The sequence below is a fragment of the Bidens hawaiensis genome, unplaced genomic scaffold, assembly GCF_021521415.1.
Source record: "Bidens hawaiensis isolate Kalapana, Puna unplaced genomic scaffold, B.hawaiensis_p1.1 tig00039455_1, whole genome shotgun sequence".
NCBI classification, from domain to species: domain Eukaryota; kingdom Viridiplantae; phylum Streptophyta; class Magnoliopsida; order Asterales; family Asteraceae; genus Bidens; species Bidens hawaiensis.
In genome coordinates, this window is record NW_027496930.1 from 577 (window position 1) to 72,665 (window position 72,089).

General features: G+C 35.7%; 2 protein-coding genes and 3 pseudogenes across 4 annotated transcripts; 3 read left to right on the plus strand and 2 right to left on the minus strand.

Annotated features, from left to right (window-relative positions):
• The first annotated feature begins 4,079 nt into the window (after positions 1-4,079).
• On the plus strand, positions 4,080-4,877 carry LOC143591210 (uncharacterized). The gene has a single exon (XM_077071484.1). It carries the CDS (start codon positions 4,080-4,082, stop codon positions 4,875-4,877), a length of 798 nt encoding a protein of 265 aa, XP_076927599.1.
• Positions 4,878-12,806: 7,929 nt separating this feature from the next.
• Positions 12,807-14,076, minus strand: LOC143591202 (putative purine permease 11). Its single transcript, XM_077071478.1, has one exon. It carries the CDS (start codon positions 13,894-13,896, stop codon positions 12,976-12,978), a length of 921 nt encoding a protein of 306 aa, XP_076927593.1. The 5' UTR covers positions 13,897-14,076; the 3' UTR covers positions 12,807-12,975.
• Positions 14,077-19,860: 5,784 nt separating this feature from the next.
• On the minus strand, positions 19,861-20,416 carry LOC143591203 (putative invertase inhibitor pseudogene; annotated as a pseudogene).
• Positions 20,417-23,014: 2,598 nt separating this feature from the next.
• Positions 23,015-27,089, plus strand: LOC143591204 (protein TRIGALACTOSYLDIACYLGLYCEROL 4, chloroplastic-like; annotated as a pseudogene). The gene is made up of 5 exons (XR_013145615.1): positions 23,015-23,312; positions 24,741-24,993; positions 25,847-26,231; positions 26,317-26,549; positions 26,786-27,089. The product of XR_013145615.1 is annotated as a protein TRIGALACTOSYLDIACYLGLYCEROL 4, chloroplastic-like (transcript).
• A 38,206-nt stretch (positions 27,090-65,295) lies between these two features.
• LOC143591205 (putative casein kinase II subunit beta-4) lies at positions 65,296-71,304 on the plus strand (annotated as a pseudogene). Its single transcript, XR_013145616.1, has 6 exons — positions 65,296-65,451; positions 66,796-67,014; positions 67,830-67,936; positions 68,022-68,186; positions 68,633-68,769; positions 71,136-71,304. The product of XR_013145616.1 is annotated as a putative casein kinase II subunit beta-4 (transcript).
• Positions 71,305-72,089: the final 785 nt, after the last annotated feature.

Sequence of the window (72,089 nt, forward strand, 5' to 3'; positions counted from 1 at the left end):
ATAAACCGGTTTGAACCGATCCGGTTCACTAGTCCGATCGGTTGAACCGGTCCGGTTTTGCGGTCGGACCGGTGAACCGGATCGGACCGGCCGGTTTTTGAGAAGCGAGCGAATTATATTAAACCGGACCGGTCGGGTGACCGAATCCCGGTCCGACCGGTCCGACCGGCCGAACCGGTCCTGTTTTAAAAAAACACTGTCAATGGACACAAGTTAAAAGGGCCACTTTGTGTAAAAACAATATTAAATTAAATAGCATTAATCTAAATTACAATGTGTTTTTTGGTTGGGTTGAGACAAGCATCCAGCAGCCGGTAATTATTATATAATATAATTAACAAGTTTAGTGTCGTAAAGTCCTATTAGGCTACTTTGTAACACCCTATTTGTAGTATATTTTTTTGTTTTGTTTTAGTTTCGGCTGTAATGAACGTAATAAAACCTACCGAATGTAAATTTTGTTTTTGTTCTTTTTTTATTATTTTGTTTTAGTTACGGTATCGTGCCGAACGCGACGGAAACCGGCCCTAATTCGCGTAGACTCACCACGTTTTGTTTTAGTTCCGGTACCCGTAACGAAACCGACCGAATGCTGATTTTTGTTTTTTTAGTTCCTGGTACCGTACGAACATGACGAAAATCGACTGAATTCGCGTAGACTCAACCGGCTCAACACCCGGGATTGATAACTGTCGGGTTTTACAAATGATCGAGTTTTACCAACCGAAGCTACGTCATTGGTCCACCCCAATTTTTATAATTTTTTTCTTAGTTCCGATATGATAACGCACGTAACTGAAACTGACCGAATTCGCGTCGACTTACCGTCAACACTTGTGTTTTACCATCGTCTGTGTTTTACCGACCTGTCCGGCGCAACACACCGGGAAAAACACTAGTTGTATATATTGTTGTTTAGACTATACGTTGTTAGCCATCCACGTGTGAAAATCGCTCCTACAACACCATTACACCCCTAAAAAAAAATGTTTGCTGATGTGGCACCACGTGTTAAAAATCTCTTCTATTTTGTAGCCCATCATAACACATAGTCTAACATATAAATATTAAAGCTTGGCGCCACAAAGTCCTTTTAAGATTTTTTTAAGCTTTTAACTAGTTTATTTTGTTTAGTTTACAATCTACTGTATGGCTCGGTTGGTTAAGTGTGATCTTCTTAAAGCCGTGGTGTATCATTTGCCCGTATTTGAGTCCTTGCAACATGTTTTTTTTTATTAATTACTAGGTTAGATCCCGTGTTTCATACGGACGAAATTATAATAAAATTAAAAAAATATTATATGTAATACGTAAATTCAGTTATTTTATATAATAATTTTTATTTATAACTTTTATTTTATATTCATTAAAATCAAATTATTACTTAAAGTATTAAAATTGAAATGCATGTATATAAAAAATGTTAGAAGATATGTCCATGTTTTTTACCGTTTAATAATTTCCAATATTTTAGCCATTGCATTAATTTATATAGTCGGACTTTTGTTATTGATTTAAATGATTATAAAATAAAATTAATAAAGAATTTTATATCGAATTGTAAAAGGTTAAAGATTAGTATTTCTAACTTTATATGGATAAGTTAATTTAACTTTAGAATGGTAACTAAATGAAAAATAATGCATAGAGAATTTTATGCGTTTAATAAATTGTTATGCATTTTAATGAATGTTAATTAAGTGGATAATGCATTTAAGGGAATTGCATATATGAAATCTAATATGAACACTCTATAATAATGTCATGTGAAAAAATCAGTTTGCTTTAATAGTATAATTAGATTATATTTTCCCTTAGTGAAGTGGATTTGATTCTATGTTTGACTATACGAATGTTTAACTTTTAGATTAATTATAATTCTTTTGTTTTTTATTTTTTACTTTTTTTTGTGTGTTTTAAATGTTTTTGTATTTGTTTGTGGTTTAGATATTTTTTTGGGTTTAGTTTTGGTACTGTGACCCGATACTGATCAAATTTGTGTCAACTCGCAGCCACACCGTGTGGGTTTTGCTAACCGACTATAAGTGGCTTTAAATATATTTTTTATATCATAAGTTCTATGAGTGTCAATAGTATTCCTGTGTTAACTTTTTGGAGTTTATTGTTATTACTATTACAAACTTAACTGATACCTACTGAATTTGTGCCGTTGCATCGCCGCAACGCGACGAGTTAATACCTAGTTGTTGTTAATTAATAAAATCTATTCGTTTATATTTTTCTTTCCTTTCTATTTTTTCAATCACACTGTTAAGCTACTAGTAATAATAACCAGAGTAGGTTGTCAATATCTTCCATGGGACTAGGTCATTCTTTAAACTTTCATCCTAAAGTTTTTTTTCTTTTCCGCAATTTAACCGTTCATATTTCCCAATTATTGTTAGTTTCTTCTAAATCACTAACTATGTCTATTTTTCATGTTAAGTAAGAGGCGTATGGGAATTTTATGTATTTTTATCTATTTGGATGAAACCTACAACTATAACCACACCTCGAAGATGAAAAAAAAAAAAAAACTTTTGCTAAACTCTTAAACCAACGACCCTAGCCTTTCATAATCCAACAACCTCATCTCCTACATTTCTAGTCGTTTTCCCTGGTCACTAGGGGAGAACATGGGTTGGTTTAGTTCAGTTTTAGATAAGAATCGAATTTTCATTTTATCAGTTTTTTTTAATCCATTTGTTTTTCGTTTTGGTTTTTTCGGTTCTTAGTTTGGTACGGCTGTATTTTTTCATTTCTTGACATGCCGTCTTGAAAATTTTGGATAAAAAAAAATTGATGAATCTTAGCCCTAAATTCTTTGTTAGTTTATACTTTATTGGATTATTATCATCTGTACTAAAAGATTTATCTTAAAAAATATATTATATTTACATAAATTACCGACAATTCAATATAAAAATTAAAAATCTATAAGTTAGGTCCGATTTTTTTCGTTTCTAGTTACACGTAAAACCAAAATTTGGGTTGGTTTTTATTAAAGAACATAAAATTGAAAAAAGTGATCGTGTTTTTTCAATGGTTTCGCAATTCGTTGTCACGATTGACAGTTTTATTTGCACTTTTTAAATATTTAAAACAACCATATCTATACAAAAAGAGAACAATAAGTCAATGACATGAAAAAAGTGATCGTGTTTTTTGAATGGCTTCACAATTCGTTGTCACGGTCGACAGTTTTATTACACTTTTTAAATATTAAAAACAACTTATGAAAACAATGCATATCCATACAAAAAGAGAACAGCAAGTCAATAAACTGAAAAAAGTGATCGTGTTTTTTCAATGTTTTCACAATTCATTGTCACGGTCGACTGTTTCGTTACACTTTTAAAATATTAAAAACAAACTTATGAAAACAATGCATATCTATAAAAAAGAGAACATTAAGTCAATGTTCTAATTTTCATATTACGGTACAAACAAATAGAAAAACTCGGTGAATGATTAATTCCACCAGTCCCCACCATCATCCCTCATCTTTATATATACACACACTCTTATTTTAATTCAAGAACAACTCAATTCCGTACTATTTAGCTTCTCCTTCAACCTCACATCCAAATTCAACTTGTTCACAATCAGTTTATTGGCCACTTTAGCTGTCAATTTATTGTAATCGTTTGCATTAATCGATATCTACACTTCTTCAAACCTCACATCCGAATTCAACTCCGTGATCGCAATTAGTTTGTCGTCAGTTTACCTGTTAATTTATTGTAATCGTTTGAATTAATATATCTATACTTCTTCAAACCTCACATCCAAATTCAACTCGGTAATCACACTCGGTTTGCTGTCAGTTTATCTGCCAATTTATCGTAATCGTTAGAATTTAATCGATATCTATACTTTTTTAAACCTCACATCCAAATTCAACTTCGTGATCACAATCAGTTTGTTACCAGTTAACTTGCCACTTTACTAATCGTTAGAATTTAATCGATATCGATACTTAAACCTCACAATCTCACATTCAAATTCAACTCGGTGCCACTTTACCTGTCACTTTACTGTAATCATTTGAAACTAATTAAGTTATCGAAGTTTTATCGATGAGGTGTAAGAAGCACTACACGGATCACAGCAGTACCGTTGGCGTATGCGCCTCTTGCCTCCGCGAACGCCTCTTTTGTCTCCTACAATCTCAATCTCAAACCCTAGAAGATAATAATATCAATTCGGAGGTTCAAACCGATAACTCAGCTTCCTCGAGTAACAACAAACACAACGGCGATCGGAACCGGCATTACAGCCTACCGGACCGGCGGTTTTTCAGCACGCCGCAGGTGGCGCCGGTCACCGGAAGCTATAATCCGTGCCGGAAGAAGCATCGGAGCGGTTTCAACTTCTCGTTGTTGTCGAATTTGTTCAGATCTAAGAAACGAAGCGAGGATTCAAACCCTAGGTCCTCGAATCATCGTGGCGGTTACCGGAAGAAACAGGCGGTTTGTAGCGGCGGTGATGATAGAGTGACGTCAGCGATGTCCGGTGGCGGTTACTGGAAGAAACAGCAGTACTGCTCTGATCGAGGCATGTCGCCGGTGAGAATCTCCGATTGTGACGGTGTAGAAGATGAATTCGGCGACGGAGTTAGCGGATACGAGTCGCGAAAACAGACGCCGGTGGTCCGGCGCGGCGGCGGTGGTGGCGGAAATGGAAAGAGTGTGTCTGGAATAAGTTTCTGTTTAAGTCCGTTGGTGCGAGTGAGTCCTTGCCGAAATTGGAATCAGAAAGGAGTGGTTCTGGTGGACTGCGGCGAGTTTAGATCGCCGGTGCGTTTCACCGGATCATACTGCGGGAACAGATCGAGAAAAGTTGCGGACTACGGGAGATTCGTTACGAACCGTTGATTTCGATACTTTTGAGCATCGACTTTATTTGACTATCTGAAAGTTACTCTTCTATGAATTCTATGAGATATTCTCTTTTTGTTAGTACTTATCATGTAAGATGTTATGTTACAAAATTTTAAGACTTGTAACTTTGTAAGTTGAAATTGTAAGGCTGGTCATGAGTCGAGCCTGAGTTGAGTTAGAGTGGGTTTGTGAGGCAATTTAGCTAGGTTTAAGCTTGATTTTGAAGTTAAACAAGTTTAAGATCAAACCAACGAGCCGAACCATGATCCGGACCGAGCTTGGTACGAGTTTGGTTCGGTTACAAAAATGAACAAACTTAGATAATATTGTTTCAAATAAATTAATTAAGCTAGTTTTATTTGAGATTTTATTGAGCGAGTCACTTGTCGTGAGCATTTTAATGTCGTTACAAAAAATCTGGCCTAGCCCCTAGTATACGACTTATGTTGACTATGGTGGGTGGTCTTTGGGCGGTGATAATTTAGCGAGTGTCATTTTCATATGATTAATTATTTCTAGATGTATTAAACTTAAATTTTTCTAAAAAGGTTCATATTATAAAGCGAAAAAAAAAACTAACAAGAAGCAGGAGGTTTACAGTTACAAAGAAACAAGCATTGCAAAATTAAACTTGCTCCACTTTTTTCAGACCAATCTCGATCGTTAGCATCTGTGTTTAAACCATAGGAACAAGGTTGTTTTGATATCCATTACTAATTTGTTCACCAAGTATAGTTTACTGCTGAAGCTTATATCATTTCTTGATTTTCAAATTATCTAACATGTAATCACCTAGATTGCTTGAATTGTCACACACTCGTCCTTATTCTTCTTATATTGTATAGGGTGCTCTTGGATATCTTTCACCAATTCAAAATTAGCCGAGATTTGTAACTTTACCCATGTATATACAAATACGATTGACCAAACCCACTTTGCAACCCTACAATGAGTTGTCAGATTCAGTGGCGTTTCCCGTACCAAATTATACGATACACAAATCTCGTCTCCAAAATTAATGCATCTTGTTATCAATGCCATTTTAATATAGATTCTATTTCTCAACATTCAACAACCTTCGTATGAAACAGTTTATCTTAATAAAGACACATTTCAACCAATAGCAACCCTCGACCACCTGATGATTAATATTATCAAATTCTCGTCTTAAGCTCTTATCCAAAAGAGAATCAGATTTATCCATGGTTTTCTAACCTATCCGCAAATAACACTAGATAGGCCTGTAAACAAACCGAACACCCGGTGAACTATACGTGAACTGTTCGGCGGGAAGTTCGTTTATGTAATAAACGAACAAACATGATCAAAAACATTGTGCTCGTTCAATTAAACGAACGAACATGAACACCTGTTCCGTCCATTATGTTCGTTTATGTATTACTAAAAAATGATTAGTTATTATCTGGATGAGTCATCTATTTACGTTCATTTAAGTGGACCTTCGGACAACGGATTTTTCCTGGAAAAAAGATGTTGAGCTTGGGCTATCCAACGTTGTATGCGATCACAGTCGTATAGAATCGTCTCTCGGCATTGGATTACCTTAATCACCGTGCTTTATCAGTAGTTCTTTAAAAAAATCAAAATGTAACGGCCCCAACATTACTACAAGATTCAGGATTGTTAACATGCGTTCACCATTGAGCCACGTTTATGCAATTTTGTTGACATGCCCGTTTCACACTGCATTTATTTTAGAGTAGTTAATTTGCATTTATTATTGTAGAAAATTTTAAGAAGCCATCAATTATCAAGAATCTAGCATCTATTGCTGTCCAGAAGAAGAAGAAAAAACACCTTTCTCTTATTATTAATTTAGAATTTAGAATCAGTTTAGACTCATATATATAGTTGTCAACGAACAAGAAAATATTGACCAGGTGAATAGATTGACGTTCATTAATTGGATCTTTAAATTGAACAGGTTTTATTTCATTATACTGTCGTGCATTCGGGTGAGTGTTCACGAGCGTTCACGAGCGTTGACCTTAAGTGAGGGCTTTTCCCGGATCAGAAGACAAGTGCATTCCGATATAATGAATTTAGCCATTAGCTCATTTGAAAAATTTGTTGGACGGTCAAAAAAGAATCAATCATATGTATAGCATCCCGATATAGGCATGTTCAAAACGGTTTGGGACTAGGAACCGGAACCGGTTCCTATATTCAAAACCCCCTTTTAAACCGGTTCCAGGCTCGAACCGGTTAGGGAACCGAACCGGTTCTCCCACCCTCGGACCCCTAACCTATCTAACCGGTTCTTACCGGTTCCTAACCCGGTTCCTGTACCGTAACCGGTCAAAAAACGGCCAAAAAACGGCTATTTTTGACCCCAACGGTCAAAAAACGGCCAAAAAAAACGGTTAGGAACCGGTTCCGGATGGTTCGGTTCCAGAACCGGTTCCGGTTCGGTTCCGGTTCCTACCCTCCCCCGCTCAGAAATGCAAGAACCGGTCACGGATCATCGGGTTGAATCAGATAGGGTCTGGTTCCTACAAAAAACGGGTAGGAACCGGTTCGGGTCCAGGAACCGGTTTCGTTGAACATCTCTATCCCGATATGATGAATTTAGCCAGTAACTCATTTGAAAAATTTGTTGGACGATCAAAAAAGAATCAATCATATGTATAGCTATCAATTATCATATGTCAGAAGTTTTTTCTCGATAATAATATTTAAAAACACAAGTTTTTTCTCGATAATAATATGTTTTGGCCAAATGTTTTCTTGTTTGCTTAATCATTGATTGATTATTGTGTATAGACTATTATAAATATAACATAATATAATCTTAAACGAATGATTTCGGGGTACAACTACAAATTATTTAGCCGAGTATGTTATGTAAATGTTAATATACAATTTATTCTATTCTAAAATATCATATTTAGCCAAGTATGTTATGTACTTAATACATTAAAATGTAAGATATTAACGTCTTAATATTTAAAATTGTGTCCAAAAAATTGTTTATACGCCCGTATAGTGTAACACCCCGACCAAAGGCGGATTATACATCGGGGCGCCACATATTGCTTCATTACTCGCGACACTATTGGTGTCAATATTTATTAATACACATTTTATCGCGCACGCGCAGCGGGGAAAATAAAGAACATAAATCAAACATAAATCAATATATTATAAATTATAACATTCAAACAACATGAACTTGTCTTGATACATTTTAATTCTAGGTCCAAAAGTAAAAACGTCCTACGTGTCCACAAGCTCCAAAACAGCTACTGCAAACCTGAACATGTGTTAAAATAAACGTCAAACACTTGCGTGTTGGTGAGAAATCAAGTTTAATAGATAATCACAGTAAATCTGCGCGCAACACGTGTATGTCTAGAGTTTAACAAGGGTGTAATCAGATTGTGATCAAGCCTAAGATAGTTCATAGATCATAGTTCAATCCATGCTCCCAATTGAGCATAAAAACGAGAAAACATCTGTGCAAGTGTAAACAAAGAAAACCGTAAACGATAGGTCTCCCGTGTTCAACTAATGGTACCAACGGAACTGCGGAATAGGCCGAACAAAGCGGTTAATGATACACACATACAAATAAACAGCCAAGTAAACGTCCTCAACACATGGGATACTGCGCGACTAAAGTTCATAAACAAATTTAAGACTCAAGTTTTGTATGAACACATGAACATCCCAAAGCATTTAAAATAAAAAGGGATTAGATACGAGATAACTCACATGATAAACGATGCGGTGATAGATAAAGCAAGAACCAACTTTAAACAAGCACAAGTTAACCTATAAATAAGATTATTGTTTTAACGATTGGTTTTAAGTCTTGATTATAAGTTAGCATAATTAATAAGTAAATTATAATATATATTACCGGAAAAGCAGGAAGAACAAGGAGGAAGACGGAGGCAGAGAGGAAGACGGCAGAGAGAGCAAGGAGCAAGAGAGCAGGAGAGATTAAGTGTTTTGTGTGTGATGTGTTATGAAATTTTATTATTATTTATAGAAAAACCCTAGGAGACACAATCCCTAGAAAAAGGGGAAAAGATCTCAAAAAGTAAAAGATTCCAAAAGCAAAAGATATCAAAAGATATGGCAGCTGCAGGGAGCAAGATAAAGCTGACAGGGAACAGTAACAGGCATGGGCGGATCAGATAAAGGTACTGGTCAAGCATGGCAAAAGCAGATCTCAAAAGATAATGTCAGTCACTTTTTCTACCAACCAATGGGGGTTGGTACGCATGCTGCGCCGAAAGTAACTATTCAGACATTAGATAGGTTAGGTCAACAGCACAGAAGATAAGACAACACAAAAGCAAACGGCTAGATTTAAACAGAAGATACAAGGGTTAAGCGCGGGAAGGCTGAGTGCGCGAGCGCGAAGGCTGGCACAACAATCCTTAGCGCACTGCGGGAAGAATCACAAATCCTTAGCGTGCTGCGTGAAGAACAAGAATTCTAAGCGCATCGCGGGAAGAACATACATTCTTAGCGCGCTGCGAGAAGAGTTCTCTTCACGCATCGCAGGAACAAGATGTCTTCACGCAGGCTTCCATGTAAGGAGTCTGGCGCGTGGAGCTGCAGACATCCTTAGGCGGGAAGAACCAAAGGACAAGCAAAGAGAAGAGGGAAACAAAGCGTAAGGGTGGGACGGCGACAAGAGGGAAAAGAAGGCGGAAAGAGAGAAGGAAGAGGCGGGAAAGAAAATATATATTATTATTAAAAGTAAAATATAAGTATAAATATTAAATAATAAAAGAGAGATCGGGTCAGAGAAACGGGTACCTGGGTCGGGTCGGATCGGGGCAGATGTCACATATAGCCCTATACGAGACACTACAAACAATGGCCGACAAGTTCTGACACAAACTGACATGTTTCAGGTGCAATACGACCGTATAGCCCTATATGAGCCGTATAGGAAAAAAAAAATGGTCTGTGAGAATCCCATATGGTGTGGGAGTATCCTAAGCCTATTAAAACTAAGTAGGTTAAATTTAATAATTAATTTGACTATGAAATCAAATATATGTGGTGATGACGAGAATCTCATTGTATGTGGTAGGTTTTTTTCTTTTTTTTTGGTTGGAATAGGAATAAAGAAGTGGGATAAGAGGCCATCGAAGGTTATAGCTGAGAAGATACCACAAACTTAGGTAATATGCTCGTTAAGAATATGACACATGGGTCGTATGTGGCGGAGATCGCTTGGGGAAGAAAAAAAGAATATGACAATATGCTCATCATGTTTAGGGTAGGGGTAGAGGGGAGAACACCGAGATGATTTCGTCTAAGTTGATAGTCATTGCAATAGATTGAAGAAACACGTAATATTCATACAAATTTGGAAGACCACCGCCCGGGGGGGGGGGGGGGGGGCGTTTAGTTTTCTTTTACTAGTCATGCCAAAGAAAAACTTTATCAGTCTATTAGCGTTAAGGATTACATGTGTTTTGATCGAATCGTATCGTTCTTCCGATTTAAAGCCTTAAAACATCGGTTTGAAACTCGAGAAAAAACATAATGGTTTTAAGTGTTTTTAACGGAGTTCCATTGAGACAAAAATAGTTGAAAGTTGAAGTCACTGATAGTGATTTTTAAAGTTGAGATTATTATCGGCCAATACATAAAAGTTGAGATTATTTGTTTCCAATTTCCCTTATTTAAATGGCATTAAATAAAGCATTTCAATTTATATACTTTATGTTCAGCTTTTATAAAAAAAAAATGCATGAACAAAAGTATGTCTTCTTTGAACTTGTTTCTACCCGATCAATCATTCTCACTTGTGTTAGATGCTGAAGGTAAATTAATGAATTCTTTTAGAAAGGTAACTGGCAAGTCCTAAGATATACGGTGAAAACAGTTTGGGCCTGGTAAACCGGAACCCAATCTGGCCCGAAATTAGTTTGGGCCAAACCGGTTTGTAATCCGACCCAATCCGTAGTCGTAGGTTTGGCATCAACTCGTATTCTCGTTCATTAAAAACGGTATATAACATGAACATGTTTTGAAACCCCCCCCCCCCCCCCCCCCCGGGGTTTGGGATAAAACCGTATTTGCACATGTCTGTATATACTCCATCCTCTTTACACATGATGTGAAACTATGTAAGAACATAATGATTATATGTTGAAAGATGTTTTATGATAAATAACTTGTTATCTTATTTATCTTTCAAACACGTTAAGCGAGTACACGAGCTAGGGAGGAAAAAAATGTAAGTTGTGAGGTTAGGTGGATGATGCTACAAAGATCTCTGGTGATGGATCGGACACGCTTTGCCTTCTATTGGAAGTTGTAAAACACCGTGAAGAATCTCGTTAGAAAAGGTCACGAGACCTAAGTATTGAAGGCCACTCTCCAACGCTCAAGTTAGTCCAACGTTCATCACGTGGCAATGAGTGATAACAAAAGAAGCCCCCCCCCCCCCCCACCCCACCCACAACACACCACCAAAGTGAGGACTTAAGCATGGCCCTTATATAGGTGATAAGTGACCTAGAATGTTGACCGGTCAAAATGTGTTCGGTTCAAGTCTGTTGGGCTGAGCCTAGTTAGGGGTGTCTTCTATAACAAATGATATAAACATAAACTTGGCATAATCAATGCCTAATCACTTTGCTCACATATGGTGTTTTGCAATGTTGTTGAGACCGGGCCGGCCGATCCGACTGAGATTCGGTCAACTGACCGGTCTGATTTTGTGATTATTCATAATGTTGATCAACTTCAGTTGTACCCTACTCCCTATTGCTAACACAACATCTAATTTTATAAGTAGTTTGCATCCCTTTAAGCTTGAGTTCCACTCGTTATATGTTCCGACCATGCCTTTAATACTTGAGCTTCGATAACACGTTCAAAAGTCAACTCGTTTAGGTCAAATCTTTTTAAACACATACCATATCAAAAAGTTAGTCTTGTAGAACAAAAAGAAGTAAAGCATATTTCAATTCCTAAGATCTATAAGTACCCTTCTATTATTGTAGCTGCATATTATTTCATTTGTAACATATTTTAGTATACATGTTATACATCTCAAAAAACAACAATTCCAACAATATTATTTCTTAATTTTAAAGATTATATAGAAACAACATATGTAGTGAACATATGAACTAAGCAAAAGTTTCCTTGAAATCAAATTGCTTCCTTCCTATATTTTTTGGAGTTACCATCTCACACTTCGGAGAATCAAACCAGTTAAAACAGACCCGATTTGAAAAAAAAAAACTGGTGTTTTGTTTTTGGCCCCAAATCGGTTTTTTCATAGGTTTAATTATTTTTCCTCCTAAACCGGTTTATAACCCTTCACCGGTTTGTACACCTTCAATTGTTACTATTACATCTGATACTACAAATAGCTTGTATCCTTTTAAGCTTGAGTTCAACTCGTTATATTTTCCGACCATGCCTTTAATACCCGACCTCTAATAGCACGTTTAAAAGTCAACTCGTTTAGGTCAATCTTTTTAAGCATATACCATAAAAAACTTTAGTCTTGTAAAACAGAATTTTAATTCCTAAGATCTATAAATACCCTTCTGTTATTATAGTTGCATACTTGCATACTTTTTCATTTGTAACATATTTTAGTGTTCATGTTATACATTTCATCAAACAACAGTTCCAAATACAACAACAGCCAAATTAACCGGCACCGCCAACAAATTTGTCAAATCACTTCTACCAACACCGAAAGCCACCGTCTGGTTAACTTACTGCAAATCCACAACTCCATTGCGAAACATACATTAATTAGTGCATCTAAATCACCAAGTTTCCTGCTTCTCTTTACGCTTCAGTCTCATTCAAGTAACAATGGAGTTGACTCTTCTGATATAATACACAATTATAAAGAATAATCACTTCACTTATAATAAGGTTATATAAAAAACTGAAGCATATTGCTATTTTCCGCATTTATTCCAATAATTTGCTGATGCTAAAACATTCAATAACATAATAAAAACTACAAGAAGACCTACAATAGGATGATCACATCCATTCATTAAACCTTCTCTAAACTATCCTTCATAAAACTTAAATAAACAACGGTTTAAAAAAAAAAAAAAAAACTTCAACTTGAAGATTTTAGTTGCATACCAGTAGCATCATCCGTCCGTCTTCTCTTCACCGCAACATCATCAAGATAATTCTGATAAATATAAGTACAAAAGCCCCACAACGCCATTAACATAGCGATAACCTTTGCACCGTTCATCGTATCATGAAACACAACCAATGCAGCCAATGGAGTCAAAGCCAGCGACAAAGTACTAATCACATTCGAGAACAAAGACGACACCACAAATATCAGCCCGACAACACCAACCGAGCACACCTGCCACGCCACAGCGGTCCACACCAATGTCATCACATAAGCCACGCCCCCCTTACCGAACCCGTCCATCTCCCCACCCAAAGTCCGCCACTCACCGCTAGCAAAAAGACCAATGGTGGAAACACACGTGGCTACAAACGAGGTGTATATTTGCATCTCGAGGACCACGGAAAACGTTTCCTTTTTTATAACCTTTTGGAACGAAAGTTGCATGATCGAAAGTAAAAAGGCGTAAAGACCCGAAGCACCAAGTGTAGCCACGAACCCTAAAGCGTAATTCTTGTCAGACACGCCAGTCGGTTTATCTGAGTCATCATTGATTGCTAACAAAGAGGCGGATAACGAAAGAACCACTACCGAGTTAAAAATTAAAGCGGTAAACTTCTGGGAATTTAAGAAATACGAAAAAACTGCGTTGAAGGCTAACTGTGTGGCGCATATGAGTGAGTAAGTAGAAGCTGAAAGGTACAATAATCCAACCGAGTATAACATATTGTCACCCGCAATTAGGACACCGATAACTACATATAGCAAGATAATAACTGGTAATGAATAGGACCTGGTGGGTGTCGATGATGATGATGTAGTGATTGAAGGAAAAAGAAAATACGGGATAAAAAGAATGGGAAAGCCGATAGTTTGAACGAGTGTAGCCATCCATTTACTATTGCCACCTTGGTCGTAATAAAACCGACCAAGAAGAACCGCGGCAGCTTGACCAATAATTAGAAAGCATATGTTGAAGGCGACGAGAACCCACCATTGCCAACGTTTGAGTTTAGCGAGCGGTAGTACGCCAGATTGAGTTACCACAACGGTATCTTCATTGTCTGCAGGATAAATAATCAAATGTCTGAAAAAGTTAGCATCTTTTTGGAGAGATCTCAAACTTTCAATAAAAGAATGCAAGAAACCGTGGTGATTAATCCACTTGCAAGCTACTCGAGATTGTGTCAATGAAAACCTCGAAACGAGCCGAGCCCAAGCCTCAAATAAATCTTGTTTGGTTATCAAGCCCAAGCTTGAGCCTTTTATGGGAACATCGTTCAGGCTCGTCGACCCTTAACGAGTTTGGTGTATTTTTGTAGTTTTAACTCTTTTGGACTTCCGGGAATTGACTTCATACTTCATAGCTGAGCTTGAGACAACCTCTGGCTCGTTTAAGGTAGCTTACCCTCGTTTAAGGTTTTTCTTAAATTAGTTCGAGCCGAGCCAATCTCAAGCTTTAATTTCTGTATACGAGCTGGAGCTTAAGCCCAAAACATAGGCTTGAATCAAGCCAGTCTCGAGCTTCCGAAAATGCTAACAAGCCAAACTCAAGTAGTGCTGGGCCCGGCTCGTCTCGGCTCGTTTGCACCCTTACATAAGTACATATGGCAAATGCAATAACCAATAGGGGCGCGCTTAATACACAACCAATTTGAAGTACAGAAGTGTGAGTGGTTACATAGCTGTCTTATGTATGTCATATGTATCACAGTTAACAGTAAACGCGAAAAGTTACAAGCTTTTACACTGTTCTCGCATTTCTCGACATAAAATTAGTCATCTGTTGAATTATATTATATGCAAAACATAAAGCTATTCCCCAAATTGTTTCAAGGTTTCAACATCTACACAACAATTTCCTTCAATTAATAAACTTAACTTGCCATTCTAAAACCTAAAAATTCTGACAAAACCTCATCATCAATCAAATCCACATTTTACCAAAAAAACAAAGTCAACAGTATGACTAACTTATAAACCTGATCATCCCAAAAACCGAGTACATTAGGGTTTTGACTTTTGAGTAGGCTGTTCACGAGTCGAGCCAGGGTGGTTTCGAGCTCGGGCTTGAACTTAAAAGAGGCAACTTAGCTAGGCTCTAGCTCGATTTTGAAGTTAAACGAGCTTAAGATCGAGCCAATGAGCCGAGCCTGGGTCGATTTTGGCTTGGTTACAAAAATGATCCAAATCAGCTCAGCATGTTTCAAATCAACTTTTTATAGCTAGTTTTATTCGAGCTTTTGTCGAGCGAGCCACGAGCCCGAACTTCGAGCACCGAGCTTTTTGAACAGCCTAAATTGTCCGATCCGACAAACTGATAACTTTTTACTTAAAAAGCAATACAATTCTTTTAAACTAGAGGTAGGCAAATAAACCGGTTAACCAAACCAACCCGAAAATCGAACCGAAACTGAGTACGTAGAAACCGGTTTGAAACCAATTGAAACCGTAGGATCGGAACCGGTTTGCAATTTTCTCCACCAAAACCTGTTTCAAACCGATTAACCTAAACCGAACCTGATCAAACCCGAACTGAAACCGAACGTAACATGGTAACAAACCTTATAATCTGGTTTTGACTTTTGTTGACCAAACCGAACCGGTTTCACCCCAAACGGGTTTTGAGTTTCAAACCGGTTTGTGCACCTCTATTTTAAACTCGGTGTAAAAACAGAGAAGCCACATCAATTATGACATCTTTTAGTAAAATATAAAATAAAAATAAAAGTTAGCATACTTAAACGGTTTATCATTTCTGCAACTAGAAAACACACTGGCTTAATTGGGAAGCAGTTAAGCTTCCAAACGAAAGGGGTTTTGTCGCTAATTGATAAATTAAGACGACGAAATGAGAGTACAAACCTGGCATGATTAGAAATTGAGTAGAATATGGTCCCAATTTCAAGTATTTTGGACGTATTTGTGCTTCTAGGGTTTACCAATTCACAACCGGGTTTATCGGGTTAAACCGCCCGGACTGATATTATATGATTCCTGATATATTTAAAAGTGCAATATAAAACTATAAAAAAATAATGAGTATTTAAGGATGGGGGTGATGTATTGTGGCCCTTTAATGCGGAGATGGGCATTGGATTCTAGCAACTTATTATTATTATTATTATGTTCAACTTTACAAGAAAAAGTGACTTAATTGCATGGAGGAAAATTAAAGGGAGGATATTCATCAAAATATCTGTATTTAAGACTTATTAATTATTTGACTTTTTTTTTTAAACGGTGGTTACTAACTAAATTCATCACATCAGAATACACTCATCTTTTAATTCAGAAAAAACCTTTAGCTAAGGTCAACGCCCGTAAACACTCGTTCAAAGGCACTATATATTAGGGTGAGATAATCATTTGATAAAAGATTATCATTGCTAATTGGTTTTTTATTTTTATTTTTTTCCGATCCAACTGGAGGTGTGCAAAGTCTTTTTATTAATACAAATTATTTTTTAATAATTAATTATATTATTTTATAAATGATACTAATTCTTATTCTTTTTTGAAAAAATAAAATAAAGGTATTATAAAAAGAAAAATGAGACATTGGAGTTGTCAATCAAAGGTCAAATCTGCTAGGTAAACTTCTCGCACTTGTCATTTGAAATGACGGATGTCTAGACGACACTTGCTATTCAAATGGCAAAGTCTGCCAAAGACATTTCGACATATAGCGCAGGCTACTTTGGGTATCGTGAACCGCTAGTCAAAGTGGCGGTTTAGAAAAAGTGACATCTGCCACTTGAAATGGCGGATCGCACAAAAATTGTGCAACATCCGCCATGCGGAACACGATTTAATTGTCCAACTCACCCATCAGAAATTGACAGAACCTATATATAATTTGAAATTCGTCATTTCAAATGACGGATCTCTTTGAAACTATCTCACCCTTCTAAAATTTCATATCTTGGTGCTACAAAGATGTATCATTATTTGAAATTGATTATTGGTGGTGAGTGGTGACATTGGCACATTGCTAAGCATGATGAAAAATCACTGCCATGTTAACATGCGGAGGGTGAACATCGCAAGTCATATAAGAAACTCCAATCATTATAAATTATCATGTGGGAATGATAGTACGTTATTATGGCCTTCGTCACAAAGATGCCAAGGACACCAAAATCATTATATATGATGTTGTATGGACGAGATTGTAAATAATTTGACATAAAATCCATGGTTCGTATTGATCCAAGAGTCACACCAATCAAACAAACTAGCGAATATTTATTCGTAGGAGATTGTTGCAAGGCACAAGGTGTCGGTGTTTATAGTGCCGTACACATACTCGTTTAATATTGTACGGAAAAGGTTATTAAAGCAAGAGAAAGATCCACTCTCTACTGTTTACATAATTTCGCTTAACGATAATTATCACGCAAGCAACATCTTTTAAAATGATCTAGAGGAGAAGAATAAAATAATAAACTTTAAACGCATTACAATACATGAAAGTTTTCTTAATTAATAGTAACATCTAGATTTTTTATTTTTTTTTATTTTTTTTAACTAGAGTTTTCTTACTCATGTCACATTCTATTTGACAAATTTTAGAAATGTTAATTTGATGTTTATTTTCCTATTGAAAATCCATGTCCACAAAATGATGTTCTATACTTTATAAAAAAAAAGTGTAATTTACAATGGAGCATAGGGCATAAACGATTTTAACAAAGGTGCAATTAGTAGACATATTAGTGTATTGTACATTACATAATAGGGAGTTCTTCATTATACCTTTTCAAGTTAAACATCTTTTAGTCATTATGCTGAAAGTTATCAATATAAGTCTTATAATTAACATTTTAAAATATTGTTTAATGATCCTACTGTTCTCAGTTGACGAGCCATGCCTGGTTTGTCGTAAAGTTTGCTTGGATGATATTGGTGAACATGTTGTTTATTGCAAGGAGCTTCCAGGGTTTAATATAGGCATGATTTGGTCAGAGATTTCCTTTATGATGTGTTAAAACGAGCTGGGATCTTGGCACAAAAAAGAAGCTCCTATGAATTTTCTGTCGGATCCACTTGAATGAAGGTCTAGTCTCCGGCCAAAGACGTTCTTGTGTTTGAATGGGCAAGGGGGAAGCACGCTTGTATAGACCTTACTGGAGTATCCCCCCTTGTGGGTCTTAGGGATACCGGGTTTGTTGTTAGGCAGGCTGTATTGAAAGCGGAATCAAGAAAAATTGCTAAGCATGAGAAAGCATGTGCCGAGAATCAACACGTATTCATTCCTTTTGCTTTTGATACATTTTGGTCAATTTCCCTCGAAGCTATTACGTTTATGAAAAGAGTTAAATGGGTCGTGCACAGTAACTTATCGACGCCAAAGAAATATAATTTTGTTTTCAGTAGGATCAGGTTGCTATTCAAAAAGGGGTGGCGGCGTAGCTTGTTACCCGCTTACCCATCTTTCTATTGCAATTGAATCCTTCTGTTCAATATTTATATAATTTAGAATATTTATATTAAAAAAATAATGTATTATAAACTATTTTTTTTTGTCAAGAAATCAAATTTGTTGAACCAACCCTACCTTTAATAGACATTATAAAAATATAAGTGTTGTGCCCCTAGTGTATATTCCGTAACTCTACCAACAAACTTCCATAGTAAGACATTACTCAAACGTACACTTTGCAAATTTTTCCACAAAAGAGTTTACTTCAAGTAAAATTGTTGTCATCTAAAGCCCAAATGATTAAGTTGTACACGTTAAGCACAAGATAAAATAAAATAAATTTTAATTAAACTCTCTATTGCAACAATTTATTAAATTATTTACAAATATAAAACTTTTAACATTATTATTACTCTTATTATTATTGTTTTATTATTGTGGATTTTGTTTTGGTGTTTTGTTTAAGCTTTGTTATATGGTGTTTTGTAATGTTTGGTGTTTTTAATTTCTAGCATCTAGCTAGAGCGGCCTTAATAAAAGTAGTTTAAAAAATAAAATTAGGATTATCTAACTTGGTCATCTTATTATGAACATATATTCCAATATAATCATCGTTGCTTTTTGTGTCAAGAGTCAAGACGATTCATTTTATATTAGCAGAGTAATTTACACTGACGTTTATCTAGAAATGTATGAAAGTTAAACAATTCTAATGATATAATCAGAACATTTTAATTTTTTATGATATCATTTTGCTATACATTCATTCCAACTATTTTAGTGGCAAAAACTAAAGTAGTTAAATTACAAAAAAAAAAGTAAATACTAAAAATATAAGAAAGAAAGTAAAAGAAAAAGAAAATTGATGTTGGTACATAAGTTAGGGTTTTATTAGGTGTAACCAAACAAGCTCTATCTATGACGGATTTAAAAGCAGCTTTTTAATGGAATCATTAAGAGGCTGCCAAGAATATGTATTTTAAAACAAGTGAAAAAATATAGTTTATGTTTGATATATATAGTTGTTCTGTTGTCATTAAAAGTTAATTATCCGCATGAAACATATAATTCATGGTAACATGAATAGATCCTATTGTTTTTCTGTACCAATTTACCCGATTCAATGAAAGATAAAGTCATCAGCTAATTTATTCAACATATATATTTTTCAACTTTGCGAAATAAGACTAAAAATATATCAATAAACTGAACTAAATTACAGACTTGTACTTTGAAATCGTCCCAACACAACCGTTAGTATTAAAAAATAGTTTCTTGTTTTGTCCGAACACATGAAGATATGTTAAATATAAAGAACAATAAATGTGAAAGACTCCATAAACTTGGAAAATGTCCAAATAAACCATGTAACCAGATATAGATTTTATAATTAAAAGATTTTGCATGAACTTATAGCATTTCTTTGTAAATTATTTCAAACTACTTTGAAGAATATTCATGATCGAAAGTGTTATAGCGGATAGTTCAAAAGTCGCATCATTTCTCTTTGTTAATGGCGAAACAATACCCTTTTTGTCTTTGAATCCGTCCTCACAAGTGGTAGTAGCGTCCATAACAGAACTTATCTGAATATTTGCATCAAAAAACCGCTTGGAGTTGTAACTCTTCATAGCCTCCTTGATGTCCAAAATAGCTTCGGAGTAAAGCTCAAAACAATCATTCAAACATGACTTCACATAGGGATCAAGTACCTTCGTGTTGTTTTTTAGCAACCGCTTGATGTAACACCTTGTATCAGTAATGTTATACCTTGTCAGCCTAATGGACATCATCCCGAGACCTTTGAGATCGGCACAATGGCTAGCTGGCGCAGCTTGGAGCGAGGTGGTGCAAAATTGGAGCTTCACATTAGGATCTTGTTGTGAGGAGGTCTTGCAAGTGTTGTATATGAGGTCTTGTCCATTGGTAGATAAGAAGAATAAAGAAAACAAAATGAGAGTGAGGGAGAAAGATGAAGAACTCATTGTTATTAGTATTTCTTGTGAACAAATGAACAAAGAGTGGATTTATAACAGAGAGTACGCTTGGAGGAAGGCTTGAGGAATGAGTACTTAATTAATTATTTCATTCCAAAAAAAACATTAAAAATAATCCATGTTAAGAAAATAAGAAAGACAACACGGTAGCATACTAAATTTAATGAAACAATTCAATTAACAACTCATGTATCATATGTTCATGATCTTCTAAATTTCTAATCATCAAAGAGACTGATTAATTTGGTATGCAAATTAGATTTAGAAGCAAAAAACTCCATGGTAATTAGTTGAAAAATTATTATTAACTTTTTATTTACGTTCACCTGTTTTAAACTCGTTACTTTTACACACTCCATTGTATTTAATAAAAAACTATTATACAACAGAATCGTAGACATTATTTTCTTTAATTCGAGTATATATTCTTATACTGGAAAAAAAATTTATTTGAAACTTTTGTTGTGTTGTATGTAATTTGTAACATTGCGTGATTATAAATTTAAAGTTGTGTGATTATGTATATATATTGCGTAAGGTAATAAATAATTTGTGTGGTTATCCACTCGCTTCGTATATTTTGCATCAAAATCAATTTCCTACATCAACATTTTACATAGCGATTTTCGTACATCAACATCTTAATTACAATCGCTTATCTAGTGTTTAAACCAAAAATTGTACACAACCAAAACATAATTTAAAAATATTAAACATGTTGAAGACCCACTAAATGGCAAATTAATCAAGTTAGAAATATTAAATTCAATAAATGAGTTCTTGACATTTAAAATTACTTGTGTATTTGGCTCCTTAAATTAACTCCCTCCATTCCAAATGTTATCATTGGTATTTTGAAAATGCTCCTAACAAAATTCATTCTTGGTATCAAACCTTTAAAACTGTAATTATAATTGTTAATACTGTAATTACTCCAACATTACAAGAGTATTTTCATATAACCTTTAAAACATGATGTAATGATAAACATCTGATTTCCATATCTTAAAGATCTTAGGGTGGACGATGTGGAACCCTCCCATCCCGAAATTCATTCTTGGTACCAAACCTGCTGGAATGGTATTCGCCGCCATCTCGTTGCTACAATTTGGAAATTCCTTCCAGTCAGCTTCCATTCTTCCTTGTCCTTTCTCGATAGCGAGATAGCAAAGTCGAGGAAGTGTGCTTTTGTTTGTTGGGCTATAAACTAGTTTAACAAGCATAAGCTTGAGCTCGAAGTTAAACGAGCCTAAGAGCGAGCTAACGACAAAAATGATTTGGATCGGCTCATGTCGTTTCAAATAAATTCTTTTAACTAACTTTATTCAAGCTTTTATCGAACGAGCTACGAGTCAAAACCTATAAATTTATAGTTATTTGTCTTTCAATTTCCAATTTTACATGACAAAACCCTTAAAAAGATAGTAGTTGTAGTATTGCAAATACAAACATTCTTTCCAATGTGGTGCAGTGATAGGAAATCTGAGTTTCTCAATGAAGACTCAGGTTCAATACCCACAAACAACACTTTGGAGGGGGTATGGTAGCTCAAAGAAAGAAGACTGAGATATTTGTGATATCCAGTTTGATCCTGAGGGCGTCCGGGTTTTAACATCAGTGGGCCTTCGGGCGGGTGAGTTTTCTCGAAACTGGGGATAACTTGAAGGCGCTTAAGGGCTCTGTACGGCCAGGAGCTAGCGTTTTACCACCAGTGAGCCTTCAGACGGGTAGGTTTCCCCAAAACTGAAGATAACTTAAGATGTTTAAAGGCTCCGCATAGAGGTGTTAAAAAAAACGGTTTGAGACCGGTTTTACGAAAACCGAACTGAACTGGTTTGGAAATAAAACTGGTTTCACCCAAACCGGCCCAAACCGCCAATTCCATGACCGGTTCCCCTTAAGATCTACTAAACCGGTTTTAAAACCGAACTGGTTTGAGAAAAACCGGTTAAACCAGTTCTAAACCGGAACCGAACAGACCTTGGACCAGATCAACCTATCTTGCTTCTAAACCGGTTGAGTCAAACCGGTTGTTGACAAAACCGGTTTTGTATAACTCTAGCTTCGTATGATTGGGTTGTAGATACAAAGAATGAAACATCATCATCATCATCGTACTCAGTATATCCCACCAATAGCAAAGCTATGGTAGGGTCAGAGGAGGGTAAAATGTAGGCAGCCTTACCTCTACCCCATAGGGATAGAGAGGCTGCTTCCGGTGAGACCCCCGGCTCGATAGTAGTTTTGCATCAAGCCTTGGACATAAGACACATAGCACTCAATCATCGGGACACCAGCTGATCGGTGCATGTACCCTTATCTTTCAGCTATCAACGCCACTACATGATGCCTGATTAACTGTCCGTCACTTTTAACGTTATTTTCACGAGATTAGTAAAATAACGTCAAAATTAGTGCAATTTTACTTTTGCCCACCCGAGGGTTCACACATATATACATCATACGTGCGCACCGCAAGCAGGGCTAATACAAAAAATGAAACAAAACCCTTTTTGTAACAAACAAATACACACACAGTAACAACAGATAAGAACACAAAGACTGGTACCAAACAAGTAACACAACAATGGCGAACTTGAGAACATCAATGGACGCATCATTTTACGACGTCAACATATCCACTCCACAAACCCTAACCGCCACCGCACGCTCAATTCCCGGCGAGCCGACGCAGGTCGACGGAGCTTACGCCAGTAAACTCCTCCGAATGCGGCAGCTGTCTCTTCTAGGGTTTGGCTTTCCGTTAGGGGTAATTCCGTCTTATGCTCCACCTTTATATCTTCTAATAGTAATCATTCACCAAAGGAGTCTGCAGCTGCTTTGGCTCTTCAGAGCCTTTGGTTAACACAGCCTGCTGAAAATTGGTAATTTTATTTACTTTATTATTATTATTATTATTATATTGTTTTAATTTATGAGATAATTAGGTCACTTGAAGTTGTGTGTGGAGATGCATTTTGATTTTCAATTCAGTTTGATGTGCAATTAGATAGCTTCCGTGAATGAAACTGAAAAAGCGGATAGTACGGTTTTGATTTTGCGTGTAATTAAAACCGAAGATAGTTTAAGTGAATAATGACAATAGTTCGGTTTAGGTTTTGCGTGTACTTAAAACTGATAAAACAGAAGCGAATAATTTAATATATAGTTGAACCCAAATATTTTACCTCAAATGAATAGTAATTAAAACTAACAATAAAATATACAGGCCTAAAGGGCTTGGATCAAATACATATTAAATTAACGTGCTATTTGTGCTAATCAAGTAGTGTAATTATATATACAAGATAGTGTAATTATAGTGTAGTGTAATTACACTACTTGTATATAATTACACCACTTGATTCGCACAGTTAGCACGTTTTTTTAGTTTGTATGTGAACTTTCCCCTAGGTCTAAATTTCATTAGTTTTGGTCAACTGTTTTGTTTTTGGCCCAAATATTTCAAGCCAAATGGCAAAACCTAAAAGACCGAAAGAGCAAAACTGAACTGAACCCAACTAAAAACGAAACCGAGAAAACCAAAACTGAATGTTTCTAATAATTCAAATACCAAAATTTTGGTTTTTGGTTCAGTTTTAGCCAAAAAACGAACTGAGCAGAACCATATACACCCCTAATAATAGTACTTATAAGTTCATTCATGAATTTTAGGGTTTCAGTCATTCTATGTAGGACTGTAACCGAACAGAATAAGGTATTGTTCATGTTCGTTCGTTAAGCTTCTACTGGACAAATGAACGGTTCATGAACACATAAGTGAACGAAATTTTCCATTCGTGTTCGTTCTGTAACTAAATGAACTTGTTCGTGAATGGTACATGAACACAAACAATGTTTTATTTGATTTGGCTGAACGAGAATGGTCAGCGTCAACGGTTCGCACCGGCTATCTTATGTTTTATAGGTAATAATTTTGCTTAAATTGTGATAAGATTAGAAAAGTCATTAATAAATATTAAAAAGCTTTCATGAACAAACAAATATTAACGAACATAAATGGACGTTCACGAACATAATTGAATGAACATAGTCTTTGTTCGTGTTTGTTCACCTAGTTAACCCAACGAAATTCTTTGTTCATATTCGTTCATTTATTTAACGAACGACACAAATGAACTTCCTGCCAAACAGTTCGCTGAATGTTCAGTTCATTTACAACCCTAATTCTATGTATCAAAACCGATAGATTTATGTTAGTTAAGATAATCAGTACTTCATAAATTGGCTTTTAAAGCTCAAATTGTATCCAAATTTTAGGTCTAATTTCTGTTGGCTTTTATCAACTGTAGGTGGGTTGGATTGGTTGGGCAGGTTCGTCCAATAAAGCTGATATCTTCGGTTACAACTGAAGCTATAAAAGCAAATTCAGATTCAGCGCTTCCTAGATTTAAACGTGCTGCCAAGAAGTTGCTTGACAAAACATTCTATTCAATTGGCTTATGTTCCTACCTGGAATTGAATGACTCAACTTCTGTTAGTCTAAATGTTGAAAAACATGGTCAAGGAAAGAGTCAACGTATCAAGGGCTTACTCCATCACAAGGCAAGTTTTGATTGCATATTCCATTCTTTATAGAGAAAGTGATCACTAAACTTTCCTGGTTTTTATACTTGACATATTCAATCCAAACTTATCCTTTCTAAATGAATATGTAGTGTATGACTATTTTGCCCTTCATAAACTCTATTTTAGTTTTTTAAATCAAAATGGTTTAGGGTCTATTATATATATTTTCTAAAAGGCGTGGTTTTCAAACATTAAATATATTTCATGATCAAAGGAAACGTATCGTAGTTTGATAGGTCAAAAAGATCAGTTTCATGAAGAGGGTGAATATAAAATGTTGCACACGACACGTGAAGAATTATACTCGATGTTAAGGAAAATATTTGACTAGAATAAAGGCAGAATAGTCATATTGTCAATCTTTTTTTTAATAAAATTGGTAAATTTGCTGTTTCAGTTAAGATTTAAGGATATATATATGATATTTTAAGTTTTAGTTGGATGTATATAGTATTTGTAAAGTTTTTAGGGATATATATATGAAATTCACCAAATATATTCCGTTCGAGGGCATTGTTTTGAATTTTGATCGTTTAACATTTTCATTTTGTTGATCTCATTAATTTGGCGGCAATAAAGAAGTGATATTGGGTCTTGTTTACTCGATATGAGGAAAAATGTACGTAGAACACGCTAAATAAATAATGGAACAAGGGAAACTTTTAAATTTATAAACTTATAACATCTTTGTATTTAATTGTCTGTTGCTCTAAAAAAGACATTTATAAACTCATAATCGATTAATTGATCCCTAAATCATTAGAATTGAAATTAATATGTAAACTTTTGTATGCTTAACTAATATCAATACTTTGTATTCATAGTTCAGCTTCCCAATCATGATATCACTTTAGAAGCTGCTTGGCCCGAGCTTTTTGTGGACCGCAACAATAAATATTGGGAAGTGCCACAATCAGTATCGTTGGACTGTCTGTCTCTTGTCTCGGAGTCAGGCTTAAGGTATCGTTTTGGCCTCCATAAAAACGGTGGCTCTGTTAAGGCAGCTGACTTTGTTGATGGTCCACCTCCAGCTTCTTTGACCCCTGGAGTTTGTGCAAAAGCCGCCTTTTCATACGAAAAAAGTAAAGATCTTTGGAGAATACCCGAAACAAAAGAGGATAGAGCTTTAGTTAAAACTGAAAGTGGTGAATTTCGCAATAGGGCTTATGATAAACGTATGAAGGAACCGCATGCTACAGCATCTGGAATTTTTGGTATATTACTTGATTTTACTATTGTTTAATTTAATTTATTTTATTTTATGGGTTTTCCTTGCCGAATATTAACATCGAATGGTAGGTGCCACCTGTGAGACGTGGTTAAGTGGGAAGAGAAGGCCGTTTGGTGCAGATTTATTTGGGTCGGTTTGCTTTGCAATTCAGCACGGGAAATTTAGGAAAGCGTATGGCGATCTCACTCGTTTTGATGCTCGTTTGGACGTGTCTTCAGCATCAGCTTTAGTCAATGGGTTATCAAACAATTTAAAGTCTGATTCAGTTTTGCCCCGACTAAATCTGATTCTACAGCAACAGGTGCTATCTTTATCCGAAACTTAGTACTCTTTATTTATACTCATTTGGTCAATGTGTAACTTTTGGTTTCAAAATTTGGTAAATTACAGCTATAAATTGTAATTTTGATGTTGATGCTTTCGTGGGTTTTATAGACCTTTGCCAAATGCTTCCTTTTTGACTTTTGGGGTCAAAGTTCATATGATTTTGTGAAATTTTATAACCTTCTAAGACCTTGTGCACATTTATATTTGCAGATTGCAGGACCTCTTATTTTTAGGGTAAATTCAAAGGTTGCATTCGACTCACCGAGTCCACACATAGAGGATATAATATATAGCTTGAATTACTCGTTGAGGATGCTTGGGTCCGGGAAAGTGGTGGCTTGGTATTCCCCAAAGAGAAACGAGGCAATGGTTGAGATGCGCGTTTTAGAGTTTTAGGTCAAAGCATACATCAAAGTTCATTGTTGTTTTGTTTAGGTAATCATTGTAGTTTTCAAACTTTTTCGGGATTAATTGTGACTTGGATTTTGTGATTGATTATGATTCACAAAGGCAGAGGAACATTTAAAAGTTTGGAAGTATTCTAAGTAAAAATTCCTAATACGATTCACAGCAATAATGTAGTTGATTGGTGATGAATCCAAAAATGACCCATCACATCAACCCGGTCACGCTTAAAATCATGTAAACCTTAAATGGGTTAAATGACCCGTGTAAACTATTTATCTGAATGGGTCATGTATATATGTTGTAATCAGATTGTAAACGAGTCATGAATGGTTTGGCAGGTTGTAATAGAGTTGTAAACGGGTTGCGGTAATGGACTATACTTTTATAGCTTTTATGCTAGTTCTAAGCATGTTCATGTTTATTAGAATGCCAATACGAATATGACATATTTTTTAAGCGGGTTAAACATGACAACTCAAAACTTAATTATTTTCATGACACGAATTGTATATCATGCTCTACTTATGGGAGAGGCTACCTACCAGAATGGCAAACCATGTGCACCAAATAAATACATGCTTTTAAGGTACATACAAAATACCCCTAAATTGTTTAGTAAATTCTTTAAAGACAAATTAATATCGTTTGATCGTTAAACCCATCAGCATGCCTTCATGTGAGGGGCAATTTTGTCCTTTTTCCCCAAATACACCTCAGCCCCTCACGCGAAGGGGCTTGCGAATTAGGGTTGGGGAGAAAAAGGACAAAACTGTCCCTCATGTGAGGGGCACGCTGATGGGTTTAACGACCAGACTTAATGGGGCTAGTGGGGTCGGGTTTAATTGCAAGTGAAATGAAACCAAAGGGACTAAAATCGCAGATTTAAAACTGTTGGACTAAAATCGTAGGCTCGGACAAACCAAAGGACGAAAACCGCAGTTTACTCGTTAATTTATTATAGCCAAACCTTAAGAAAACATCATCAAAAACTGTACATCGTGTATCAATACATTTTGTATTATTCCCTTTATGCAGACATATGAAAACTATACTGTTTCAAGGGTTAAATTAGAAGGATAAAAGAGACTTATTTACCTTAAAAATAATAATAACGATATCGAATCGCGGGTTCATTCTCTAACATCTTCAGATGTCTTTTTAACTAACTTTTCCAAATCCCGAATCTGCTTATCTTTTTCTTGAATAACATCATTCGCGTTCCGCAACGCCTCATTATCATACTCGGCTTGTTCTTCCATCACCCTCAAACATTGCAAAGCCTCGGTATAAAGTGCAGCCTTTTCTTCTTGTAACTTACTAATCATAGCCATTGCTTGATTCGCAGCAACAGCCGACGCGTTTCTTTCTTCTTCCAATTCTTTATATAAAACACGTATAACTTTTTTATCATGTTCAACTTGTCTTTTCAATCTATCAACCACACTTTCGCCTTCAATTTCACTCACAACACTTCCATCATATGAAATATTGGATGCGTTTCTTTCCAAGGATGCTCGACTTTGAAGGATCTGCATGCCCGTTAACTCATCACTGTTGAAAGATAATTTCGGGCTTATTAAACTATCATTAGATCTGTGTGATAATAATATCTTTGAAGAGTCTTTAAAGGAAAGCTTCCCAGAAAGTTGTCTTCCTTCAGTGCTTATTGCAAGCTTATATGCATCACCAAGATCCAAATGGTTAGATGTTTGGTACCCGTTTGTCGTTGCAGATTGTTCGTTTTCTGTAATAGAGTCTTTTATTGCTTCATTTATTATTGGCGAGTCGCCTACAAAACAAACAAATTGTTAGTAACTGGTCTAGTTTATGATAATGAGCTTGACGTTTAATCATGATGTCAAATTTATTTTCACATTTAGTATTCAATAGCTGCTGGTGAGCTACTTAAGATCAGCTTGCTAAAAGCTCAAATCGAGCCAAGCTTAAATGAGCTTGAGCCTAAAAATAAGCTCGTTTGATAAACGAGCCCAAGTTAGGCTTAGCTTATCAAGCTCGACTGCTCGAGTAGGCTTGCGAGCCTAAACTTGTATTTTTTTTAATTACTTTAATATATTAAATACAGATTTACATTAATATTAATTAGTATAGAAAATTGTGATAAAATAACTAAATAATTTATATTGCGTTATATTAAAAACTATAATTATAAATATACATAAAAATAACTATAAATATTATCTAAATAATTTAATAAGTTAATGAATAATAACAAAAAAGTCGACTCAAGTTGAGCTCGAGCTTGAAAAATTACTCACAACTTACGAGCTGGGCTCAAGCTTTAGAATTAGAGCTTGAAGCGAGTCGAACTAGAGCTTTCATAAGCTAAAAGAGCCTACCCAAGCTCTCATAAAGTTAACCCGAGCCGAGTGTGAGCTCTCATAAGTTAAACGAGCCAAGCTCGAGCTTGGCTCGTTTACACCCCTTTTTATAGTTCTGGTAATGGGATTATCAGAAACATTAAAAAAATCATCCAAATAAAAAGCAAATTATCACTTTCAATACGCATATCCAAACACCCTCTGAGAAGGAGATCAAACTTACTTCTGTCCAGAAACGCATCAGCACGAGTTTCTGCATTATTGGATGGCAGAACCTCAGTAATCTGAGACGAATCATGTGCTGCAACGGTAGCAGAATCGTTGTTAAGATCACGGACTTCAAACTGTGAATCAGACTTCAAATTAACCTCAGAAATGATATCAGAAACCGGGATTTCTAACTTATCAGATGATCTAACATCTAATTTCTGATATTCAAACTTCAACGAACGACCGATTTGATTCTCTCCAGTTTCAGACGATTCAAAAGATTCAAGCGACTCATCCACAAAAATATTCTTTTCGTTCTTAACATGTTCACCGTTCACAAACAAAGATTCAGCAGCATGGGAACGAACCAGAGACGAAATCTTGGACTTATGATGATTACATATTGAATCCCAGTAATTTCCTTTAATATTATATTATTATTGACTAAAACATGATCATATCTTGAACAAAGTACACATGGACTTTGAAGTTGACAGTAAGATGCAAATTTAGCAATCAAGCACGTGAAACATGTATTGATGAACAATAAAAACATGAGTAGCCATTCGGAAACTGCAAAGCCTATTGCCTTCGAAAGCCTGTGGAAATAATCGGGCGACTGCAAAGACGAAACATTCTTCTGACTCATTACAAATATTTGCAGACTTCCAACCAAATAAAAGATCTATAATCCCGAAATCACACTGAAAAGGTAATTTTCAAGGAAAAATAAACCAGTGATAATCAAGAATAGGGGTGCATACGAGCCAGCCTCTCGTGAGCTACCTGAGGTCATCTCGTTAAAAGCTCGAATTAAACCCAGCTTAAACGAGCTTGAGCCTAAAATTAAGCTTCTTTAGTAAACAAGCCCGGGCCTGAGCTTCAGTTGTCGAGCTTAAGCTAGCCTTATATTTACATAGTTTATATTTAATATATTAAATATATAATTTTATAATATTATTCTATATAAAATATATAATTAAAAAATGTATAAAAAATTAGTATAAGTAAAATAATATATAAATAATAAACGAAATGAGCCCAAGCCAAGCCGAGCTCAAGCTTGAAAAACTACTCACTAGACAAGCCTGAGCGTTAGAAATAGAGCTCAAAACGAGCCAAACTCGAGCCTAGACAAGGTCGGGCTCGTTTACACGTTACACCCTGTTCAAGAAGCATGTATAAAACACAGAGAAAAAAAAAAGAATTCAGTTAAACAGATTCATAAAAAATGGTCAAAATTTGAGTTCTGGAGTCAAAAGTAAAAGTCAAAGTTGACAAGACAGCTCACACTACTAGGGATCATGAAACAATTTAGAAGTTAAATTAAATCATAAATAACTACCAGATTAGCAACAAATGCAGAGTCAAATAATTGCATAAAAGCAAACAAAAATGAAAGAAAAGAAAAATAATTGATGATCAAACCTGATCAGAGGCGAATCAAGTGAAACTACACCCAGGATTATGTTAAGATTCAAAACTGTGATGATTAAACAAATATATTTGTTTATATTATGTGAGGGATGATGATGATGATGATTATTAATATTGAGTAAGAAGGAATTTCCAGCTTGTTTTGTGTGTAGGCCTCAAACCGAATAAAATCCAAAAATTTGGAACGTGATGTAATGTAAGAAGTCGGTTACCGAAAGTCGCCTTTCAAACCATAAATGGAAGTTTAGGTCACCTGTTTTGTAGCTCTAAAATTAAAATATGAGGTGAAATTTGTTTGTTTTTCAAGACCTAAAATGAGTGGTAAAATTAGGGTTGTTAACGAGCCGAGTCGAACCAACCGAGGGCTTGCTCGTTGCTTGACTCGTTTCAAATCGAACTGAGCCAAGCGGCTCAAGATCGAACCAAGCCAAAATCGAACAAAGTATTTTCCGAGCATTTTTCGAGAAGTATCGAGCGAGTTCGGAGCATTACTTTTTTTTTCCCTTTAAATTCTGTTATAAGAAACAAGTTTTAAGTTGAACAAGATGTGCATGAAAATAAATTAGTAGTTTTTAGAAAAACTAGTAGTACATTGTAATTTTTGATAAAATTGAAGTTTGAAGTTGGATATAATGTAATAAAATAATAAATAATTAAATAATAATTATTTACATAAATATATATGCAAAAATGTATAACTAATTTTTATAATTATCTTTAATATTGAAATATTAAAAACTAAATATAATTCTTTTTTATATTTAAAGTACTAGAAAACATTCAATAATTAAAAGATATTATATTTAATATTAAGTTTTTTCAATATTCAAGATAATTATTAAAACAAAATACATATTTGTTCGTTGCTTGGCTCGTTTACAAACCGAACCGAGCAGAGCGGCTCATTTACAATCGAGCAAAAAACGAGCGAGCATTTTTCGAGCAAATTCCAAGCGAGCGAGTTCGAGCGACTAGCGGGTTGGACAGCCCTAGGTAAAATTAGTAACATCTCCGTAGAAAGTATAAAGAGAGAGGTGGAGCTGGTAATAAGAAATTGTTTGTTTTTTAACATTACGTATGTGATTTATTTTTCAAAGTACTAGGTTTAAAAAAGAAAAAAAATGGTTTTTAAGTGTCTAACAATGGACCAAATGGATTTTAGGTGTTCACCCATCTGAGATGGTTGGATCACGTTTATCTCTCATAGTGGCGTTCCATGTAAGCGATGACGTGTATATTTGCTGTAACTGGATCAGCCATCTAAGATGGTTGGATCCAAATTTATTCTATTGAACATAATTTTGCGGCGTGGCAACATAAGATAAAACTAGTCATCTGAGAAAGCTGGAATGAACTCCGTATTTTCAATCATTGCAAACTCGCGGGTGTATTGCAAAGATGATTTAAAAGTCATGTAGTGTAAGTTGATGGCATATGACATCTTTTGAACACTATACTCGCTATTTCTATACAGAGTAAGTCATGAGAGTATATATCCATTATACAAGAAGACTTTTGATTTTATAAAAGAACACCAATATTCTTGTTCCTATATATCTGTTCAACCTTCAACCTTTATGCATTCCGCAAGTGCAAATTGCCACTAAAACTTATTAATGTGAGGTAATAACTTGAGAAATATAGGAAAAAGAATATTGATGTTCTTTTGTAAAATCAAAAGTCTTCTTGTATAATGGATATGCTCGTATGACTTACTCTGTATAGAAATAGTGAATATAGTGTTCAAAAGATGTCATATGCCATCAACTTACATTACATGACTTTGAAATCATATTTGCATCTTCAAAGAAGTATACCCGCGAGTTTGTAATAATTGAAAATACAGAGTTCAATCCAGCAATCTCAAATGGCTAGTTTCATCTTATGCTGCCACGTGGCGAAATTATGTTCCATGCAATAAACTTGGATCCAGCCATCTTAGGACTTAGATGGTTGATCCAGTCACAACAAATGTACACGTCATCTCTTACATGGAACGCCATTAGGAGAGATAAATATGATCCAGCTATCTCAGATGACCGGATACCTAAAATCCATCTGGTCCATTGTCAGACACCCAGAAACCACCTTTTTCTTTTTAAGCCTACTACTTTGGAAAAAAAAATCAATAACAAACACTCTTGTGGATATCACTGGATGACTTGCAACAATTTAGCAAGAAATTAGTTAGGTGGAAAACGAGAAGCTCCAATAGGATCAAATGCTCGGTCTATTTTGGGAACAAAGTTATATGTGTGAGCTACGACTCCAATATTTGTACTAGCCGACTAGCTTAAGCCACATTACAAACAACTTTCATCAAACAAGTTGTTATGCTACATAACTTACGCACGAGACAAAGCGACCCTACTTTAATAATTTAAGTACCAATAAGTTAACTAACATACACGAAATTAACACAGGGTTTCAAGATGTTTTAAACTTTTAACATGTTAAATCGAAATAATATTTTTTATCTTAATATTATTTATATTTCATGATCTTAAAATGCACATTATTAACAACTTAAGTGGCATATTTATATTTTTCCTTCTCTCTCTCTATGTCACACATTTTCTAACTTTTAAATTTAATTTCTAGAGATAGAAAACAAAAAAACAAATAGAATTAACATGTGTCTCTGTCTTTAATGTTTACATACTATAGTTGTGTTTACATGCGCATACGCATACAATAGCATCATCAAGCTGTGAGTTCAGAAGTCTAGACCAAAGGTGTGTCACAAACGTTGCATCTGCATACTGGACACACACTGAAACGAAAAAGAATAAGTTGCAACTATATATATTGATGATTACGATTTGAAGTCAAATATAAATCATACAATAAATACATAAATAAAATTGGTCATAGGGTTAAATGAGGGATTAGAAAATACCCATTTACTTCTTTAAGCCATTTATCAACACAAGGAGCATGATATTCATGATGGCATGGAAGAACTCTAATTTTATCAGCTTCTTCATAATCATCTAGACAAATGTAACACCTGTTCCACAATTGTTATATATGGATTATAAATGTGACTAATTCACAAGCTTTGTAAATATGTGAAACACTTACTGTTGCACATAATTCGGGCCACTTTCAGAAGCATTCATCTTCTTGTGACTTTTAACGAGAAATGAATCTACAACCGACACTGATGTGGATATAGGCTGGCTATGCATTTCATCCAATACCTTACCATATAGAAAAAAAATTCTTAATATAATTAAGATTTTGAACAAACAGAAGAATGATTTATTTTGAGATTTTTAAAAATACCTCGGACAAAGCCCGAGCAAGAAAGACCACACGTGATATAATTCCAAATGGACCGACCTCTTCACCCATGAAAAATGCACCACATGAGCACGCTCCATCACGGTGCAGCCCGGATGCACAAATCCTAGCTTGGAAGTCTGCCTCATCGAGACCACCTAAACCTCTTCCCGACATCTAAACATATAAAACACGAGTTGTTAATTTATATAATCAATAAGATTAAAACTTGCAACAGAATAATTAGGATTTTTTTCCTTCATTTTATTGGCTTTCACTCACTTTATAAATTTTCTCAAGTATCTATTTGTAAGTCCCGAATCTGGATCACTAAAATTATGATATCAACAATCTAGGTGTTGGTGCGGAATTCCAACACTAGATGATTCAAGAACATAAATAAAACACAAAACACGTCGAACACAAGAATGGCTTCAAAACACACGTTAATATTAACGACGGGTGCTTAAGCACTATTAATACAATACTCGTCTATGATAACCCTTAGACGGCCAAAAACACGTGAACGAACTCCTTAACCCTATACAAAGACATCTATATATATAGGGTACCAGCATACTAGCCCAACAAAAGCCCAAAGCCCACCGAGAACCACTAAAGTTCTCGGCTTACATAATATACCCTATCTAAGCCCAACCTACAAGCATAAACCACAAATATAGCCCAACATTCTCCTCCTTGGTTTATTGCTTGATCAAAACTGCTTTGGCTGTAGATAGTCATCGTCCATCAATAGTTTTATTTAAGCCATTCGGTGTATATACTGTGGCTTCGAAATAGACACTTGGAGGTTTAGTGTCATATTTAGCGTCTTAATTTAAAAACCTAGCTGGGAGTCCGGCACAGGTCATGCTACTTTCCATATGAAATAGATAAACATGATGTTCGTCATCATGGATAACAACGAATATTAGACTTGATTGACTCAGAAAAGTCAAGCACGATGTATCTTTGGTAGGACCAACAAATCCTCTGTCAAGGTTTGACCGAGAATGCTTTAACAACTCTTCAAAACGAAGGTCCCTCTGATTCACCAGAAGAATCTGGTCAGTCCATGCCGAAAACCTCAGAGCATTGTTCATCATCTTCAACATGCCACCAATCATCATTAAAGACCAAACCTGTAACTACAATCAATGACTAAAACCAACCATCAGTAACTTCAACATAGATCAAACAAACCGTTTGAATGATGAATCAAAATCAAATAATCTCTAACAATCTCTCACCCATAATAGAATTCCTTACCTATTTAAAGAAGTTTTTCTTGAGAATCTCAAAGAGACAAGAAAAGAAGTAAGACAGTAAGATAGGTGAAAGATTTGATGGTTAGAGTGAGAGAAGATTGTAGAAGATAAGAGTAGTTTTATTTTTCAAGATTAGTGAGTGCCTTTATAGACTACCTGGTCACATCAGACCAGACCGAAAACAATGATTTGCCGAAAACATGTGGCTGAGAACTGTTCACTGAAGGCAGAGAACTCTCAAATCTGGCCGAGAACAATAAGCAGCTGAGAATATCATCATCACAAGCAACTAGGACCAAAGATGATAGAGCCGAGAACTCAGAAATCATGTTTAACCGAGAACGGTTACTCTTTAAAAATATCTCAGCGCACTTTGAAAAGTATCCCGACTTATGTGAAAAACGATCTCTTAAGAGCTTTGTTTAGACATGAGTAAACACGAGGCAAAAATAAAATAAATGAAAGTAGATGAGAATAGAAACATAAAAATAAAATAAAACTAAACTAAAACAAAATATTCTTATCCAGTCTTTAAAAAATCAAAGTATATTGGGATCAAATTTCAGCTATTAAAACAAAAAAAAAACACCCTGAAAAGATCCGAACATGAGATCATATTGATTAAGATACTTTCACAATGATTCATTTTCAGCATTATTGTGACATAATGAAAAGGTTGATAGTAGGTAATTTTCATGAATTTCATTGCGATAGTGATATGATTAGATTCGATTAGGCATAAAACTGACATGGACATCTCTTATGGACCTCTGATGCCCCTTATCTATTCTCAAGGCGTATTTGGCTTTCCTACCAATTTGACTCCAACCCCTTAGTACTTGATCAAAATATTTTTCTCTATACAAAATGATTATTAAGCTTTAAGGTTGAACGTTGGACTTACATGCCATCCGGACTTACAAGCCTTACATTCAGGGTGTTTAGGACTTATTTGAGTGCCCTACCCCTGTAGTTCCCTGAGACCCCTTTAAGCTTTTAGAAAGCAATTTAATGATAAATTAAATAATTTTTTTTAATATGAAATATAACCTTTTTGGCGATCAAGATACTAACGGGCTCGTGTATGACTGTGTAATTGCTTTTCTGCCTATCATTCGGAGAGATGTGTCTAGGGACATGCAGAAATTTTCAAAATGACTCTCCACAATAAGTTTAGCAGATTTAGTTTATATCACTTCAACTTTTACGTATCATGAAAAGCTTCCACACACATCAATAACTAATCAAAAGCCTTTTTAGCCTAATAACTTCACACGTTAGGCACTCAAAATCAATTTATCTATCATTTCTCAAAGGTTGTATCAATTTTCATTTGAAAAACTTTAAGCTATCTGAAAAGCTTTTAGCTGAATAATAATATCACTTCCCAGATGATATTCCAAAGACGATTTAAATCCAATCACCCCAGCTGCCTTCAGTTTTCAGGTGAATGGCTATCCTATGTGTCTACAGGTAGACAATAAGACCAAACACATAATAAAATGTGTCCATCAAACTTTAAGTGGCCGACATGATTTTCAGTGAAAGAACTTAAACCGATAGTTAAACCAAAAATTAATTTTTATGGGTGTTCAGTTGCCCCGGTCACTTTCAGTCCTAAGGTTAATGGTTATCCTGTGAGTCAAGAATTGATGACAGGACCAAACATATGAAGTATGTCCGTTGAACTTGAGTAACCGGCATGATTTTAAGCAACAGAACAAAAATTTTGAATTTTTTTATTATTATTATTTTTTTTAAGTAAACGCACACACACGCACACTCTTTTTGTATTTTTCTTTTTAGTAAACGCACACACACACGCACACTCTTTTTGTATTTTTCTTTTTCTCCCCCTAAATTTGTACAAAAATTATTTTTAAAAATTTATGTACACAATTTAAACCTCAAAAATACCCAGTCTTCAAAACGCAGCATCTTGAGAAACCCTACAAGCACATTGAATCTGGCTGTTCCGACCGGCTTTGTAAATAGGTCCGCCACATTATTATCAGTGTGGACCTGTTCAAGATGAATTAACTTCCGGTCGTAACAGTCACGGATAAAACGAATTTTAATGTCAATGTGCTTGGCTTTAGAATGGTGAACGGGATTCTTAACAATTGCAATGGCAGCATCATTATCACAAAAAATGGGAGTATCAAGAAATTCCAAACCGTAATCCAGCAGTTGATTTTGCTCCAGATAACCTGAGAGCAGCAGGCTGATGCAGCAACATACTCTGCTTTGGCAGTCGAGGTTGACACCGTCTGTTGTTTCTTACACTGCCATGAAATGAGTCGATCTCCTAAGAACTGGCATCCGACAGATGTAGATTTCCTGTCAATATCATCTCCACCATAATTGCTATCAGAAAAAGCATAAAGATCAAATTCTGATTGTTTGGGATACCAAAGACCTAACTTTGGTTGTCCCTTCAGATATCTAAAAATACGTTTGACAGCAATTAAATGAGAGAGTTTAGGATTAACCTGAAAACGCGCACACTGACAAACTGCAAACATGATATCGGGTCGGCTAGCGGTGAGGTACATTAGAGACCCGATCATTGATCGATAGTATGTTTGATCTACGGGACTCCCTTCCGGATCAGATGACAGTAAAGGCCTTTCCGCCATGGGAGTTTTAGCACTCTTGGAGTCTTGAAACTCAAACTTTGCAAGCATATCTTCAACATACTTTGCTTGATGCAGTAAAATTTCTGCCGAGGTTCGGCGAACCTGTAATCCCAGAAATGTTGTCATTTCACCTAGCAAACTCATCTTAAAAAGTTTTTTCATTACTTCTTCAAACTCCACGCACAAATCAGCACTGGTGGATCCGAAGATGATGTCGTCTACATAGATCTGGACTAAGATCAAATCTTTTTCGACAGTTTTGCGGAACAAAGTTTGATCAATGGTTCCTCGCTTATAGCCATGATCTAGAAGATGTGCTGTCAATGTAGCATACCATGCTCGAGGAGCCTGATGAAGCCCATATAATGCCTTGTCTAACTTGTAAACATGATTTGGCTTCTTGGAATCAGTAAAACCCGGTGGCTGTTCCACATATATCTCTTCCTTGACCTCGCCATACAGAAATGCAGTCTTAACGTCCATTTGATACACTGTGAACCCCATAAATGAAGCGTAGGCCAAAAAGATTCTTATGGCTTCAAGTCTAGCCACTGGAGCATAAACGTCAGTGTAATCCAACCCTTCAACTTGACGAAACCCACGAACTACCAATCGAGCCTTGTTTCGAACAATAACCCCGGTGTCATCTTGCTTGTTTCGGAACACCCATCTCGTATCAAGTGCTTTCTTTCCCTCCGGTAACTCAACCAATCTCCAAACATTCAACTTACCAAACTGATTTAACTCTTCATGCATAGCGTCTACCCAACTGGGTTCCTGGAGGGCCATGTCTACAGTCTTTGGCTCTATCTGAGATATGAAACAGGAAAACAAACAACTGTTTATATTTCCAGTCTGACTTCTGGTTGACACGCCCGTTTCAAGGGGACCTATGACATTCTCAATTGGATGATCTTTCTGAATTCTTGAAGGAAGTAATTTATCGAAAACATCACTAGTAGAATTCAGGTTTGATAAATTCACGTCAATGTCAGCAATGGGGTTCTTCCATCCGGAGGTAGCTGTACCATGAGAGTACGAAGTGCTGGCGACATATTCATTTGGAATATCATCGGGAAATAGTGTGCTCCCGAAAATCTGACGAATAGGACCCTCCCCCTCAACTGTCGCGGTATCTTCAGACGGACTTTGCGAATATTCATTTTCTGGAACTGCTTCCAGCTGAGAACCAGATGCGGGTTTGTTGACATTTACTGGTTCAAGGACATCATCATCCAAGAGTGGAGAGATGTGGGATACTGCATGTGAGTCATCTTTCTCAGCAACCACTGTAGTGCTGCCGGAAGGTTCTGTGTTGATGACCGGAAACACATTGAACGGTTTGAAGAGTTCATTATAATCGAATAACCAGTCCGGACCAACACGGGCATCAGTCTCGTTTTCTTCTAACCAACGAACATCATACGATTCTAGAATCTGTTTGGTAGACTTGTTGTAGACCCTGTAAGCAGTATGGCCCGCATAACCAACAAAGTAGCAATCATCAGCTTTGGCCCCAAATTTCGGAGTAGACTTGAGGTTCAGTAGAGTGCATGGGCAACCAAAAGCCTTGAAGTGCGCGACAGTAGGCTTATGTCCAAAGACAATCTCATAAGGAGTCTTCATTTGTGATTTGTTTATTATCACCCGATTCTGAACATAACAGGCCGTATTAATAGCTTCTGCTCAGAAAAATAATGGCAGCTTAGAGTCACACAGCATGGTCCTTGCCGCCTCGATAAGAGTCCTATTTCTCCTTTCAGCCACACCATTCTGTTGTGGAGTCCGAGCTGAACTGTACTGACGAAGCACTCCCCTCCCAGAATAAAAATGATTTAAGGATGCATTCTTAAATTCTGTACCATTGTCACAACGAATTCCTTTCAGCTTCAAATCCAACTGATTTTCCATAAGCACCACGAATCTTTTGATCAGCTCTGCAGTTTCACTCTTATTGGACAAGAAAAACACCCAAGTAAAACGCGAGTAATCATCAGTGATAACCAAACAATAAGAACTGCGAGAAAGACTTAAAACGTGAACCGGACCAAAAAGATCCATATGCAATAGTTGAAGAATTGAAGAGACGGTGTTGATCAGTTTTGGCTTGTGAGATTTACGATGATGCTTGCCCAGAGAACAAGCCACACACTTTTCAATGGTAACAAAATCCTTAACGGGTAATCCACGTACCAAATCATTTTTAGCAAGTCGGTTTAGATTTTTCACATTTGCATGACCAAGACGACGATGCCAAAGCATAGCATTGTGTTCCGACACTTTTGAAAACAAGCACGTTATTTCATCAGGAACATTTTTGTTCATGTTGATTACGTAAGCATTATCTTTTCGTTGTGATCGAACAAGAATCCAGTCTTCTGGTATAATGATACCCGGTTTCAAAATCAAACACTCCTTTTTAGTAAAATGAGTTGAAAACCCTTTGTCACAGATTTGTGACACGCTCAGCAAACTGTGCTTCAGTTCTGGAACAAAATTTACGTTTTCAAATTTTAGAACACCGTTACTTACAGTACCCTTCTGTGTGATCTTTCCCTTTTCTCCACCCACAAAGGACACATACCCACCGTTAAAAGTTTGAATGTCGTGTAGCTGGGAAATGTCTCCTGTCATGTGCCTGGAACAGCCACTATCAACATACCACGGTCTGATGATATTCCTCCATAGCTGCTCCTGCACAAAGTGCGGGATTAGTTAGATTTTGGCACCCAGTCCATAGTGACACTGGGTACACCTGACTCATCTATACTAGTTACGGGTTGCCATGACATAGCTTCTCGATTATCTAACATGGAAGAAGAAACCTTCTTTACCGGAGACTTAGGCATCCATTTATGTTTACCATTGTAAGATTTACTGTTGTTTGTACGAATGGATGGTTTAGTCTCTGGCTTGCGTGTAGAGGGAACAAACGAATTTGTTCTCCCGACAGGCCGAAGTTTAGAAATCGAGTTAATTTTTGAAGTAGGAACATGGTTTCCACCCCTTTTTCGAGACATGTTAGGCTTGGTTTGATGAGGACTAGACCTGCCAGATTTGTTTCGGTTCCAATCACCGGCAGAGGGATTAGTCGTATGATGCCTAAATCTTTGCCTGTATGAATTGTGAGGCATATAAGGCATATTCCTCTGATAAAATCCATAATATGGAACATATGGACGATGTGGACAATTTCTGGCAATATGACCAGGAGTGCCATAGTTAAAACACGTTTGTTGCTTTATGGAAAAATCATTTTGGGCAACTCCTTGTCTGGACTGGTTGTGTGGACCAGTTTGTTTAAACTTGCGAGAACCATGTTTCACATTGTCAAGCTTATCACCTTGTTTGTCATTAGAGCATCCCTCTTTAACAAATATAGGTGGTAGATACTTGTTGAATTTTTTAGATTTTTCAATTTTATTTGAAACCACATTTTTAGAATTTAAAGTTTCAACTGAATCAACCACACAAGAATCGTTGCTCTTTAAAACAGAGCCCACACAAACAGTTGGAATAACATAATTCAAAGCAGGTAGTTTTAAAGTAACATCAGAATTAAAGTATTTATTAAACGAAACACAAGCTTCATCATCCTCATCAGTCCAATCCTCAACAATTACTTTCTCTGCACATGAAGTAAACACGTTAGTATCGTTCACTCCTGAGGTGGATGCACTCACATGATTAGATGCGTCATTCTTATCATGTTTACCGTACTTCATGTCCTGTACCTTTTCTTCCTGTTCATTGGTGATAGGAAGTTGAACATAGTTGTCATTGTAAGGTGGAGGTACCTTGCTGTATCCTAATCCCTCACCTTCCTTCTCCTTCCACCATAATTGATTGTCAATCATTGAATTAACTACCTTACTGGAACCCTCGAACTTTTTAAAATCAAGTTCAGCTCTTTCAAATTTAGCATTTAAGTTCAAAATTTCCAATTTGGAGGCTTCCGGAGGCTTCCAGTTTAGCAGTTAATTCAACAATTTCCTGCCTGGCATCTAGGTGATGACAACACTTTATACTGAATTCAGACTTAAGCTTAGAGAGATCCTTTTTATATGCTTCTATTTTATCTAAGAAGGATTTGTCATTTTTCTTAAGTTTAAAGTTTTCTGATTTTACTCTTTCCATGTTTCTGATCAAGTTGTCATTATGAAGTTTATATAAGTTGATTTTATCAACACAATCTAGAGAACATGGTTGAAAGCTTACCTCAGATGAGCTGGAGGAAGTGAACGCAATGAATGCGAATTGAAGTTCCTTGACTTGCTCCTCAGCAGCGTTTTCCTCCTCAATGTCTTCAACATTTGCAAAATTTGCGGTCTGACTTCCAATGTTGAGAGCAGCCATCTGATCCTCCCAAGAGAACTGTTGAGCAATCAATCCCCTTTCACCATTTCCCGAACTCTCACCAACATCTCCCCTAGCATTTCCCACTGGAACCAGCGCCCTTTCCGTGTTTCCTTCCTTCGCTGGGTTAGTGCATTCACGAGCAAAATGACCCGGCTCATGACAGTTATAGCATCTCAGAGTGTTCTTGTTAAACCCCACTTTCTGATTATTAGGCATGTTCCAATTGTTCTACCAGTCCTCTTAGTGAATTTATTGGCACGAAACACTACCATGGCGATTTGCCTAGCAATATCCATTTTTCTCAACATCGTCAGGGTGAATCTGATCGAGTTCAACAGCCACAACTAGTTGAACCAAGTCTCCAGCTAGAAATGCATTATAGTAGTTCATGAATCCTGCCATTAGAGCTATGTTCTCCTGAGTCTCTTTCGGAATGGAGGGAAACTGGCTTGAATTCTAACCTTGAGCAGTGCCAGCAGATGAAGGTTGTGCAGACTTGGTGAATAAAACTGGAGCTTGTTGAGGTGGAGTAGAGGAAGACTGGCCTTGAGTAGACTTAAACATCTGAAAGTTTCCTTGGGTAGGAGGTTGCTGATTGGCCTTGAACATGGAAAAACTATCTTGAGAAATAAGAGCACTGTTGGAAGCAACGTTGTAACCAGCTGCACTGTAAGAATTTGCATGATTTATTGCACGTTGCTGGTCGTCCCTTTCACATTGCCTTGATAGTAGCCATCATCTCAGAGATAGACATTCTGTTGAGATCTTTAGTCTTCTTGATAACCGCAACATTCATATCCCAGCTTTTGGGTAATGAGTTCACCAACTTGTTGTTTATTTCAGACGTTGCCAGATAAATGCTTGCGGATCTCATCTTAGTCACAAGAGCTATGAATCTTTGAAGTTGTGTCTCCAACGATTCTCCCAACACATGATTGAACATATTAAATTTCTATTGCAACAAATCTTGGCGACTTCTCTTCATGTCTTCATTTCCTTCATACACCTCAATCAACGCCTCCCACAACTCCTTGGCAGATTGAAGTTCTCTAAAACTTAAAGCGATCTCAGGTGAGAGAGCCATAGTTAAGGTTGATAGGGCCCTTTCATCCTCTTCAACTTTCGCAAAATCATCATCATCATCATACTGTGCAACCGGCTTTACAACAACTTCGGTTGAATCCTCACGTTGATACGTGATAATTTGGGGTCCTCTAACGATGCTTCTCCAGATCTTAGCATCTTTCATTTTAACATACTTCTCAAATCGAAATTTCCACTCACTGAACCCCTCATGAGACAATAGGCGAGGTACACGAGTGGTTGTCCCTATTATTGAATCTAGTTTTTGATGAGGTAGAGCATTTGATGATACATTGCTGTTGGTTAACTAATCAGGTCCAGAAGATTTTAAATTCCTAGTCCAAGTATCGGGTCCAAATCAACTAATCAGGTCCAAATAGAGCCTGCAGTTTACTGAGCCGAGATCTAAAGGTTGACCGAGAACACCTTCAGTCAACAGAGAACACCAATATTGACCGAGAACTAGGAAGTCAACAGAAAACACTTTTAGTTGATCGAGAACAAGGGAGATTAACAGAGAACAATCTTAGTCAACCGAGAACACTTGGACGTAGTCGAGAACTGACAAACTTGGTCGAGAACAGGCATATTTGGCCGAGAACCACCAAATTTCCCCGAGAACGACCAAATACTGGCCGAAAATAGAGAAAATTGTCTAAGAACTTCCAGGAAAACCTAGAGATGCTTTGACCAGATAATTTTGGTAACAAATTAAATCCCGAAATCTCTGGAATTTGAATTTTAACCAAGATTAGGTCAATCTTCAACAAAAAAAAACTTTTTCTTTCTCCGATGAGAATATCACCGGAAAATCAACCACAACCACCAAAGATCAAAATCTTGAATCCTTGATATCACAATAACGAGCCTGAATAGGTCTAAGGCTCTAATACTAATTGTAAGTCCCGAATCTGGATCACTACAATTATGATATCAACACTCTAGGTGTTGGTGCGGAATTCCAACACTAGATGATTCAAGAACACAAATAAAACACAAAACACGTCGAACACAAGAATGGCTTCAAAACACACGTTAATATTAACGTCGGGTGCTTAAGCACTATTAATACAATACTCGTCTATGATAACCCTTAGACGGCCAAAAACACGTGAACGAACTCCTTAACCCTATACAAAGACATCTATATATATAGGGTACCAGCATACTAGCCCAACAAAAGCCCAAAGCCCACCAAGAACCACTAAAGTTCTCGGCTTACATAATATACCCTATTTAAGCCCAACCTACAAGCATAAACCACAAATATAGCCCAACATTATTTGATCTCTTTCTTCGTGGTTGTTGGAATAAGGTAAGACTTAAGTGAGAAGTGAGAAATGATATATGGTTTTTAATGATATGATAACTTGCCATATTATGTCATTCTAACCAATAGTTGACTATACTCTTGAAGAAATGAGTTACAAAAAAATCTTTAGAAAGTTGTTCAAGAGCAAAATGTATAATGCCATTTTTGTAGTCCTAAAGTAAATTGTAATAGGGGAAAGTGAATACGGTGCTGTTAGACATTCAAGCTTAGACGCAAAACCATCAAAACGACGTAGTTTTGATTAAATTAGAAACTAATTTTCACAAAACCATTTCTATCTTTATCTCATCTTTCCCTGCTTATATCATGTTTCATTCTCTATCAAACCTACACCTAGATTCATATTCATAAACTTTGTAAATGGAGAATTTGTTGCAGCAAGGTTCCACATAAATATATAACAATTAATCAATGAGATGTGTCGTCTTTTCAATCACCAATAAAGGTTTTAATTAAAATGACATAATATCACCGCATAAGATCTCCAATCAGCATTTGAATTTTTTTGGTTTTGAAATACTTGTTCTTTGCCAAAAAATAAAAATATAATAAATAGCCGGTCATAAATAATGCTTTAGACAATAATCGAATCAAATAGCTAAGCATTTGAGGAAAAAGATACAAAGATTTCTGCAAAATAACAATACAAATTGGTACCCATGTGAGGCAGCAGGAAAAAATATGTGATTAAAAATGGAATTGATTTTGCAATAAAAATATTTAATTGGTTTAATTTTAATGAAATCGTATTCAACTTATCAACAGGTGAAGAGGAAGAAGCCATTGCACATGAATAAAGATGGGGTAGAGAAAAATGAGCGAATAAATCACTAGGAGATATGAAAACAATAATTGAGTTTTTAATTGTTTGTTGTCAAAACTACGTCGTTTTAATAGGTTTTGCGTCTAAGCTTACACGACTAACAGCACCGTATTCACTTTCCCCAATAAAAATTCTAATTAGGACTCTACATGTTATCTAAAGTGCATCTGCTCTTCATTTCTACCATGACTATTGACTACTAGAATAACCTACGTAACATAATCCTAAACATCCTGATCCATTTCACATTTTCACAGTTACACAACGCATGTTAAGATCAAATACAAACAATTCTTAACGTGAGAAGCATACAAATAACTAGAGTAATTGTGCTAATACTAAAATGATTATTATTACGTTACTTCATTTGTTGTATTAGCATAATAATAGTTACTCAAATTATTTGTATGTTTTAACGTTAAGATATATTGTACCGATCCTACCCCTACATAACATAACCCAAAAGTGAGTTGAGTTTATGGAGTGTTTAGATGAGCATGCTAAATTAATTATTGCAATTTAAATGATTAAGTCACGTAATCAAAAACGTGATCCTATCCAGCCCGACAACCATAGGGGTGCAAAGTACTCATTTTTAAAAAGTGGGACGCAAGTGGTCTCCGCCCGTAAACCACTGGACGCAAACTGCAATTAGCTCTATGTTTTTTCTTTTTTTTTTTTGTTTTTGGTATCAAGTTGTCATTTAATTATGTGTTAAGAATATTCACAAGTTGTTGCTTTAAGGAATAGTGATTGGCTTTAACTAAATATTGCAACCTTGATTGGTAGCACTATAGACTTTGAATGTATTTGATGTTATACGGAAAAAAAAGCCATGATGTTGAGAAAATACAAGAACCATTTTACTCTCTGTTTGTACATTATATTTTACAATGTATAAACTTATATTATATTAAAATGATTATTTAGACCAATCCCAATGCAATATATTTAGAGTGCATTTGTGACATAGAATGATGAGTTGGAGGAGAGAGTTCCGGCTGACCGGGACCCTCTGCCTATACCGGGCCGGGTCAGTGCATTTGCCCTTCTAATGGTGTGGATGAACGCGGGTGAACCAGAAACCAAACTTTTTTAATTAAATAAAAATGGTGTGGATGCCAAGAATCAAACCCAGGTGCATGATCGAGATTAAACATTGTTGAATACTCCACTAACCAACCAACCAAACTGCATTTATTTTAATACAGAAGAAATATAAATGCTATACATTTAAAAAATCTGTGTAGATGCACATGGAAGTCGGTTATTATTATTTTTATATATATTTATATTTTTTTATATAATATATATATATATATATATTTAAATTATTTATGATGTCATTCGGGTAAAACACCGGTCGGTCCGATATTTGATCCGGTAAGGCGTCCGGGTCGACGTTCGAGCCAGGTCTGAAAACATTCACTTTTGAGAGAGAATATAGAAAAATTATTGGCTAAGTGCATGCATTTATGATGTTGTGACGGTGTGAGGGAATGAGAGAGAATAGATATAGATGGTGATATCACATGCATTTTGCATCAATTAAGATCTTATAGTCTTTTCTTCTTAAACACAGTTTAGTTGTGCCAAATGACAACCAGTGGCGGAGGCACCTTAGTGCTAGGGGGGTCGGCTGACCCCCGTGAGAAAATTTTTTTTAGTGATATACATATGTTAAAATTTCGGTCGATCCCTATGAAATTTTGACACCGACCCCTATGGATTTGAGAACGACCACCAACAGAAAGAACTTGAGATGAAAAGAAAATAGTAAACCAACCATATTTTCCAGCAACCGACGCAAAAAAGTATTCTCATGTTGTAGTTAAAGAAGAAAATAAAGAAGATGACCCAATTTAACATTTTAAGGGTGTAATGGGTCTTTAGTAACTTTCTTTCACAGCCTATTATTTTACCAAAACATTTATTTATTTCTAAGTTAGTTTACTTATACAACCTAATATATACTAAAAGTATGTTTTTTTCCCAAAATTACTTGCCTATTTATTTCGTATATGATTAATTAACTTTTAATAAGCATTTGCTTTGCTTTTATATTTTTTAAATATATGAATATCTAACGAATGATGTTATGATTAGATACCAAAAAATAAAAACTCGTAGAAAACAACTATAAATATATTGTATTTTAATTATGCATAACTAATGAGGTATCATGTATTTTTTTTGGTTATATGGTAATATGATATGTTGTGTGGTTATCTTTTTTTTATATGACCCGGCCTGACTTAACCCGACTTAAGCGACCAAAGCGGATCGAAAAAGAAATTATATACCGATTTGACCTGACCCGTACAACCAAACCGGACTGAAGAAAAATTATATAGCGATAAGCAACTGAGTACTAACCCAAAAATTTTTCGACCCCTGCAAGAAAATTTTCTGGATCCGCCACTTATGACAACAACCTTATTAATAAAACAAACCACCATTGTATTAAAGCTTATTATTATTATGAGTATAGCAAGTATTCTCATCACCAAATCCTTATACCAAAAATGTTCAAGCCCTTAAAAGACTTGAAGTGTCACCATTTTTTGATGTTTTTTCATTAATATTTACTCAGAACTTTCAATTTACATGTTAATATATTTTTTTACAAACATTTATTAGTTTTGGGCACATCAGGGTGCATGGTGTGGTTGGTTTCCTTTTCTTAAAATCATATATTTTTTATATGCATATATTTTATATTAAAATATTTTTCTTTCATATTAGACAATATAAAAATAATTTTCTTATATGTTTTCGCAAAAATAGAATTGGCCACATTTGATGTGAGGACGCTTTTATGACTCAATTCCACATAAGATTCAACATCTAAATAAATAATAGTGAATATTCCAAAACACCACTTGGATTTCTTATTTTCTTTTTGCCATTTGTTTATTGTATCTTATATATTATTGTTGCTACAACTTGTTTGCTTATATATAATTACACAATTGATCTATGTTATTTTATTTATACTTACGAATTATTGGTGACATAATTATTGTATATGATGCATGGCCTCAATTATAAAACTGGAAATCAGAGGCAAAGGTAGACAATATGGACAAACCAAGGACTCAAAGGTGGTATTGAAATGTAATATTTATATACGAAGGTATAATAGCATCTTGTATTGTCTTAAATCTTAAAGTATTAAGGTATAATAAGGCACTAAAATGAAACATATTATATGACATTTATAGGATTCAAAATCTATTACATTTATTCCCCTTTTAATGATGAGATGGATATTCATAATCTATCGTCTTGCTATGTTCTCTACACTGTCTCTCTCATACACTGGTCTAAGGGTGTCAATGACGTCCTGATTACAGATGTTCAAAGATTTCCCTCTTTTGATAGGATTCAAAATTACATATAGGTTTAATTTTGTTGGTGGTGGTTGTTAATGTCTTATACAATCAAAGCTAGAAAAAAAAAACATTTTAATTTCATATCGTTGAAAAGGTAAAGTTAGAACTTGCTACAAAAATTAGATCATAAATCGGAAGAACATAAAAAACTATATGTGGGACGAAATATCAAGAACATGTTTATATTTCAAGCGGGATTACCATCAATGAATAAAGAGGGATTTTGAGGTTGATGATGAGAATTTGAGAAAGATGGGAGAGGGGTTATGGTCGGAGGTGGATTGAAGATATTATTTTATAACCGTTTTTTTTTTATCATTATATGTGTGTTTTGGTTTTACTAAAATTTCAATAAAAACTTAACTTTCGGCAACTCCGTGACAGGTTATGTTACTCGCGAGCTATCTGTGTAAGTCCAATATCAGGGGTCAAAATTCAATGCAGGTAAACCAAGTGAACATATGTATAATTAACTCTTAAAATATATTAAAAATTTAAAATAAATAAGACATACATATAAACATACGTCGACACTTTCTCATGTTATGTACGTGGACGATGAAATGTTCGTTAGAGATTCCTCTTTCTTAAAATTGATTAATCTCTTGAGGATTCTTATGTGCGTTTATTTTGTTTCTAGCTTTAAAGTCAATTTTCAATAGCTAGCAAGGTTTTTGGTATTAGAGTTCAGCATCACGAGTCACGACATTCGTCCTCAAGACGACCAGGCTTTCTATCGTTCAACCTTTCTAACAAGGTTTATAATTATACTTCTAATCGAAAGTGGTTAAAGGATATTAAAACTCAACTATTCGTGTGGATTGCGTATATCAAATATTCAATTAATTAACTAGTCAACATGGTGTATCTATATACGTTACCTATGAATTATTGGTGATTTCCATATATAAATCTATCTAATATTTTACTACCATATATTTTTTTTACCAAGTCATACTACTTTTAGCGATGTAAATGAGCCGAGTCGTTTGTGAGTTACTCGAGCTCGGATTGAAAAAAAAGATTGAAACGAGTCGAGCCTAGTTTGAGCTTCAGCCAAACGTCAAATAAAGCTCGTTAGTTATGGAGCTTGAACTCGAGCCTTATATAGGAAGCTCGTTTAGGCTCATCAAGGCCTAACGATCCTTATGTGTTATTATGTTTTACCTCTTTTGGATTTCTATGTACTAGTTACGCACTACACAACTAAGCTCGAGACTCTGAGAGGAGCTTAGAAACATTTGATTTTTTTCTCAATAAATATAAAATAACAAAAATCGTATATAAATTTATAAATTATTTGACAAATAATAAATTATCCGAAGCCAAACTTAAAAAACAACTCACACTCACAATCCAAGCTCAAGCTTTAGAAAAATAGCTCGAAACTGTTGGAATACTGTATGCCCGAGACACATAATTAGGTTAATGTGGCTAGTTGTGTTTGATCCAAGTCGGGTCATACCCAATAACGAGTTAGACACATACCAATTATGTATTTGTTAAGATAAGATCTATGAGACAAATACAGAACACGATACATTCAGAAAATCGGGTTTCTGAATACTTACTTGAAAGTGTTAAATAAATTAATTGGTTAATTTATTTATTCAAATAATTATTATTGGAATGATTATTTAACTATGTGTACTTTTATAAAATGGTTTATAAAAGATGGGGTGTTTATATATTTTATAACGTATAAAATAAATAAAAAAATAAATAAATAAATATATATATATTTTTGGGGCCGGTTTTGGGTGGGCCCCACACCCCAAAGTTTTGGTCAAAATCTTGTCATGGATATGGTGGATGTTGAGTAAATTTTACTTGACTAAAATTTAAAAACCTAACACCATGTATGAAAGATTTGATTATGTGTTGAGTGTGAATATATATATATTCTAACAAGCAACACATGTGACTTTTCAAGTTAGACAACCACAAGTCTTTCTTTCTTTCTTTGTTCTTGCTTACGGCCAAGATCAAAAAGGAGGCTCGGGTCTCGATTATTCGTGTTCAAGCTCCCTAACAAAGTTCGGTGTGTGTTGGAGGCTCGGGGTATCTTCCGTTTGAGGATTTTCCCTTTGAAAGTCTAGCATCAACATCATCATCTTCTTCAACATCAACTACACTCTTAAAAGGTTAAGAATGTAAGTGTTTATAGCTTTGATAGTTTAGTTTTTCCGTATCATTTGATCCTTGCTTCGGGTTTCTAATAAATAGATTATTGGTAATCTTATAACATGAATAAATTAGGTTGTTCATGTACACATTTCCTATAAACTTGTAATATATACATATATAAACACATGGATACATATGTTTAGTTTGTTTATATCACGCTTCCGCCTTAATTGTGACTAGTTAAATGGTTAACTAAGTATAAAATATCCATAGAAACCCAACAAATGGCATCAAGAGCCGGGATACGGGAAACTAAGCTTCGGGTTTTCGGTTTTATATTTTCCCCTTGAAAGACTTTATACGAAAAATAACATGCATGAATTTTGTATTTAATCTTGTTATTTTTTTTTTGGCATTGTTCAAAAAAAAAAAATAATAATAATAATAAAACCGAATATATGGGCCGAAGCCCATGAGACCTTTCATTGGGCCGAAGCCCATGTGTTTTGGACATGTGGGCCGAAGCTCATAATCAAGTTATTGGGTCAAGCCCAAAATGGGTTGGGCTAGGCTCGATAAAGTCAAGGGGTTTTGAAACGGGATCCTAAAACATAACGGGTTATGTTTATTAATTATTAAAACTAGACCGAGCCGTAGACCAAAATGGATGTTTGTTTGTGGTTGATGATTGTAATTGTAATTAATTATTCAAGTTTCGGTTTGTAATAATTAATTAGGGGCAATTTTGTAATTTTGTAATTATTTATTCATATGGGTATGTAATAAATAGATTATTTGTAATATCTTTATTTTATAGAAAATGTATTAGGACATTTGTTTTGTAAAATTAAAGAAGATTGCAAAATTGGAAGTTTGGGCCTTATTGGGCCGGGTATGATGATAATGGGTCTCACAAGCCTATTAAGGGGATTCAAGCCCAAAAGGACCTAAGCCCACCAATTAAGCCCAAATGGAAGCTTATGGAAGCTAAGGCCCAAGTTCAAGCCAAATGGATCACAACGGGGTTGAAGAAGATGCTCGAAGCATTTGGATGCGGGATCGAGTGGGAGCTACAACATCCATGTGTCATGTGTCCCTTAGGATCGGACCTAAGACACACACTTGTTTCGGCTAACAAGTGTGGTCTAACTTAGTGGCTCGTGTCTAGTATAATTGTGTATGCTTGTTAATTGATTGTTTGATTATGTGGTTGCTAGATATTAGGATATCAACTTCGTCACATAGAATTAATTAACAAAGCATAAAACGGGTTCTAATAATTATCGGTAATTACGTGACACGTAGTTTAATAAAATGGATTTATTAACTAGCCGTCTCACGCCCATAATAAAATGGTTTTATTATAAATTAGAATTTTGAAAAAGGTTTCAAAATAATCATGTTACTAAATGCATGTTAGAACATGATTTAAAGTTTTACAACTAGGATTATTAAAACTAAAAATCCCTTTTAAAATTAAGGATAACAAGTTAAACACCATCCTTTTGTATAACGCTTAACATATTAGTAAGCTCTTAGTGGGAAAAAGGTCACCTAACCGCGTAGAGTAAATTAATATGTTGAGGTAATATTGGCATATAAATGGGAAAAAGGTCACCTAACCTTTTGTATGTTGATATTACAAGTTGATACAAGTAGGACGACTTAAATTGGAGCCATGTGAAGAGGGTCACCCAAGCATGGGGTCTAATAGGTGTTGATGGGATAAACATGCCGACACGAAATATGATTTCGAACCGGTCCCATAAACTCTAGAAGTTGCAAAAGGGTTTGCAATTGTTATGAATAACTACCTTGATAAACCGACAATGGGAAAAAGGTCACCTAACCGGAGTCGGGTTTATCTTTGGATTCTAGATTTTAATTATTAATTATATTTGGTATATATATAAAAGGGTATTAATAATTAAAATAAGTAAAACACTAAAATGAACTTAATTAAAATTCTGCAGATGGCCGCACACGTCGACGACAACATAATCCCTAACGTCCAAAATGTATCTCTCCGATCTATTCTCACTAAAGACCGTCTTAACCACAATAACTTTTCGGATTGGTTCCGAAATTTAAGGATTGTTCTAAAACAAGAAAAATTATATCATGTTTTGGAAACACCTATCCCCAACGAACCGGAAGAGGGAAGTGAGGTCGAATATATGAATTGGGTCCAACACACGGAAGATTCCATTCAAGTGTCATGCCTCATGTTGGCGACTATGGTTCCCGAAATCCAAAAGGATTTCGAAAACCATAATGCGTACGACATGATTACTCAACTTAAGGAAATGTTCCTTAAGCAATCAAGAGTTGAAAGGTTCGAAACGGTTCGAGCCTTGCATGCATGTAGAATGGATGATAATCAACCAGTTTCAACTTATGTACTTAAGATGAAAAGTTACATTGATCGCCTCGCCAAGCTCAATTGTCCCATCTCAAAAGAGTTAGCAACGGATTTGATCCTTAACTCCCTGTCAAAAAGGTTCGACACTTTCGTGTTAAATTATAACATGAATGGGTGGGACAAAAACATTGGAGAACTTCACTCAATGCTTAAAACAGCCGAGGCGAGCATGGGTAAAAGGGTTTTACCCGTGTTTGCGATCAATGAAGGTAAATCCAAGAATCGATCTCAACCCAATCCTAAGGCTAAGGTAGCAAAAAGAAAGGGTCCTCCTGTGCATCTTAAGGGTAAGGGCAAATCACCGGTTGTGGCAAAGAAACAAAAGGTTGTGGAACCAAGGGGTCATAAGGATGATCCTTGTTTTGGTTGTGGGGAGACCGGACATTGGAAACGCAATTGCCCGGTCTACCTAAAAGAGCTAAGAGACAAGAGGAATGCGGGGCATGCCTCGGGTAATGTCTTTATGATTAATATTGAGCTAAATCTTATTTCTTCTAACACATGGGTATTGGATACCGGATGTGGAACTCATATTTGCAATTGGTTGCAGGGGTTCAAAAGGAATGAAGACTTAAAGAAGGGCGAAGTGAGTCTTTTCATGGGCAACGGTGCAAGGGTGCACGTGGTCGCTAGAGGAGACTTCACTTTATCGCTTCCAAGTGGTTTGGAAGTTGTTTTGAGAAATGTTTTGTATGCTCCTAGTTTGACTAGGAACATTATTTCCGTGCACCTTCTTAGACAATGTAACGTTGACTTTAAATTTGTAAAATTAGAAATGCATGTATCATCTAATGGTATCTTTTATTTTAAAGCTGTACCAAACAACGGTATTTATGAATTGGTTCATGACAATACCTCAAATAGCTCATTATATCAAACTTCCACTAAAAGACTCAAAAAGGATTTGAGTGATTCCTACATTTGGCATTGTCGTCTTGGACACATAAACAAGAATCGTGTAAATACTCTCCAAAAGAATGGTCTTTGGAAAACAAATGAGTTAGGTTCGTTTGATGAGTGTGAATCTTGTATTCAAGGCAAGATGACCAAAGAACCTTTTAAAGGTACAAATGAAAGGGCTAAGGACTTGTTAGGTATCATACATACGGATGTATGCGGACCTCTCAAGCCCACTAGTAGGAATAGTGAAAGGTACTTCATTACCTTTACCGACGATTTTAGTCGATATGGGTATGTGTATCTAATGAAACACAAACATGAAGCCTTTGAAATGTTCAAGGAATTTCAAAATGAAGTACAAAATCAGCTCGACCGAACAATCAAGGTACTCCGCTCCGATAGAGGAGGCGAATACCTAAGTGATGCTTTTCAATGTCATCTTAGAGATTGTGGAATTATTTCACAGTTCACTCCTCCTGGAACTCCTCAACATAACGGAGTATCCGAGAGGAGGAATAGAACACTGTTGGACATGGTTCGATCAATGATGGCACGAAGCTCACTACCGCCATCATTTTGAGGATATGCGCTACTTACAGCGGCTCGTATTTTGAATATGGCCCCGACCAAAAAGGTGGATCGAATACCCTATGAAGTGTGGCATGGAAATGTTCCATCCTTTTCATATTTAAGGGTATGGGGATGCATAGTTTATGTTAAACGTGACACCCCAAATAAGCTTGAGGCTCGATCCATCAGGTCTATCTTCATAGGATACCCAAAGGATGATATAGGATATATATTCTATGATCCTAGTGAACAAAAAGTGTTTGTTTCACGCAAAGGATACTTCTTAGAAACTAAGTTCCTTATGGAAGGACCTAGTGAAAAGAGAGTGGAACTTGAAGAGGTTCAAGAATCACTGGATGATACACAGTTGGTCGATACTAGTTTTCAACACGAGGATGTTGAAGGTGATCAAATGATTGATCATACACACGTTGCTCGCAGATCTAGTAGGATTAGTCGACCTCCCAATAAATATGGATTTCTCGTGGATGATTGCTACTTGGTCAATTCGGATGAACCGATCTCCTACAAAGATGCAATGTCACAACCTGATTGTGACAAGTGGCTTGAAGCCATGAGCGCCGAGATGCAATCCATGCACGATAACCAAGTTTGGGAATTGGTTGATCGTCCACTTAACTCCAAAATGGTTGGATGTAAGTGGGTCTTCAAGAAGAAGACCGATATGCATGGAAATTTAGATACTTACAAAGCACGACTTGTAGCAAAAGGTTTCACGCAAACTCAAGGGATTGATTATGATGAAACCTTCTCGCCGGTCGCGATGCTTAAGTCGATCAGGATATTATTTGCCATTGCAGCTCATTTTGATTATGAGATATGGCAGATGGATGTCAAGACCGCTTTTCTTAATGGATATCTTGAGGAAGATGTCCATATGGTTCAGCCTGAAGGTTTTGTCGATCCATCTAATCCTGACAAAGTATGTAAGTTAAGGAAATCAATCTACGGGTTGAAACAAGCATCACGGATGTGGAATCATCGTTTTAATGAAGAAATCAAAGCGTTTGGTTTCGTCCAAAACGGTGATGAGGCGTGTGTGTATAAATGGGCTAGTGGGAGTATAGTCATGTTCCTTATTTTGTATGTCGATGATATACTTTTATTTGGAAATGATATACCAAGTATGGAAAACGTTAAAGCGTGGTTAAGTAGTCGTTTCTCAATTAAGGATCTTGGAGAAGCGACATATATCTTGGGAATAAAGGTCTATAGGGATAGACAAAGGAAATTGATCGGACTCAATCAAAGTGCGTACATTGATAAAATCCTGAAAAGGTTCAGGATGGAAAACTCTAAGAAAGGTTTGGTACCTATTCCTAGAGGAACCGTGTTAAGCTCATCCCAAAGTCCTAGCTCTAAGGAAGAGCAGGATAGGATGAAGCATGTTCCTTATGCTTCGGCAATAGGATCTATTATGTATGCAATGATGTGCACCAGACCGGACGTCTCGTATGCTTTAAGCATAACGAGTAGATACCAGCACAACCCAGGTGACAGTCATTGGATGGCTGTCAAGAATATATTAAAATACCTTAGAAGGACTAAGGATATGTTTTTAATATATGGGTCTGGTGAGGAGGAACTCGTCGTAAAGGGTTACGTGGATGCGAGTTTCCAAACTGACCGAGATGATTCTCGGTCACAGTCGGGATATGTCTTCATTTTGAATGGAGGCGCTGTCTCTTAGAAGAGTTCGAAGCAGGATGTTGTCGCGTTATCCACTACAGAATCTGAGTACATCGCCGCTTCAATGGCAGCCCAAGAGGCTGCATGGATGAAAAAGTTCATCATGGATCTAGGGATTATCTCTACCATTCAGGAGCCCCTAGAGATATTCTGTGACAATGAGGGTGCTATTGCACAGATCAAGGAGCCTCGTGCTCATCAGAAAACGAGGCACATTGAGCGCAGATTCAACTACATAAGGGATGAAGTTGAAAAGAGAAAGATATGTATTCATAAAGTTCATACCGATCAAAATATTGCGGACCCACTCACGAAGCTCCTCGATAGGCCAAAGCATGAGGGTCATGTTTGTGCATTAGGACTTCGGTATTCTAGTGAGTGGATTTAATCTGTGTTTAGTGTTTGTATAAGAACAAATGTAATGGGTATCTCATGATAATTAATTATGTTTTAATTTTTCAATGAGTTATGTTCTATATTTGCATGTTTAATCCATGAATGACTTATGTTGTTCTAAACGTCCGTAGTCGATCATGCTTATGGGAACAAGTATGAAGGTAAGACTATTATGAACCCGGATTGGTTGATATTCATGTGATGAATATAGGGCATAAGTTTGCCACCAAGGTTCATAGATATTTGTGGGATACAAATATTGGACATGATCCGCTCTCAAGGATCACTGCATAGAGTTAGTGCAACTGATCATAAGTAATCCTTGAGTAAAGGCGAGTATCATTGTGTCTTTTGACCTGAGATGCATATTGGATCTGGTTTTTCATCAAGTCTGATAACTTGACTCTCTTCTTTGTTATTTCGGTAACATGATGACGTGTAATAAAGAGCTCAGATATCATATGAGATGTCAACGAGGATGTATGCAGTCAAGATGGGATTTGTTCCTCTTATGTGTTGAGAGTTTAGATGTCTAAGGCCTGTTAAGTTAAATCATTGAGAGAATGATCACTCTGTGTCTCTTCGATTTGACAGGACATCTAGTAACAAAGGGATGTAATGATAAGACTTACCTATATCATATCAAGTATGGACTTGAAGGGGATGATGTTATTGAATGGCACTTAGTCAAACACACTAAGGGTGGTGACCTGTTGTTAGGCGGTATTCACCATTAGCATTAACTTCTTATGAGTCACGTGCAAGTGGGAGATTGTTGGAATACCGTATGCCCGAGACACATAATTAGGTTAATGTGGCTAGTTGTGTTTGATCCAAGTCGGGTCATACCCAATAACGAGTTAGACACATACCAATTATGTATTTGTTAAGATAAGATCTATGAGACAAATACAGAACACGATACATTCAGAAAATCGGGTTTCTGAATACTTACTTGAAAGTGTTAAATAAATTAATTGGTTAATTTATTTATTCAAATAATTATTATTGGAATGATTATTTAACTATGTGTACTTTTATAAAATGGTTTATAAAAGATGGGGTGTTTATATATTTTATAAAGTATAAAATAAATAAAAAAAATAATAATAAATATATATATATTTTTGGGGCCGGTTTTGGGTGGGCCCCACACCCCAAAGTTTTGGTCAAAATCTTGTCATGGATATGGTGGATGTTGAGTAAATTTTACTTGACTAAAATTTAAAAACCTAACACCATGTATGAAAGATTTGATTATGTGTTGAGTGTGAATATATATATATTCTAACAAGCAACACATGTGACTTTTCAAGTTAGACAACCACAAGTCTTTCTTTCTTTCTTTGTTCTTGCTTACGGCCAAGATCAAAAAGGAGGCTCGGGTCTCGATTATTCGTGTTCAAGCTCCCTAACAAAGTTCGGTGTGTGTTGGAGGCTCGGGGTATCTTCCGTTTGAGGATTTTCCCTTTGAAAGTCTAGCATCAACATCATCATCTTCTTCAACATCAACTACACTCTTAAAAGGTTAAGAATGTAAGTGTTTATAGCTTTGATAGTTTAGTTTTTCCGTATCATTTGATCCTTGCTTCGGGTTTCTAATAAATAGATTATTGGTAATCTTATAACATGAATAAATTAGGTTGTTCATGTACACATTTCCTATAAACTTGTAATATATACATATATAAACACATGGATACATATGTTTAGTTTGTTTATATCACGCTTCCGCCTTAATTGTGACTAGTTAAATGGTTAACTAAGTATAAAATATCCATAGAAACCCAACAGAAACAACCTGAATTCAAGCTCTCAAAAGTCAAGATGAGCAGAGCTCGAGCCTTGTTATGCTCGGACTCAGCTCGGCTCGTTCACGCCCCCACTATTTTTGTAATTTTCGTTTTCGATGATTGCCAATGAGCTGGTGGTGGAACGTAAAGAAAAGACTTGGTGTTCTATGTGACCCATCTTCGATTTCTGCCCTAATCATTTAGTTATGCGCAGCACCATGTAATGTTAGGAACAATGTTTTCATAACCGAATCGGACAGCTAATTGGACGGGCAAATAGTTCACCGGTTCAACCGGTCGGACTGGCCAAACAACTTCGGTCAAAAAACGAGGGGTAGGCTGAAAAAGGATTTAAAAAAAAAAATTCATAGTAAACTGGTTCAACCGGTCCGATCAGACCGGTCGGTTCTATGAGATCCGAGTGAACTACACAACCGGACCGATCAGTGGACCGCATCCCAGTTGGACCGGTCCGATGGCTGGTCCTGTCCGGTCTCTACAACATTGGTTGGGAGACTAGGCGAAAATGTGACATTTTACTAGTTGGATTCATATATTGAACGAGTTTTACCTTACCGCACTATCATGCCTTTGGGCGACTGTTTACAGACGTTCACCTTAAATAAGGGTTTTCCTAAATAAAAAACAAGTTTATTCTGATATAGTGAATTTAGCCGGTAACTAATTTGAAATATTCATTATCCGTTAAACAAAATATATAACCTGCACACTACGTTCCACCTTAATACGGGTGTCACTTAGTCAGCACACGTGTCAATAATTTGCACTTGGGACCAACACTATTTCGTATTCTACACCTCACCGCAATTATTAACCAACACTTTCTTTCTCCATAATAAATATTCAATCCCACTTTCTCATCAACCCACAAAACACTTTGCTCCTCGTTCATCTTAGCCTACCCACTAGGCTCATAGTAGCAACCATCTCTAATTCACAAGGTTTTTACTCTACTTCTTAATACAATGAGGTCTGCCTCACTATCTTACGCCGGACATGAAGAACCACATTTTCTTGAAGCTTGTCATCTTTGCTCTAAGTTGTTGGGTCATAACAGTGACATCTTTATGTATAGGTATGATTCAATATTTCAATGCCACTTTTTTTTATATATTTGTGCATTACAAGGTTGTACCTTGTGCTTTAGTAGTTGTATCATTATGAACTTATAAGTTGTTGCCTAATGAAGATTTGAACACAGTATAGAAACTTTAATGATTCTTTAATTAATTTATTAAGGAGACAGAACATAACTAGATGTCTAGATGCACATTGGTTGTACTATATGCTGTATGCATATTTTTTGTACTTTGTAGCAAGATCTGCATTTTTAACAAGTTTATTTTTTTTTGAACGACTTTAACGAGTTTATTACCCAATGAAATAAAAAGAACACTTAAAAATGCTATTTTTTTATTTTTTTATTTTCTGATGTTCTTTTTATACCACGGACCTTCGGGCTTAGTGGTAGTCAAGCAGCTTCTTTTAGAAACTTGGAGAGGTAGTTGGTTCAAGCCTTGGTCCCTCCTTCTGGGCAATTTTAATTGGTTGTCTATGAGCCAAGTTAGAACGGTTGAAATCCCGTCACATGTAGGCTCAAAAATAAATAAATGAAAAAAATGCTAGCTTTTTATTATTCTTCAATTCTTTTAAAATGTTACTTTTGTCTGTTAAATAGTTATGAGGTTTAATAGTTATGAGTTCTAGTATCACGATATCTATTGTATTAGTTGTGATATCTGGTATCACTTAAGATATCTGTTAAATAGCTGTGGGTACTATTAGTTATGGTATCTAGAGATACGAAGTGAAAAGTGGAAAAAAATTTAGCCATTATAAAAAAACTTTTGTTATGACAAATAAAAATAATGTCGGTTTTTGTTTTAAAATTTTTATGATTCTTGAAAAGGGCAAAACATATTTATAAAAATTGTAGATTTTTTGTTTTAAAATTTTATGATTCTTGAAAAGGGCAAAACATATTTTAATTATAAAAGTTGTACTATGTGCATTATATAGTGTACCATGTGATTGAGATCTCTTTTAATGTGGTACAGAGGGAACACTCCATTTTGTAGCCAAGAATGCAGACAAGAGCAAATTGGAATTGATGAGGCAATAGAGAGGAGATGTAGAAGGCTCTCCAAGAAATCAACATCATCAGAAATCAAGAAATCTTCAACTTTACAATCTGAAACTCTTGTTGTGGCTTAAAATTTAAATAAACATAATTAATTAATTTCCTTAAAAATGTGTGTGTGAAATTAATTAAGTGGAAAATGAATGGTGTATGTAAAAAAACTAGGGGTGTGGTATGCATGGTATGATGATCATGATTATAATATTAAGAAAGAGAACATGGAGGCTTTTGAGATAGGATTGTGGTGCCTATGCCTTCATTGTTCAATTAAAGATTTGGTTTTGGAAATTGTGATTGATCACCAATTATTTTTGTTCTTGTTTTTGGGAACCAAATTATGCTAGAATCAATAATTCTCCCAACAATGTTAGCTGTCATTTGTTGTCCAATTTACTGTAATTGATTCATAGTTTATTTATTTAGGGTGTTACATATTCGTTTTTATACGTTAGATCTAGAGCGAGCTGAATCGAAACTGTTTAAAACCGAATAGAGTTTATGTTAATTCAAACCTAATGATAGAATTGTTTATAACCCAAATCCGATAACCATAATAATGGTTATTTAAGTATTGTAATTTAGCATAATCGATTTCCAGTTTTAACATAATCATTATATCACCTTTTAGCTATTTCTAATTGATGTGGAGGAAAGAGGGAGCACACGAACATGATATGAAGAAGAGACGTCTAATTGGGGTCATGGAGAGAAAACATTTGTATTTAGCAATTTTTTTAGTTGTCTCTAGCTGATGTAGAGGAGAGAAGGATTGAGAATATAAGGCGTTTATCTAATTAATTAGCTGATGTAGAGGAGAGAAGGATTGAGAATATGAGACGTTTATCTAATTAATATGGATTACAAATGGAGCAAATGAGCCCGGTGTAAATAGGCGGTGCTTGACTTTATCGAGTAGTTCTCTCTTTGAGAGTGTCGAAAAGCTAGAACAAGGGCGAACAAGACGTGGATCCGCTTTTACCTTTATAGAATGTTTATTGGTTACCTTGGTTACTAGCTCTAGAGTTTTCTATCTATAGATACAAATATCTCTAGCTAGTGTTCTAGACAATCCATGCATGGCTCCTTGGATGTCTTGAACCTTCATAGTTGATTGGTTTTTGATCATTCTAGGCTATCAAATGGTTATGGCATCTTGTACCTGCAACTTGCAAGTCTTTGGCCATATTTGTGTTGTGTTTTTCAACCTCTATCCAACGCTTTTCTTCAAGCTTAGTCAAAAGTGTGTTGAAGATTCTAAATTAATCTAGAGAAGTGTGTGTTGTTCCGGACACTTAAATGGGAGCCTTGGATGCTTCCGTGTTGTTTCGAAAACTTCTAAAACTTGAGAAAATCATCTTGTTTCTAGGCGTGACGTGATACAATGCTCCCCTTCACCATTAGCTTATGCCGCCACCTTAAATCAAAATAGGTTTTTCACCTAGTGATACACTGATACCGAAACCAAATAAAAGAAACATCATAATCATAACTTCAAACTTGCTAAACACCAAGTCAAAACAAAATAAAAATGATTTTGTATTTAGCTAATACGGCATTAGGACCTCACAACCTCACATAGGCGCTTAAACTTCATATAATCATCATGTTATAGGGTTGTAAAACCCGTATTTGATACATTGTGGAAGAAAATCGATGTGATAAATGTATGTCAAACTCTTTTTCTACTAGTTGTACTTTATTTATCACTTGTTACATCAGAAGTGCTTGATAGTTTACGTGGGAAGATATGATGATGATGATGATGATGAAAAAATTATTATTATTATTATGATGATGATGATGAAAAACAAAAGATGTGATGATTTTTTTTTTCAACAGGATTAATGATATTTCTCACTTCTTGTCAATTACGTATAAATTGTTAACTCCGTTAGTTTTTCAAAGTTAAATGAGGGGCAATTATTAACCATCAAGGTTTTCCCACTTCTCTCATTTTTTTACATTAAACAAGTTAAATGACACTAAAATAAACACTCATGATCTAGTGATTTAAGATCGAGGCCTTAGTAACTTTGTTTGACTACCAAACTCACCTCATTCTATTTTCATTACCTAATTCACGATCTCAATTGAATATATGGTATACAGTATATGCCGGCCTAAATTGTCAAAGTGGATGACACAAACTACTTTTAGATGGTTCAGACAGTTCAGTTAACCGAATTAACGAAACCAATTTGTTTAATAGAGCTTTTGAAACCTTTTTTTCTTATCAGTGTTTCGAACTCCCAATACTCGAGTGAACTTACCCATGAATGCCATCAAAAAGGAAACTCTACTAATGTAAAAAAACCTCTTAAGTCAGATTTAAAACCCCATAGATTATAAAAATCTCAAACCTCGGCTTAAGTCTATCACCTATGCCTGATCCATAAGGCTAATTTCAAAAATTTGAAACCTAATCATAAGCACTATTTTCATATTTCAAAAATGTTATTTTAATATTAAGAGATAAATGCTTTATTAAGTTCATAAAAGATGAAAACGCCATATAATAGTAATCAAGTTTTATAAGTTATTTAAATTAAATCACTAATGCAAATTTGGTTAAAATCGGGTCACTAAATCTTCAAATCGAGCTTCGTCAAAATTTTTATACGTCAAAAAGCAATTAAGTAGAATACGTTGGGTCGGGATTTACATATATATAGTTAGACCACCTGTAGTGAAAATTGTCCAAAATGTCACCACTCACCACCTTCCTTCCCATTGCTGGTTGCATGGCTTGGCCCCCACCTTCGTCCTCATCTAGCATTTTGTACTAAGAGTTTGAAGCATTTTTTACACCCAAAATGCCTTGAAACACCGCCCACAACTCTCCCTATTAAGTTAGGGCTATTTGGTAACCTCTTTATCTTAGTGCAGTTTGTTTACATCTGAATGGAACCATTTAGATGAAAACATCTGGTTCATTTAGACTTCAGCCTGTTTGGTTTCAGACAGAAAACATCTGAATAGTTAAAAACTTAATATTAGGTATGAATTGGTCAGACTCATATGTGTTGCTGAATGGGACAGAGTCTTATTCAAATCTGACTCATTCAAATATAAATGAATCAAAAAGTAATGGTTAAGAGACTACCTCTTAACAATTTAGACTTAAGGTTACCTTTTGACAATTAAGAGACTATGAACAATTAAAAAGTAGTTTCTTAGGTGTTGTTTATTTTTCTGAAAAAGGTCTGCGCAAACTCTTTTGTCTGTGCCGTGCAAACCACGCGCAGATATTGCCATCTGCAGACTATTTGTTTTCTCGAAGACGTTTCATTAAAAAATGTCTGTGCTTGCTCTTCTTGGTGCAAACCTGGCCCATTTACTTCTAAGATATTTTAAAGTCTACAAAGGGTAAAAGTTTAAAACACCACACCCTACCAGCACCCATTGTCCACCACCAGCACCACCATCCACCACCCACCTCGCCACCGTCCACCCCACCTACCACACGCGCAGATATCGTCCACCACCCACCACCACCATCTACCACCCACCGTTCGCCACCACCACTAATGTCAACCACCTACCACCACCATTCACCACCACCCACCGTCCGCCACCACTATCACCATTAACACCACCACCACCTCACTAACACAGTTTCTACACCACTACTAGTTTATTTTATTAGTTTACCGACGTTAAAAAATAAACGGTCTTCTTCTTGCAGACTGCACATGTTTGGTCCACCTCTTCTTCTACATATATCTGCAATTGTGATCCGCAAACCGTAGTTATTTTATCTCATATAAAAACAAAGCACCTTAATGGCCATTAAGATTTAAGAGACTACAATAATAATAATAATAATAATAATAATAATCATATAAAAAACGAGACAAAAAAGAAAAAAACCCCTAACGTTTATCATCGTCTTTCTCCACCCGATTAACCACCGTTTTCCTCTCTTCAACAATACCATTCAAATCCTCTTTAATTAATTAATTAATTAATTAGGTCACAAACATATTCAAATCCGATCTATTATTATTTATTATTATTACTATATGTACATCCTCCCTTGAGGCTCGCCGTCGGTGACGTCATCGGCGATGGTTGGAGGCGGTGGCTCGTTAGATCGGAAACGAATCAACGAAGTTCTGGATAAGCATTTAGAGAAGACGACATCAGCGCCTAGGTTTTTAAACAAGGACAAAGAGAGGCTATACATGCCGTCAACTTCCGCCGCCGCTGCCACCACAAGTCTCAGGATCACCGCCGTGACAACATCTCAACGTCTACTATCACCACTACTAAAAACAACAGCTCCGACGGTTCGTTCGGCTATTCGTTGTATTGAATTAGTGTTTGTGATAGTTTAGTGACCTAATTTGATAATTGAATGAGTATTGACTGTGTATTAATGCTTAGTTTGTTAGCCTAAATTAGTATGTGAGATTTCAGATATTTTATTATGACCTAATTTGATATCGTTGCGCTCGGTAGATTGAAATGAAATTAAACGAGTATTGACTGTGTGTTAATGTTCATTTTTAGCTTGAATTAGTATATGATTCTTATTTTGTGTCGTGTTGATTGAAATCAAATTGAATGTTGACTTTGTGTTAGTGTTCAGTTTGCTGGCCTAAAATAGTGTGTTATTTCAGAAGTTTTATAACCTAATTTGCATCGTTGCATTCAGTAGATTGAAATGGAATTAAACTAGCATTGACTGTGTGCTTCAGATATTTCATGACCTAATTTGATGTCGTTACGTTCAGTAGATTGAAATGAGATTGAACTAGACTGTGTGTTAATGCTGAGTTTGTTAGCCTAAATTAGTATGTGTGATTTCAGGTATTTCATAACATCTTTTATATGAAATTAACGAGTATTGACTGTGTGTTAATGCTCAATTTGTTAGCCCAAATTAGTATATGTGATTTCAGGTATTTTACGACCTAATTTGATATGTTGATTCAGTAGATTGAAATAAAATTGAACCAGTATAGACTGTGTGTTAGTGTTCAATTTGTTAGCTTAAATTAGTATGTGTGATTTCAGATATTTGATGACCTAATTTGATATCATTGTATACTTGTATTCACTATTCAGTAAACTGAAATGAAATTAAACGAGTTCAGTTTGTTAGCTTAAGTTATTATATGTGATTTCAGAAGTTTCATGACCTAAATTCATATTGTTGCGCTCAGTAGATTGAAATGAAATTAAACGACTATTGACTATGTGTTGATGTTCACTTTGTTAGCCTAAATTAGTAACTGTGGTTTCAGATATTTCATAACTTTATTTTATATGAACTTAAACGAGTATTGATTGTGTGGAAATGTTAGCCTAAACTAGTATATGTGATTTCAGGTGTTTCATGACCTAATTTCATATTATTGCGTTCAGTAGATCGAAATGAACTTGAACTAGTATTGATTGTGTGTTAATGTTCGGTCTGGTAGCTTAAATTAGTATGTGTGATTTCAGTATTTTCATAACCTAATTTCATATCGTTGCACTTAGTAGATTGAAATGAAATTAAACGAATATTGACTCTGTTAATGCTTGATGTGATTCTGTTTTGCTTTCTGGTTACAGTGGAATCTGAAACAGATAGTGAGGAGTCTGATGTTAGTGGTTCGGATGGGGATGATACATCATGGATTTCATGGTTTTGCAATTTGAGAGGAAACAATTTCTTCTGTGAAGTTGATGATGATTACATTCAGGATGATTTTAATTTATGTGGATTGAGCAGCCAAGTTCCTTATTTTGACTATGTGCTTGATTTGATTCTTGATGTCGAATCGTCTCATGGTAAGCTGTATTATTGGTCTTTGTGACATCTAATTTGAAACTAGTTTCAGTATTTATTGATTTGGTAGTACTGACTTAAATGATGAACTTGAGAAGAATTAAGTAGATCACAAGTAACACATGTTATACTATGGCCATGATCTGTAGTTATTGAAGGGCTGTTTATTGAAATAGATTTGGACATATACGAATTTGAATGACAGCAAATTGGATTTACTTTTGTTAAGAAAATGTTAAGGAGGAAATATTATTAATGGACAAAATCGTTATAAAGTAAAAGCAGAATCAGATTATGTATATGAATTCATATGTGTAAACAATAACGATTTACAAAATTTGAACTAAAATAAATTGAGTATTTTTTAAGTCATGACTCATGATCATTTGCGTGTGAAGATTTTAGTGTAACCAAACATTAAAGTATCGCGTCATTTGCTGTACATGTGTAGATATAATGACACTATACATGAACTTTTGAACCGCTTCATGACTACATACACTTATGTTTCAAAATTATGATTGATCTGATAATATCTAAATTTGTGCTAAGTTAGGTAATATGCATACTAGTTTAGATTCCACTCTATAAGATATCTATTGCAACGACAAATGGTTATGCTTACACGTCTTATTAATTCAATAATCTAGTTACTATATAATAGTTTCATTCTCACACTTATAATACGTTTTATGGTTATGCTTACACGTCTTATTAATTCGATAATCTAGTTACTGTATAATAGTTTCATTCTCATACTTATAATACGTTTTTTTATAGGTATTTGAATGTATTGTGTTTTTGTGTATATGAGCAGATGCGTTCACTGAAGAGCAAAATGAACTGGTTGAATCAGCAGCAGAGATGTTATATGGCATGATTCACGCTAGATACATCTTAACCAGCAAGGGCATGTCCGCAATGGTGATAGTTATATTCCCTGTTTTGTATTTTTTTCTTAACTCTTGTTACATGTCATAAGATATCTTATTTTTTGGAATTTTTGTAGTTCGAAAAGTATAAAGACTATGATTTTGGAAGGTGTCCTCGAGTGTATTGCTGTGTCAACCGTGTCTTCCTGTTGGCCAATCAGACATACCGTGTTCCAGCACTGTGAAAATATACTGTCCCAAATGTGAAGATATCTACTACCCGAGAACAAAGTACCAAGGCAGTATCCTTACTCAACACCTAATGTTTGTAATTGTGATTTAAAATTGAATAAATGTGGATACAAATGGGTATTTTTATATGGGCCATGTTGGGTAACAAGTCAATTTGGGTTGCTTTAAGTGGATGGGTCAGGTCGGGTGGCCCATTAACATTAACAACTTTTTGACCATTTTTTAAACTGTTTTGAAATAAGTAATCTCTTAAATATGATTACAAAAAGATTCTCTCATCAATATAACCAATTAACAGTATATTTTAATTGAAAAGTTGAATGCATTTGACCTACTTTCTTTTCCCTTTTTATTTATTTGAAGTGTCTTGCCTTCGTAAATGCAATCTGAATGAGACGTACTAACAGAAACGGATGATATTGCTATATCAATGTAATATATAAGGTAACTATAAATATGATTATTTAAGATTATTTATTCCTTCACTTTCCCTTAGATATTGATGGTGCTTATTTTGGAACCACCTTTCCTCACTTATTCTTGATGACTTATGGCCACTTAAAGCCTCAAAAAGCGACGCAGAGCTTCGTTCCAAGAGTATTTGGTTTCAAGCTGCATAAACCATGACGAGGGGTTAGTTGTCATCTTTCTTTTCCTCACAACATGTGAGTTGCTAACAAGCCAAGTTGATAACGAGTTAATGCTGAAATGTTATTTGATCTGCCTTTTTTCTTGGTTCAAAATTATATGCGTAAACTTGTTCGTTGGCACAGACCCCTCTGATTAAACACAAGAACACCAATGTTGAACAAAACAAGTTTGACTCTTTTATTAATAAACCAGAAATACGAATGAATTATAAGCATGCCTTTTGTCTACGCAATATAAAGCCACTAAAACATAACCCGGAGATTTGCATGTCTATCATTTATGCACAGAGTATAGATGATAGAAATGCAAGAATTGATTTCCATATCCATACCAACGTACTAGGCAATCGTTAAATTCTTGAGGAACGTGCGTATTAAACTCAAATTAATTCTTTCTTTTTTTATATAATGCACAATTATGCATCTGCTACTCTATATAACCTTCCACAATACCATCGATTGAAGCATCTTATTCGAATAATTCTTCTCATCTAAATTACTTGAAGGTCTGCATATCAAGGTATCTGTTTGTTTTAGATTTTTTTGGTACTAATTAGTAATTATTATATATTAGAACTTTTGCATATCCGATTGGAACGTCTCATCTAGTGCCTTTTGTTCACTTTATTTGAAGAATAGTATAATGGCTTCTCAAGGTGATGTCGGATCCTCAATTTTCGAGTTAAAATGGGGATAAGGTAATTAAGATTTTCTAATATTCAAAACAAGAGGCTTGGAGTCAGTAGATTTGAACATTAGGAATCTCACTTACCTCGTCCTCATAAGCCATCATTTGTCTTCTTGGATTTTTTTGTTTTTAGGCACGCCTTTAATTCATCTTTCACTTCTTGTGAACACGTAGGACAAGCTTTTACATGTCTGTTACCTCCGATCTAATGCTGTTTTGCTCTAAAATTCCTTCATTTGGTAACTTTTGGGCAATATTTGCAAGTAACCATACTTTTATTATTGGGATTTTGCAAAAAATAAAATGTACTTTTATTCAGTATTGTTTTGTTTTCTGGATAGTGAGGATCCAACATCATATTGAGAAGCCGTTATAGTATTCTTCACATAGTTGTCAATAACAACAAGCTACTTATATGCTACTTAGCGATAAACGATTCGTTATTTCATATTTAGCGATAAAAGGAAACACCGTACCTGTGATTGAGTTCACACTTGATAAAATAAACACCAAATCTGGAATTGAGGTGCTAATTGGTGGAAAAAAAACACTATTAATATTTAAGAAAACTGAAAGCTCGCTATTTTCACGCTTTGTGGTCGCTAAACAGCATATAGCGGGGCCTACAGCATCGCCACATAGCGCGCTATAGCGACCGCTTTAGCCACTGGATCAGATGCTTCAATTGGATATGCAAAAATTCGAAAATAGAATCTTATTAGTACCAAAAATCTAAAAGAGGCAGATACGTGAATATGTAAATCTTCAAGTAATCTTGATAATAAGAATACTTATAATGAGATGCTTCAATAGGTGGTATTTTGGAAGGTTGTACAAAGTAGCAGATGCATAATTGTCCATTAATTTAAAAAAAGAAATAATTTGAATTTAATACACATGCGCCTGGAGAGCTGAAGGATCACTAGTTGTGGGTATGGAAATTAACTCTTGCACGTTTATTATCTATGGGTAAGCTATAGTGTGTAGATGATAGACATGCAAATCTTCAGGTTATGTTTTGGTGGCTTGATACGCTTATATTGATAACAAGGATGTGGATAGTGAAATTGATAACCCGAGTACCAGTAATAAATATTAGGGGTGCAAACGAGCCGAGCTCGACTAGGCTCGAGCTCGGCTCGTTTAACTTATGCAGAGCTCGAGCTCGGCTCGTTTCGAGCTCTATTTTCAAAGCTCGAGCTCGGCTCGGGCTCGGCTCGTTTACTATTTATTAATTATTTTTTTATATAATTATAAGTATTTTTATATATTTTTTTTGCTATTATAATTTTATGTATAAAATAATATATATTATTTAGTTATTTTTACTTATTTTTTATAACATTACATATATTAATTAATAATTATTAAATATATATTTTAAAAAATTATATAAATGACAGGCTCGTTTAGGCTCGCGAGCCGGCTCGAGCTCGTTAAGTGATGCTCGGGCTCGTTTATTAAACGAGCTTGCTTTTAGGCTCGAGCTCGGGATCAGGCTCGATGAAGTTCTGCTCGATCGAGCTTTTTAACGAGCCGATCTTGAGTAGCTTGCGAGCAGCTCGGCTCGGTTGCACCTCTTAAGTCCAGTATCATCCTTCACTTTAATGTTAGGGTTCTTCAAATCATTGCGGGTTGTAACTTACAAACCTTAATTTCAGGTTTGGGATGAAAGCTTGGGGAATCTAAGACAACCAAGCCGTCTCCTGCAACTAATAAGTCATCTACAATATCGCTGATTTGAAGAACTTATGTTGAACTTGAACGCATTTATTGTGATCAGTACATGGAAGAACCGAAACAAGACCCCACAGGATTATATATCTTTGTATTTGAAGAAACACTAACCAGACCCCGGGCAGATTACTGGTAACCTGGGGGTTGGAGAGATGTTTCCCACGAGGGGTTAGACCCTTGGAAGATGGTTCTTCTGATAACCTGCAAAACAGACACCGTGAGCTCGTCACTGAGAAGGGGGGGGGGGTTCCTCCTTGTGACCACCCTCCGGCGTGAGAATCAGACTAGATTGCTCTTTAAATATAAAAGTATATTAAGAGATTGCTAGAGCAGATATCAGGTATATGATGATAATATGATAATGTCATAAGATATGATCATACCATTTGGGGTATTTATAGCCGAAGGTAGGTTTCCAAAGAGGTATGGCCGGCTGCAACAGTGTTCCTGTTCCACCAACAGTAGCCTACGCACGTGCCCTGCTGGTAGTTGGTGGGTAGGTAGCGGCTGATAGCGACCAGGCCTGCTGTACACTATTCCTGTTCCACCAACTGACGGCTACGCACGTGGTATGGCAGTAGTTGGTGAGTAGGCAGCGGCTAATAGTGATACAGTACAGGAGCATGCTGCTCGCCATACTGTATCAGTGAGCTGTCGTATCTCTGATCAGATCTTTCGCCCATACCTCGTCAGGTACAGTAAAAGATCCTTCAGTATACGGACTGGCTTATTTGGGCGGGAGTATTCCCCCTCCCGCCTCTGTGCGGGATTGCTCCCGGCTTGGCTCATTCCTTCAGGTGACACTGAATGATCGAGAGCTAAGTGCCTTGTGCGTGTAGCCATGCTGCGCGGGTGGCCTTCCCTAATGGCTTGTATCC

Bases quoted from the DNA above. Each gene is read 5' to 3' on its own strand.
- LOC143591210 (XM_077071484.1), top strand. From the start codon at position 4,080: ATGAGGTGTAAGAAGCACTACACGGATCACAGCAGTACCGTTGGCGTA.
- LOC143591202 (XM_077071478.1), bottom strand. From the start codon at position 13,896: ATGGCTACACTCGTTCAAACTATCGGCTTTCCCATTCTTTTTATCCCG.